Below are 72,089 nucleotides of genomic sequence, written 5' to 3'. Positions count from 1 at the left end.
GGATCCTGTAGTCCTCTGAGTCATAGACTGCAAAGGTAAAGCTCGAGCCAAAAACTCATCCCCCCTCTAGTGAGTGTTCTATGCTCTTAATAGAAAAAGGTCTGTGTAGGGCTCCTGGAACTGGAAGTTATGGTACCTCATGCAGTGATAAGAACTGAAAGGTTGGACTGAGTTCAGAAGCAAGGGTCAAATAATCACTGTGAGAACAGGAGACCTCAAATTGTTTTGGTTACAACTGAGTATGTAGTTGGGGATGGCACTCATTGGAGAGATGATATAATAGTTATTAAGCATTTTTTTTACTGCTTTCCCCACACACACTTATAAAAAGAGGCAATAATAATTCAGTATCTAAGAAAGACATTGAGGTTTTTGCATTTTCCTCATTAAATACTTAACCACAGATATGCAAAGAGAATGCCTCATAGACCTTTAGAAAGGCTAATTATACAAGCTAAGTAAAAAGTACAAAATATTTTCCCACCAGGCAAGAAACAGAAGTTCTGGGATGTTTAGTTTTTACAGAGAGGATAGCTCTGGTGCTGTATTGTTCAACATTTATGTGACAGGATTTTTTTATACTCATGCCCACAATCATCCAATATTCTTGCATTTGGAATGGCTATAGTCCAAATTTGGATCTGACATCATTTTAGAGCTCTGTCTATTTTCTTTGTGACTTTTTTTAAACAAGTGAGGTAGTCGGTCATTCAAATGCATTTATTAAGTGCTTACATTATGTCAGATACTCTGGTAAGCACTGGGAATACAAAGGCAAAAGACTCTCTGATCACAAGGAGCATACATCATAGTGGGAGGCACAACACATAAATAACTCAGTTAAATGGAGTTCAATTTTAAATCAAGGTGATTCCATTTTGTTTTAATTAATTACAGGAATGCTATACTTTGCCACGTGAGTATAGTTTGTGACAATATATAAACAAATAAATATCCTGTGCCTTTTATATTTCTTTGTTGCAATCAATTGTATCTACTATATATAATTTATATCCCTTTAAAGCAGATATGTCTTAACTGTGGTTAAGACATACCTATACCTCATAGATTACTATACATTGTTCATACAGTCTATCCAATTAGAATAAGCATTTCCTTTGATTTTGTTGCTTTTCCTGTATTCTGTACTCTTTGCCTCCCTAGTATTGCAAGTTAAAAAAAAAAGTCTTTTGGCTAGCAGCTGTTTCTCAGAATTTTCTTTTCAGGTACTGCAACAGGTACTATAACAGAATAAAGAAGATATATACAAATGAGAACAATGGCAATCTAAAAGGGGAAAACATTGGTAGCAAGAATCAGAAAAGGACTCCTGGAATAGGCAGTATTTGAAGTTGTTCTTGGGGAAAACCAGGGAACTAAGAGGCTAAAAGGAGAGCAGAGCATTCCAGACATGGGGCAAGGCAGGGCAGGGCCAGGAAGGGGGTTGGGTGGGGTGAGGGATGAGTACTAGAAAGGCAAAGAAATTAGATATGCAGTGGATGGTGAATTGACTTTAGAGTTATGAAGACCTGAGTTCCTGCTTGGAATTTTATAGGAGCCTATGAGGTTCTCAATGGGCAAGTCACTTAACCCCTTCATAGCCTTAGACAGTTCTCAAACAAAATTGCAGAGGAAGGGATAACCTGTGTTTCCTCACTAGAAGCTTTTTATTCTGGTGGAATCACAGGTCTAGTGAAAAGGAAATCAAACAAAGAAAAAAGACAATCTTATGATATATGGGTAAGAAGACAGGATGAATTTCTGTTAAGTTATATGGTCCCTAAAAGGGAGTGAAAGTATTAGCAGGATTTCTACTTTATGAATAAATCTTAATTTTGAGAAAGCCTCTTCTAAGCTGCAAATTGAAAGTTCAGAAGTGTTCTTTTCTGAAATCAAAAGGGACCTGTATATGTATATGTATATGTATATGTATATGTATATGTATATGTATATGTATATGTATATGTATATGTATATGTATATGTATATGTATATGTATATGTATATGTATATGTATATGTATATGTATATGTATATGTATATGTATATGTATATGTATATGTATATGTATATGTATATGTATATGTATATGTATATGTATATGTATATGTATATGTATATGTATATGTATATGTATATGTATATGTATATGTATATGTATATGTATATGTATATGTATATACACACATACACACTTATATGCGGCATTTCTTCTTCTGTGGAATTGGTACCAGACTGAGTCACACCTCAGACACAGGCAGGGATGGATCTCCATCCTATTTTATGCTGGCTTTACACAAACTTTTGTCTTTTCCCAAGTTCCCCCGAGCTTCACCTCCATTTTGTTTCTTTATCTCATTTGAAAGATAAGCTGGGTCAAAAGCAAACAAAAAGGGGGATAGAAATCAAAAGGACTGCCTGTGAAAGAGAGAATAACACTTTTGTTTCTCTCCTGAATGAGAACTGGGCTTGAACATTCCTTACTTTGAAAAGTAGACCAAATTAAAATGCAATGAGTCATATCTATTTATTATTTGCATAGAGACCCATACCTGTGGTTGCTCTTGGAAAGAAAGGTAGCCAATCTCTCCAAATAATGCTGACTCATGACTAACTGCTTCTCTTCTTTTGTAAGTGATTCTTTGAAAAAGGAGACCCTGTTTTGAGATGATAGGGACACTTCTTTCCACCATTGTATATTTGTCAGTACAGTTAACCTTATCTGGCCCTGCCTTCAGTCTAGTGTCTGGTGACCTCTGTACCTTTCTTGTGGGGAGCCATCATTCTGTAACTTCTTTCTTAGGAAACCTCAACTCCTGGGTATACCTTAGATCTCTACTGCTGGGCCCCAAAATGTCAAGAGGTGGCCTCTAGCTTATACATACATATATTCATTCACTTTAGAACGGTCAAAGGGGTGGAAATGGCAGATATCATGGGGAGATTTGGAATTTATTCTTTTTAAAAAAAGATTTAGATTTTCTTTAACATAGACTAATTCAATAAAGTCATTGATATTTTACTCCTTCAGGTGATTTTTTTAAAAGACAATTTTTAAGATGACAAGAACACTTCTCCATTTATTAGAACATACTATTTGTATAACTTTGGCAAGTTACTTAATTTCCTGGGCTTGTTTATTTGTAAAATGGGCATTTAGACTAGAGGACCTCTGAGGTAACTTCTAGCTTTCAATCTATGATCCCATGACCAGTATTTGGCTGATATACCTTTGCATAGTCAAGTACTAGAGTTCTTTACCTTTTAGGGGTTCATGGACTCCTGTGCAGTTGGGTAAAGTGTATGGACCCCTTCTCATAATGTTTTTAAATGCATAAAATAAAATATGTAGGATTCCAAAAGAAACCAATTATATTGAACTATATAAATACAAATAAATATAAACATATTATATAAAATAACATAAATATATTTTTAAAGTTTACATATAGATGTTAAGAATGTTTATCAATAGGATAAAACATATCCAATTCCATTATTCCACAATTTTTTTTTGGTGAGGCAATTGGGGTTAAGTGACTTGCCCAGGGCCACACAGCTAGTAAGTGTTAAGTGTCTGAGACTGGATTTGAACTCAGGTCCTCCTGATTCCAGGGCCAGTGCTCTATCCACCGTGCCACCTAGCTGCCCCATTCCAAATATTTTCAATCATGGACATGGCAATTGAAGGGGAAGGGATAGAGAGTAATCTGTTGAGATCATAAATAGGACTCTAATAGCAATGATTTCAGCTAAGATATGTTGAATCATAAGGCGTAAAAGTTGTAGGGGTCCTTAGAGACCTTCTAGTTCAACTTTCTCATTATACTAATAAGGAAACTGACACTTAGGGTGCATAAATGCCCTGCCAAAGGTCTTATGGCAGCTTGGTGGGTCAATGGAGAGCATTGTCCCTGCAATCAGGAAGACCTGAATTCAAATATGGCTTTAGACGCTTACTAGCTTTGTCACCCTTGTCAAATCACTTAACCTCTCTTTGTCTTAATCCACTGAAGAGGGAAGTGTTAAATGACTCCAATACCTTTGCAAAGAAAATATCATGGACAGCATTGGAGTGCTATGGTCCATAGGGTCACAAAGAGTCATACATGACTAAACCTGAAGGGACATCTCTAGTAGAGTATCTTGGGGATTGATCCTTATTCTTGTTCAACATTTTTGCTGTTTGGCTTCAAAGGGCAGAGCAGGAATGAATGACTGAATAGATAGACAAATATTTATTCAATGTAACCTTGTCACAGGAAACCTTCAAGGGGAAGCTTGTGACCCATATTTTTTTTTTTGGAAATGTACTAGATGGGATTCCTCTTTAGGTGAAGTTAGCATTTGATGACCTCTTGAATGATTGATTGATTCTAACTTTTACATCCTAGGATTCTACCACAGATGTTGGAGCCTGTTGACAGTCACATTTTTTTTTTTTATTCTTTCCTTAGACTTAAGTTCCAAACCTGAAATGTCATGCACAATTGTTGCTGAAAGGACCATTTAGGCTTGGGATTCCTGGTTGTCACCACAGAATAATTAAAACCAGAGTTATTGGAAAACTAAGAAAACCTTATATTTCATAACAGCCTGTTAGATTTGACTGTCTTCTAGTACTGGTTATATTTTACTGTGTTCCTTTAGGTCTTGAACCAATTAAAGTTATTGGATTTGTCCATTACCTCTAATCCACCTTTCAAATGTTTATTTACTCCCTGCAATTTAATAAAATGGTCTTTTAGAGAAGAATAAAGTAAAACATATACATATGCACATATATAGATATTCACAGACAGAAGAAAAGTTAATCAACAGAGGGAAAATGGAAAATTAGAAAGAAGTGGTTAACGGAACCAAAATTTCAAGTTTTTTTTTTTTTTTAAAGAAGGAGTAGAACCATCTTCAAGACCTAAGTACAATAATGAGACTAAAAAACACACACAAAATCTTGGCAATTTTTACAGATGTATTTACTTAAGTACTTTTTTGTATTTATATGATGAGGAGGAAGAGGAGGAGAAGGAGGAGGATAAAAAGAATGACTAAGATCTAAGGATAGAATCAAAAAGTCCTCTTAAATTCAATAAAAAATATGCCTATAAAGAAGCACTGAATAGACAGTTGAATCGTATGACTTTGTTTATGGAAATGGAGGGATTTATGATGACAATTAGGAACTAGTTCATTGTATCCAGAACTTATGGAAGAACAATCCTTAAAGACTCAGGATTTGGTGGTAATCAATGTAGATTTTGAAAGAAAACAATAGAAATCTTGCAGCCTATCATTAAGGGCTTTAAAATTTAATATCTTACCAAATCCATAATTAGGTATAAGATTTTTGTTCAGTTCTTCACTCATGTATGTCTCTTTGTGACCTTATGGACCATAGCACACCAATGCTGTCCATGGAGCTTTCTTTGCAAATATACTGGAGTTTGACACTTCCCTCTCCAGTGGATTAAGGCAAACAGAGGTTGAATGATTTGACAACGGTGATATAGCTAGTAAGTGTCTAAGGCCAGATTTGAATTCAGGTCTTCCTCACTGCAGGCACAATGCTCTCTCCCTCGAGTTTCCTAGCTTCCATAATACCTTAGGCAGGACATTTACTGACCCTAAGTGTCAGTTTCTACCTAGAAAGATATAATCCATTGGCTAGAATAACATATTAAAATCTGACTTTCTTTCATGGAATGAAAAATTAAAACTGTCCATACTACATATTTAGATCTTACAAATCCTAGAGCACCCAAAAATTAATTGTACTGAAATGGAACATTATCATAGACTGAACTGTTTTCAACAATTTCCAGAACTTAACATTGATCCATTAAACAATTACAAGCACAAACTAAGAAAACTTAAGACTAACACTTTTCATGGATGTTGTAATACTTTTTAAGCTGTCTGGAATTGAAAGTTTTCCAGATTTGTAGTAGAAGAAATTAACATCATATGGGAACAGGATGGGGTACAAATCCTTCCCACAATCTTCTATGCTACTAGAATCATAGTGAAAATGTTTTCTGTAAGTTCACAAAGGCTGAGCTTACATTCCAATGGTATTGTTAAAATAAAAACATCATTTATTTTTCACCTGTGCAAGAGTCTTCAGAACATTAAATATAAAAGGAAAATGATAAGAGAGTGACTTACATAAGGATCATTGCTTTCCAAGCTCCATTTCAAAACAGGAGAATAATGGATGATGATGATGATAATAATAGAGTCACGTTCTGGGCTGTTTTATATTGGAATTCCATTAAGCAAAATGGGAAACAAAAAATTTGTAAAACAACACAATAAATTCCAATACTATTATTCAATTACATAAAAGCAGTTCTTTTACCCACAAGCTCAACAGCCTACAGAACATTAAATTTAAGAGAATAATAACAGGATAGTAACTTGTCCCAGGACCAGAAACATTTTTATCTGAATCCCTTCTCATAAAAAAATTGTTTTTTCTTTGGAAATTGTTCACTATTTTTAAAATGATACCAACACATTAACATCATGAAAAACTAATTTAATCAAATTTTTCAGGGAGATGCTGATTACAGTTCTGTATAACTTTAGAGCCATGATCATCTGTTTAAAACAAATAATTTTTAATTTTAAGCAGATGTTGTACCAAAATATCTCATCATATAAGTATTATATGTTATGTTAATTACAATATCATATATTATACTATATTATATTAGTACTATGCAATATAATATAGATGATATAAAAATACAAGTCATTCCCCAGTTGACAAATGATCAAAGGATATGAACAGGCAGTTTTCAGACAAAGAGGTCTAAGCTATCTATAATCATATGATAAAATGCTCTAGATCATTATTGATCAAAGAAATGCAAATTAAAACAACTCTGAGGTATCACCTCACACCAATCAGAATGGCAAATATAACAAAAAAGGGAAATTTTGGATGTTGGAGGGAACGTGGGAAAACTGGGATGCTAATCCACTGTTGTTGGAGTTATGACAAGATCTACCCATTCCAGAGAACAATTTGGAACTATGCCCAAAGGGCTATGGAACTGTGCATCCCCTTTGATCCAGCAATACCACTGCTAGATTTCTATTCCAAAGACATCCCCCAAAAGAGCTATTTGTACAAAAGTATTTATAGCAGATCTTTTTGTGGTGGCTAAAAATTGGAAATCTAAGGAACTTCCATCAGCTGAGGAATGGCTAAACATGCTGTGGTATATGATTGTGATGGAATATTATTGTGCAATAAGAAATTACAAGCAGGATGATTTCAGAAAGGCCTGGAAAGACTTGTATGAACTGATGGATAGTGAAGTGAGCAGAACCAAGAGAACATTGTGCACAGTGACAGCAATATTGTTTGATGAAAAACTTTGAATGACTTAACTAACCAATCTCAAAGGACTATTGATGAAACATATTATCCAACTCCAAAGAAAGAACTGATATTGATTGAACACAGACTGAAGCATGCAATTTTTCACTTTCTTTCATTTTTTCCTTTGATTCAAGTATTTTTGGACAAGATGACTAATGGTAATGCTTTGCATAATTGCAAAAAAAAGGACTAGAATAAAAAAGGTCTTCTATAGGACACACCCAAATAAACTCATCTAATATCTCAACAGAGATGTGAGAAGAAGAAGGAGGACAACGAGGAGAAGGAAAAGAAGGACAAGAAGGAGAAGAAGCAGGAGCAGCTATTATGGATTTTTTTTTTTTTTGGTGAGGCGATTGGGTTTAAGTGACTTGCCCAGGGTCACACAGTTAGTAAGTGTTAAGTGTCTGAGGTCAGATTTGAACTCAGGTCCTCCTGAAACCAGGACCAGTGCTCTATCTGCTGTGCCACCTAGCTGCCCAAGAACTTCTTTTTGTTTGTTTGTTTGTTTTGTGGGGCAATGAGGATTAAATGCCTTGCCCAGTGTCACATAGCTAATGTGTCAAGTGTCTGAGACCAGATTTGAACTCAGGTCCTCTTGAATCAAAGGCCAGTGCTTTATCCATATTGTGTTTTTTTAATGGAAATGTAAAGGTTTTTTTAATGCTAATTCAGGATCAGGTAATTGATGCAGAAATTATAGAAAAATAAATTAATTAAGGTATATGCACTTATTGATAAATGCAGATTATATAAGAGAAAAAACTGCAACACATCTCTAGTTTAGAAAAATGAAGTTTCTATGAAACAACAAGCAAGATAAGATTTTAGTATTTAAAATGATACAATAGAAACTCAAGATATTTCATAAATTAAGAGGTGACAGATCCTCATAATAAAAATAGATGCCTTAAAATTTAATTGAGAATTCAACAAATAAACACTACTGGAATTTCTGCATTATCATTAACATTTCTTTTGTCCATAATCACTTGGATATAATATTGATCCATAATAAAATGAAATAGAATCATTTAAAATAAGTCTTAGTATTAAAAATGAACATGAATCTCTAAGGTAAATGGACTTTGAAATGTAGTGGCCCAGAGGAAGAAATCAAAACCAGGTGGAAACAGCATGAGGTACCTGTCATACATCATGATGAGAGTTGTACCAGAGCTGCTTTTGTTGAATCTATAGAAGATAAGGCAAGGGAGAAGAGAAGGGAATAAGTATTTATTAAATATCTACTACTGTGCTAAGTTCTTTATAAATATCTCATTCAATGCTTACAATAACTCTGTGAGGTAGGTCAGTTGTATTATTATCCCCATTTTACATTTGAGAACACTGAGGCAGGAAGAGGTTAAGTAACTTGCCTAGATCACACAGAATATGAATCAGGACTTGAACTCAGGTCTTCTTGATTCTAGGTCCAACATTCTATCAATTTTATCTGGTCATCCTAAGGTAAATATGAATACTGATATTTTTTGAATTAGAAAAAAGTTATACCACTCACTTGTTCAATAGTCCATAAAATATTAAGTATTTTAAATAAAGAATATTAATATAGTGACTTGTCCCCAGGAATATTCAAATTTAAACTCCATCAGAAAAAAAGTAAGAATAAAATGAATAATCATATTATTAATAATAATAATACATTACTTTAACACCATTTGATTAATACTCATGGATGAGGGCAGAGGCCATATTTTATTTATATTTATATTTTACCCTAAACCTATTTGAAGAATACACACACACACACACACACACACACACACACACACACACACACACGGTATGTGTGTTTTAAAAAAAAGTTACAGTCAAAGTTGACCGTTCTAGTCATTCCTTTTCATAAAGACATCACAGTGGTGACTGTTGTTTGACATTCCTTGAAATGTAAATTAATATCAAGTTTGATATTGCACAGCAGAAGCCCTAGAATTGAGTGTTTAGACCCTAGGGCTCTCTTAGTGCTATAGCAAGAGACTAGGAAGAGGGGAAATAGAAACTTGGTGGAATCATATTTCTTGCTTTGAGAGTCAACCTAATTGCTTTGAATAATTATGATAAATCACATTTATCATAGTTTTTAATGTTAAGAGTTAGATAAGACTCTAATGGTAATTTAATCCATTTTACAAATGAGGGGACTGAGGACCAACAAAATGAAGTGTCTTGCCAATGATGACACAGGGTATAAGCAAGAAAGGTCAGATTCAAACTCAGGTGTTCTCACTCTAAATATGAGATCTTTCCACCATGCCCCATGGTTTAGTGATTTAGTGGAAAGAGATCTTGACTTGTTGTAAGGAATATCTATTTTCAAATTCCATCTTTGATACATATAAGCTGTGTGGCCATGACTAAAAGGAAATATAACAACAAGTATCAGAGAGCAAGCAACTTCGTTCTAGGATTATTTCTGAAAAGTCTCTAATTGCTCATGATATATTCAGTTTGGGGTAGTAATACTCTTCATTTGTCATCCAGTGGCCACATATCCATATCTCTATCCATATCCATATAGATATAGATATAAATATGTGTGTATGTATGTATGTATATATAAATGTATATATGTGTGTGTGTATATGTATGTATTTATGTGTGTGTGTGTGTGTGTGTATATATATATATATATATATATATATATATATATATATACACATATGCTTTCTCTGATTTGCTTTGCTACCAACTTGGATAAATGAGTTTCTTCAGTATTTGCTATATATGTATGCTTATTGTGGAACTGGTATTTGGTGGGAATGGAAGAAAGCCTTGGATGTAGAGCTTGGTTTCCCCCTTTCTCCATTAACAAATAGCAACCATATGGTTAGCTTGAACCTACATTCTAGAAACTACATCCTTTGGACTAATAATACTTACGGGAACAGATAGATGTTATTCTAATCCTGAGGACAGCAAACTGGACAAACTTCTAATCTTTATCTCTTGCTTCCCCTCTCGGCAGGAAACAAAGTCTCCCTGGGAGAAGAGTTTGAGCCACATGTGGTAAAATAACCTTGTTATACTCACAAAATCCTGTCACATACAAGTTGAAAGTAGTATTCCCACTTTACAAATTAGATAATGATGGATAGTGAAGTGAGCATGAGAGACAGAGAGACAGCATGAATCCATGATCACAGGCAGGGCTAGTAAATAATGGAGACAAATTTTAAGTGTATAAATTATATAATCAAGCATTTGGGACTAGAAAGAATCTCAGAGTTTATCTTGTCCAACCCTCATTTTATAGATTAGCAAACTGAGACCTGTAGAGGTTTAGTGATGGTTAAGGTGACAAAGATATTAAGTAACAGATGCTTTCTCTGTATTACACACTGCTTTTCACAGCATCAGGTTATATTTCACTTCAAAGAAAAATTTATAGGTTTAGAAGTTTGTCTCTGGGGATCTGCACTGCAAATATATTTCTTTTTAAGCTCAACTGTATATATAAACAGAGAGAAACTAATAAAAATAAAGATTTTTTATATACAATATTTGTATACATATAGAAACAAAGAGACTAATAAAATATTTTATATATACACATGCATATATATGTTTACATGTATGTGTATATATAGAGACAGACACAGAGGTTAACAAAAAAGTATCTTGCATACACATACATATACATATATATGATGGAAAGAAAGAGGGTTTTATACAAACATACACACATATGAATTTATTTTTAAGCTTCAAATACAATATGGCCTTCCTTTCCATCATGATTTAAAAAAATGATTTAGTATTTTATTTTTGCCTAATTACATGTAAGAACAATTTTTAACACTCATTTATAAAACTTTGATTTTCAAATTCCCTCTCTTCCTTCCTCTCTATACCTCTCACTGAGAAGGCAAACAATTAGATATAGGTTATACATGTATAGTCATGCAAAACATATTTCCATATCAATCATGTTGTGGAAGAAAACATAGACCAATAAAAAACCCTCAAGAAAAATAATGTTTAAAAAGTATGCTTCAATCTGTAGTAAGACACCATTAGTTGTTTGGGGATGGACAGCATTTTTCATCATGTCATTCATAGCTCTCTTGGATCATTTTATTACTGAGAATAGCTAAGTCATTCACAGCTGATCATCTTAAAATACTGCTGTTACTTTGTACACAGTACATTTCATTTTGCATCAGGTCATGTAAATCATTACAGTTTTTTCTGAGAGCATCCTGCTCATCATTTCTATAACACAATAGTATTCCATTACAATCATGTACCACAAATTGTTTAGCCATTCCCTAATTGAAGGGCATCTTCTCAATTTCTAATTCTTTGCCACCAGAAAAGAACTGCTATGAATCCTTTTGTACATGTAATTTTCCTTTTTTCTTTAATCTCTTTTTGGACATAGACCTAGTAGTGGCATTGATAGGTAAAAACATATGCATGGTCTCATAGTCCTTTGGGCATAGTTTCAAATTTCTCTAAAGAATGGTTGAATCTAGGGGCAGCTAGGTGGCACAGTGGATAGAACACCAGCCCCAGAGTCAGGAGGACCTGAGTTCAAATATGTCCTCAGACACTTGACACATACTAGCTGTGTGACCCTGTGCAAGTCATTTAACCCTAATTGCCTCACCAAAAAAAAAAAAAAAAGAATGGGTGAATCTGTTCACAACTCCATCAAGAGTGCATAAATGTCTCTTTTCCCCCACATCCCCTCCAACATTTGTCATTTTTCTTTTCTGTCCTATCAGTTTTGATGTAGTCCTGCAGACTTGTTTTAATGTACATTTCTTCAGTCAATAGTGATTTAGAGCATATTTTTTCATATAGCTATTACTTTATGAGTTATAACCATCTTATTCCCATATAGGAATATAAACAGTTTAGCCTTATTAAGTCCCTTATGATTTCCCTTTCCTGCTTACCTTTTTATGCTTCTCTTGAGTCTTGAATTTGAAAGTCAAATTTTCTATTTAGCTCTGGTCCTCTCATCAAGAATGCTTCAAAATCCTTTATTTCAATGAATATCCATTCCCCCCTGAAGGATTATACTCAGTTTTACTACATAGATGATTCTTGGTTGTAATCCCAGTTCCTTTGTCCTCTGCAATATCACATTCCAAGACCTTCGATCTTTTAATGTAGAAGCTGCAGAGTCTTGTGTTATCCTGACCATGGCCCTACAACACAAATTGTTTCTTTTTTTTCTTTCTTTCTTTCTTTTTTTTTTTTGGTGAGGCAATTGGGGTTAAGTGACTTGCCCAGGGTCACACAGCTAGTAATTGTCAAATATCTGAGACCAGATTTGAACTCAGGTACTCCTGACTCCAGGGCTGGTGCTCTATCCACTGTGCCATCTAGCTGCCCCTGGAATTGTTTCTTGTTGGCTCCTTCCAATATGTACTCCTTGACCTGAAAGCTCTGGAATTTGGCTATAATATTCATTTTGGGATCTCTTTCAGGAGATAATCAATGGATTCTTTCCATATCTATTTTATTCTCTGGTTCTAGAATATCAGGGAAGTTTTCATTGAAAAGTTCTTGAAAGATGCTGTCTAGGCTCTGTTTTTGATCATGGCTTTCAGGTTGTTCAATATTTAAAAAAAAATATTTCTCATGGATCTATTTTCCAGGTCAGTTGTTTTTCCAATGAGATATTTCACACCATCTTCTATTTTTTCATTCTTTTAAAAAGATGTTTCCTGTTTCCTCACCAAGTTATTATCTTCCCTTTGCTCAATTCTAATTTTTAAGGAATTTTTTTCCACTGAGCTTTTGTACCTCCTTTTCAATTTGTTCAATTCTGCTTTTCAAGGCATTTTTCTCCTCATTGGCTTTTTGTATCTCTTTTATCATTTGGACTAGTCTATTTTTAAGGTGTTAGTTTATTCCATATTTTTTGTGTCTCATTTATCAAACTGTTGACTTTTGTTTCATGATTTTCTTGCATCACTCTTATTTCTATTCCTAATTTTTCTTCTACCTCTCTTACTTGATTTTCAAAATCCTTTTTGAGCTCCTCCATGGCTTGAGACAAATTCATATTTTTCTCTGTGGCTTAGGATGTTAGAACTTTGACTTTGTTATCTTCTGAGTGTGTATTAATCTTCCTTGTGACCATAATAACTTCCTATGATTAGAATTTTTTCTGTTGTCTGTTCATTTTCCAGTCCAGTTCTTAACTTTGACTCTTTGTTAAAGTGGGGCTCTATTTCCAGGGTGAAGGCCACACTGTCCCAAGTTTCAGGGGTTTATGCAGCTGTTTTCAGAGATGCTTCTAGGGACCTATATGTTTTCAGTTCTTCCAAGGTGGTATGATCTGGGAGAGGTGTGTTTACTACTCTCCTGGTCTGTGTTCTGATCGGTGAGTGACCACAAACACTCTTTTCAGCCCTAGAACTGTGATGAGGGTCTCTGCTCCTTTGTGGCCACAAGCTCTGGTATGAAAGTCCTCCTCCTCACCCTGGGACTTCTGCCATACTGTGAAGTGAATCTGAGTATGGGCAAAGCAACAGAGTCCTGCCCCCAGTTCCAGCAAACCCTGTCGTCTCCTTTTGATCAGTTATTCAACCTTGTTACCAACTTTGGGCTGAGAATTCCAGAAGCAGTCATTGCCACTGCTGATTCAGTCTGCTGCTGGTCTGCTGGGGCCCAGTCTGTGCTGACATGGCCTATGGTAGACTGTGCTCCACTCTCACCTTGGTATGAGAGACCTTTCCTACTGACCTTCTAAGTTGTCTTTGGCTAGAAAGTTATTTCAATCCATCCTTTTATGTGTTCTGCTGCTCTAGGAATTGTTTTATAGCATTATGTAAAGGTGTTTGGAAAGCTTTGGGGGAGAACTAAGGTGAGTCACTGCCTTCTCTCTGCCACCTTGGCTCTGCCTCATTTTTTTTTAAAAGTCATTACTCTAAGATGAGGTCCATAAGATTTGCCAGACTATCAGAGAGGTCTAGGATATAAAAAAGATTAAGAAATATTGATCTAATCTAACCCCTTCACTTTATTAATGAGGAATCCAAGAGGGAGAGTGGTTAAGTGATTTGCTCTAAATTACCCAGGCAGTAAATGGCTTTGACAAGCTTTGAACACATAGTCCCAGATTCCAAATATACTGTTTATCCCACTCTTTCATGTTACCTTCAGCTGAAGAAGTACTTAAGTCAGACACTGTGCCAGACATTTAAACCATCTGTCTGATGCATTGATAGAATCATAGGATCATAGATTTAGAACTGAAAGAGACCAATTAGTCCTGGTCAGATTTTCAACTTGTTCACCCCATCTCCTTTCATAGATCTATAAAGGGAATCTTTATCCCAGTGCCTATTGAAATTATAGTGACTCCAGCTTCCTTAAGATACACATTAAAGTGATCTTATGATACTGAATGTGTCCTGAGAGATGAGAGTTTCAGGAGGCACTGTGATAATAGAAAGATAAATGCTAGGTCCTGACCTAAAGAAGATTAACCTAGTATTGGGGCTTATATTGTCAATTCATTGTCTATTCCCCCAAATCTACCCTTCTTCTAATTTTTCCTATTATTGTCAAAGGGACACCATCTTTTCACTTATCCAGGTTTGTAATATGGGAGTCATCCTCAACTCTTCACTGTTCTTTAGCCCTACTGATTCTTTGTTTGTTTTGTTTTGTTTTTGTTTTTGTTTTTGTTTTTGTTTTTGTTTTTGTTTTTGTTTTTGTTTTTGCAGGGCAATGAGGGTTAAGTGACTTACCCAGGGTCACACAGCTAGTAAGTGTCAAGTGTCTGATTTTGGATTTAAACTCAAGTCCTCCTGAATCCAGGTCCAGTGCTTTATCCACTGCACCATCTAGCTCCCTCTGGACCGACTGGTTTTTAAATTGTTTTAATTTTCATAGTAGCTCTTCTATCCTTCCTCTTCTCTCTCTACCCACATAGCCACCATGCTAGTTCAGGCCCTCATCCCCTCTAATTTCAACTATTAAAATTGCTTCCTAAAGAGTCTTCTTGCCTCAAATTCTTGCTTGACTTCTGTTTATTCTCCATACAGTGTCCAAAGTGTTTTTTCTAAGTTTTGAACAATAAACATCATTGACTCTCCATTACCTTGAGTATCAAATAAAAATTCATCTTTTGGTATTTTAAGCTTTTTACAATCTGGCCTCAAGCTATTGATCTATTAAATATTCCTTTCCTTCACATATTCTACCATGTAACTAATCTGGTCTTCTTACTGTTCCTCATTTAAGGCACTCAATTTTCTTCCTCTGTTCCTTTGCATTGGTCAACTCCAATTCAAGGAAGATACTCCTCACTCACATCTCCCTGTCAGAATTTAGTTTCTTTTAAAAATCACCTCCAGCAAAACTTTCTATTTGAAGCTTTTCCTGATCCTGCAACCCCACCCCCCTCCCACAGAATCACCTTGTATCTATTTTGCATGTGTTTATTTATATATATTGTTAAGGGCTAAAATTCTAGCTAGTTTGTCTAAAATATCTAATGAGTGGTCACCAATAATTTATAAGCTTTAGCAAGAGTTAGGCTTTTAAGCATTTATTAAGGAGAATAAGAATTTGGTAAAGAGAGAGAGAAAGGCCTACATTCATCTATCTATTAAAGGGAGAGCACATTTCTAGCTCCATTCTCTACCAGCGTCCACAGGAAAAAGTGAGCATCAGAGCACCAGACTCCCCCTTCTTCCTCCCACCAGCAAATGTCACTTCCTCATGCCAAAGAAAAGACGCATGGTCTTGCCCTCCAAGAACTTCACCTCATGGGTAGAGCTCTTCTACAGTAAGTCTCCAGAAGGTGGTGTCATTCCAATCGTTACAATATTCATTCTCCCCTAATATATAGCAAGCTCTTCTACTAATTTCACTAATATTTGTCATTAGCATTATTTTGCCTCATTATGATTAATCTCCTTGAAGGCAGCCTTATCTTACCTCAATCTTCATATACTCAGTATTAGTACAGTGTCTGGCACAAAGCAGGCACTCAATAATTTCTTGTCAATCTGTTGGTAGTTCAATCTAATCCAACAAGCATTTATTAAGAACCCATTATATACCAGATACAGTGCTAAGTGCTGGGGATACAAATTAATAAAAAGAAAGACCATCCCTTCCCTCAAGAAGCTCACAATCTAAAGGGGGAGACAATGTACAAAAGGATTCAGGAAAGCATGGGAGGAGGATACACATATAACAAGCAAAGAATATTATAACAAGTAAAACAGAAGAAAAAATTCAGGCAATAGAGCAGAGAAATTATGTCTTTAAAAAAGCTCACTTTTACCTCAAAGGCTTATAAAGAAAGAAGGAGGAAAAGGCTATTTAATTTGTTTTATTTAACTTTTCAGTCACCTACAGAAACAACAAGTTACAAAATCCTAAACAATGGGAAAGCATTCATGGGAAATATTAAACATGCAGGTCATGAGTGCCAAAAAAACCCAACAGCCCCCACATAGGCCATAAAAAGAAGACTCTTACTTCATACTTTGAATGCCTCCAGACTGACACTGTTAGGGAAAGAACATTCTGCAGCTGTAGGCCCTCTACAGAGACATTTTGCTCCCAGTCTCAGAGATCTATAGCAGGAACCACTGGTTGGGGAATTACATCCCATCTTTTTAAAGAGGTATGGAAAGAAAAGACAAAACAGAAGATTGTATTGTGGTGTTGTTTTATAGATGGTAGCTAACTATCTGAGGAACATTCAGCAAACTCCGTGCATTTAAATGTTCTTGATAATCCTCTAATTGCTCTCTTGGATATGTTGTAATTCTAGGCTGCTAAGGCAATAAAGTCTTGGGTTCTCTAACTTGCATTCTCAGGAGACATAGGTACCTTAGAGCAATAGATGAGAAATCAGAAAAATCTGATTTTAAATTCAGATCCAGTCCCTGAACTATCTGTGATATTGGAAAAGTTAACCTTTCTGAATTTCATTCTCCTTAACTATAAAATGAAAGGGTTGGATTCAATAACTTTTAACATCTCCCCCAACTCCAACTCTATCATCCTATGATTGACACCAAGGCTTAGGAGGAAATTTTTGCAAAGCATTTCTTTGGGGTCCAAAATGTAAGTATGTCACTATTAGAGATATCCCTTGGTAGTGCTAAATCATGTCCTAATGTACAGCCAAAAACATATAGAGCTGCTTCATTTCTTGTTTTTTGTTTCTTTGGTTTTTGGAGTTTGCTTTATCCCTACTTATAACCTGAATAAACAAAGAAAACTATGCTAAAGTCACAAAGAATATTAATGAAATTGGTATGGGAGTATACATTGGCATTTTCTATCATTTGTAATTTTTTTCTTTTTTTTTAACTTAATGTTATTTTATTTTTCCCCAATTCCATTCAACATTCATTTTTGTAAGATTATGGGTTCCAAATTTTTCTTTCTCCTTCCTTCCCTCCCCAAGACAGCAAGCAATATAATGTAGGTTATATATGAAAAATCATGTAAAACATATTTCTACATTAGCCATATTGTGAAAGAAGAATCAGAAGAAAATGGAAAATCATAAGAAAGAAAAAGCAATCAAATAAACAAACAAAACAACCTAAAAGGGAAAATAGTATGCTTTGATTTGCATTCAGATTACACGGTTGTTTTTTTTTTTTCTGGATGTGGAGAGCATTTTTCATCTTGAGTCTTTTGTAATTGTCTTGGTTTATTCTATTTCTGAGAAGAGCTAAATATTTCACAGTAGACCATCACACAATATTGCTGTTACTGTGTATAATGTTCTCTTGGTTCTGCTAAATGTCCTCAGCATCAGTTCATGGAAGTCTTTCCAGTTTTCATTTCTAGTATTACATTACATTCATATGCCACATCTTGTTCAGCTATTATCTAATTGATGTGTATCCCCTAAATTTCCAATTCTTTGCCACTACAAAGACAACTGCTGTGAGTATTTTTGTACTTGTGGGTACTTTCCCCTTTTTTATGATCTCTTTGGATTTAGATGTAGTAGTGGTATGGCTGGGTCATTTGTTTTCAATGATCATTAACTATAGATCTTCCTTTTCTTTTAATCTTTCAATTAGCATAGTGCAATTAGGTTATTGTTTTCATTGTATTGTGTAATTAAAGATTCTAAATGTGGATTCTAATCTGTTCCCCCAGTTTTGGGGGAAACTAACTAAAATCACTGATAAAACAAGTTTAGGTTTTTAAGGGTTTATTGAAAAATAGAAAGAAAAAGATTGAGAACAGAATTCCAACAGCCTGGCATTCCTATCTTTCCTCAAATTTCCCATGAAGTCTTCTGCCACCACCACCACCATCAAGTCAGGAACCCAAAAAGCACAACAGCTCTCCGCACAGGCTCGCTTTCCTCCTTCCTGTCTCCTCCCAGAAACATAGGAGGCTCCTCAAGTTGATTGGCTGGTAGCTTTGATAGACAGCACCCATGAGCAAATGTCATTTCCTGACGCCAAGGAAAAGCCACAATGCCTCTGAGGCATTTTCCTCATGGCGGAGCTTTCCCACAGCAAGTCTCCAGTAGGTGGCATCATTCCAATCATTACAGTATCAAGACCAGAAACACTACAGAACCACAGGGAAACCCAGTTGCCTGAAAAATCCTTACAAAACAAAGCTAACAAAAAAATATATTTCTTAGATTTTGGCAAGTGACTGGATACCTGATAAATTTCATCCATCCATATATATCTTGGACAAACATCACAAATATCTGGTAAGCTAGTTCCTGAATTAGGTTAGACATTACCAGGTTGGGTTCTTTTTGGGATTCTGGGAAGAATATTTGTGACCACAAACTTCTTGTCATTGGGGGAAAACAAAGGCCAAAACATTTCCTTAATACCCGTACTTCCCAGGTGATGCTAAATAGCTTCTAGTCTTAGCATATTATAGTCTCAGAAGAACCAAAATTACAAATAATCAGATTCAATGGAATGACTAAGGGTGAACATAAATAGGCTACCAATGAAAGTTTGCATGTGAAAAGTAACATAAAAGACCTTACCAAGGAAATGTATGTATGGAGAAACTAGTTATATAAGAAAAATTAGACACTAGATGGATAGTTCAAGTAGTAATTTGATTCCTTTGAGATGCTGAAAGGAGAGGAAAATTTCCAGTCCATTATGCATTAGGTTTCCCTTCTAGTTGCATTGTCTATAAAATGGGCATGAAAATAACAGGCACCTTTCAGGATTGTTGTAAGGATCAAATGATAGAATATGTATAAAATGCTTCCTGTGCCATAAAATACTACATAAAAGCTAGCTAATATGAATGTTCTGTGATTGATATACAGGGAAAAACATGAGAAAACATTAAAAATATGGTTAGCATGGGTGGAGAGATTACCACATACATTAACATGACAGATACATAAAAGTCTTCTCTAATCATGAAGATATATCCTTTGTCAGAAGACATCATGAGCATGTGCCTCATTAAAAGTTTACCGGGGGCAGCTAGGTGGTGCTGTGGATAGAGCACTGGCCCTGGATTCAGGAGGACCTGAGTTCAAATATGGCCTCAGACACTTGGCACTTACTAGTTGTGTGACCTTGGGCAAGTCACTTAACTCTCATTGCCCTGCCCCCCCCCAAAAAAAAAGTTTACCAGGAGATAACAACAGTAACATCAAGTTAAAGAAGGTGATAAATCCATAGTGAATTTCTCCAAAAGGATTTTGTCCATTAGAAGAGTAGCAATATGGTAAGTGAATATAAACAAAAAAGGTTTCATTAGTCTGAGAGGGACACCTATGTATGCAACATGCTACAGTGGAAAGATGGGAATGATTGTTTTATTTCATAAATAAAAAAATAAAATAAATAAAAATTTTAAAAGGAGAAGATGGATTCTACTGACAGATCTGAGTTTGACTCTTGCCTCTGATATTGTTTTGGTGATCCTGGGTAAGTCACTTAACTTCCTTGGGTCTAAGTTCCCTTGTTTGTAAAATAAAGAGATTTTTTTTTTCCAGCTCCATACCTATTTAATTTATTATTATGTTCCTGAATAGGCTCTTCATTCCTTTGGGTTAGAAGAGAGAGAAATATTTTCAACAACTTCTCATCATTAGAATTAGGGACTTGGTAATAGAACCTTTCTGATTTCAGTTGTCTTAGATGTGTAAATAACCCATTATATAGAGTTTTTAAAGTAACCTTAATACATTCAGAAAAGCAAAGTGGTAGCAGAGTCCTACTGTTTATACTTCAGACATAGATTTATAACTTAATAAATTTATTGAGTATTTACAAGGCACAGGGTGCCCAGTGAAAACACCAATAGTTTTCAAAAGACCAAAGCACAACTTAATAGAAGAGAAAGGGAAAAGAAAAAGAGTATCCTATATGGGTATTGAAATAATAAGTTAAGCATGCATAATAATTTTAGCCTGCTTATCAAAGGGTTTTTTCTTTCCCATCTTACAACAATGCTTATTGGACCACTTCCTGAGAAAGAAAATGGGTATTTGCTGAGTAATCTATGCTTTTGAAAGTCAATTTGAGATGAAGAAGATACAATGTTGACTTCCTCACACAAGAAACCATGCCTAGTATCAAGGCATCATGGATGTTTTTCCCCTTTCTTACTTCATGCAAACAGTCTTACCTTGTCTTTAAAATCATTTTAGATAGTCTCTATATTAATACACATTCTACTAAACATAATCATTGAAAATATAAAAGAGACATGGTATATGATTCAGAAATAGCTTTTCACAGAATTTTTTAAAGACTAATGGAAAGAAAATGATATCAATGAAAAAAAAATCAGCTTCCCCTAGTATTCAATGCTAAAAGGTAATGTGGTATAAATAGAAAAGAGATGGGCACTGTAATCAGAAGATGTAGGTTAGATACTGGATAAGTGACTAGAAAGATACTTAAATCTTCAGTGTCCTAGAAAGTCTGTAAGATTATATGTAGTCTTTCTATATATAAACAGAAGAAATTATGAGACTATAGTCTATAAGACTAAAGAAGGTATAAGAGTTAATTATCTGATTGATAGAGTTTCCAAAATGGAGAGTACTCCATACCAACAAAATCACAAATCTGAAAAAAAAGTCTTTTATATACCTCATAGGCTTGTTGTAAAGAAAGCACTTTGTAAACTTGCTTAAAGCTCTATATAAATGTGAGTCATTATGACTCCACTCTTGCAAGCCTAATGTCAAGGATATCATAACTGCTTTCTACTAGGACATTTCTCTTAAAGGATGTGCATTTCAGTAAAGTAAGATGAGTCATGAAAGCATCATTACTACAATAACGTCAATGGAAAGAACAACAATAAGAAGTTAGATTAAACTGAATGTGGTGTATATTATAATGACCAACTTTTCCTCAAGGAAGAGATACAAAAACATACCCTTATCCTTTCACAGATGGTAGACCATGGGCAGGCAATATTACATATACTTTCAAACTTGATTGAAAATGTTGATTAGTTTTAGTAAACTTTTCTTTCTCTTTTTTTTTTTTTTACCTGTGATTAAGGAAGGCCTGCTGGCTAGGCAAGAATAGTTGGATATATTTGGAAATATGTGTTTGGGGCAAACTGCCTCAATTTACCCAAATAACTCGAGGAGACCACCAAGTCAAGCAGAGGCAGATTTATTACATTCCTGCAGGAATGGGCAAACTCAATATCGAGTCGCAATAGCTAATACATGCCTTGATCTTTTATAGGAATGTTGGTCAGAGGGGAAGTCCCCACTCACACTAGGGCGAGCTCACAATCTAACATCTAATCCTGTCTCACCCAGGGTGCGTGTTTAGCTCTTGATCAATGTATGGAGACATGCATACATGTTCCAGGAACAAGGGGGAAAAGGGGAGGGGGAACAAGGTCAAACCGAAGGAAGAGGGAACTGGGGAGTGATAGTCAGATGTTTCAGATCTCACAGTTCCCACTGACTCCCCTCTCCTGGCCCCTATCTCTAAAGATATTCAACTTGAATAACAGGAAGAGTCACTCAGGTGTTTCAGCATTGTTTTGTAGTCGTGTTAATTTTAGAAGGATGACAGGGTTAAAATTTATCTTCGGCTATGTTGGGAAATCAAAGAAATAGAATAAAGAATAAAAGAATAATCCATTGTTGGGACCCTAGGGTCAAGGGGATTCTGCTCTGAGAAAAAGAAACATGTCACTTAACATCTGGTCTCAACTTAATTGCCACATCCTGTGCTGATCCTTGTCCTTTCTTCTTGAGTCCCGAGTATTGAATTGGTATGCAAACTCCCCGACCCACTCAACAGGGACTGGGGTTCTGACATATGATGGATTCCAGATAAAACTAATATGTAGCTGGCAAATGGGGAGACTGAGCAGAAGTAAAAATACTGTTAATTGGCAATAAAACTTAAAGGAGACAGTGAGAATTTGACAAGCAATAAACTTTTAAACTAACTATACTGGGGCGGAGCTGGGTACCTTCCAGACCCCATCCTCAGAGTTTAATCTGACTCAAATCCATAATCATCTCATACATGTGTAATATAATAATTATTATAAGTAATAAGGTGATATGATATATATATATATATGAATACTAAAATGCTAGTAGACACAAATTGCATTTCAAGTAGATTGTACAGTGGAGGAAGTGGTGAGGATAAATTATTTTTCTGCTAGCCATTATAAATGGTTAGTTGTATCTATCTACCTCTTTTGAGAGATGTGGTTCACCATCCCCTTGCTTATCTAATGCATGTATGCTTAGGGCCTTTAGGCAGGGACTTGCTTTTACTGTACTCCAGCCAATATAAAGCTGGAAAATACAAAATGAGAAATGGTTTAATTCCACAGATGTTAGAAAAGAGGGAGTGTTAAAGGATGAAAAAAAGGTTTATTACTAGGCAGTTCTTCAAACACTTGAAATTATTTATCTCAGATTCAGGAAACAAAACAAAACAAAAAAATCCCAACAAATTGCAACACATGTGGTTTTACAATAAGAAGACCTCAGGCTCATCTTTTAAGTGGGACACCAGGGCATTTGCTCCCTTTTAAGGACATACTTTATCATCAGTCTCTCTAGCAAAGAACCAAAACAACCTAATCTCCCCAAAATATGAAACTCATTCATAAATTCTTTCTTTTTGAACATATCCCAGGCTCACATATTTCTAGGATGAAGCCTCCTCACAATTCATATTTTAAAATTGTATTTAACTCAAAAAAAATGTATTTAACTCTTCACCTTTTGTATGAACAGGAAACAGTAGAATCAAAGGCTATCTGATCAACTCTTTTGATTTTTATTTTTTTGGTGAGGTAATTGGGGTTAAGCCCAGGGTCACATGGCTAGTAAGTGTCAAGTGTCTGAGGCCAGATTTGAACTCAGGTACTCCTAACTCTAGGGCCAGTGCTCTATCCACTGTGCCACCTAGCTGCCCCTCACATCAACTCTTTGAAGAAACTTCTCTCCCCAAGAGCCAATTCAGATGACCCCATCATTCAAATCCAATAGATATCATAGCTTAGATAATAAGTACATGCTAATGTGAGATTTAAAATTGGATATGAGCATTAAACTCCCCCTTTAACTTTTCCCTTATATATCTCCCAGACCACTAAGAAAAAGAAGCCTCTGAGCTTTAATCAGTGAGGGATTAGCTTTTTTTGTTTGGGAATTAATTAGACAACAAAAAGGTGATACCGATTAGGGAAATAGCAAAGTAGAAATACAAATGAATAATCTTAGATCTAAGCTTAGTCTATATTCCATTATAAAACTCACCGAATCCCAAAATTGCCTGCCAGGCTGAGAAACAGCGTGTGCTGCCACTGCTAAGCTGAGAAGCCAGAGTGAGCCAGCCAGAGAGCCAGAGTCAGCGAGACAGAGCTCGAATTTCTATTCCACTCTCAGTTTTTAGTTGGTGTCCTGGAAGTACTGCATGCTTCGCCATGCTCTCTGGGCAGCAGCAGGTGCACCGCTATTGGTTGTGGTCTCCTCCCCAAAAGGGCGGTCCTTCAAAAGCCGCTTCAGTAGCATGTGCTCAACTCTCAAATGATTAAGCTAAAACTTCTGTTTTTTACCACACCAACTCAACAGTCCCACTGAAGTTACCTTCCTTCCATTGCACTGTTCTTATACTTATTGTCTGCAACTCCTTGTTCTAGTACATTCTCATGTCTTAGCTTTTTGAATATGCCCCTCTACTCATAGTTTCAACACTAATCATTTCTCCTGCTGTTTGCTGTCCATTGTCTATTCTTTTTTTTTTTTTAGTAGCAAACATTTATTATATTTTTTCTAGTTACATGTAAGGGTAGTTTTCAACATTCATTTTCATAAGATATAGAGTTCCAAATTTTTCTCCCTCCCTCCCTCCATTTCCTCCCTCCTCCATAAGATCTCAACCAGGTTATATATGTAAAATCCACAAGTGTTCTTTTTATCAGTTCTTTCTATGGGGGTGGATAGTTAGCTTCCTCATTAGTTCCTTGGGATTGTCTTGGATCATTGCACTGCTCAGAGCAGTTAAATCATTCACAATTGCTCATTGAACAATACTGCTGTCACTATGCACAATGTCCTCCCAGCTCTGCTCACTTCACTATACATCAGTTCATGAATCTTTCCAGGTTTTTTTTGGATCATCCTGTTTGTCATTTCCTATAGCACAAGACCATTCCACCACAATCATAGCACAGCTTCCTCCATCATTTCTCAACTGATGAACATTCCCTTGATTCTCAACTCTTAGCCTCCACAAATAGTTGCTATAAATATTTTTCTTACAATTTTCCCCCTTTTTCTTTTTCATGATTTACTATTATTAACTGTTTCCCTTCCATCCTATTCCCTTCCCCATAATATTCTATTATCCATCTTCTTTCTTTATATCACTCTTCAAAAGCGATTTGCTTCTGTCTGTCCTCTCCCCCACTCTGCCCTTCCTTCTTTTGCCCCACTCTCTTTATCCCCTTCCCCTCCTATTTTCTTGCAGGGTTAGAGAGATTACTCTACCCAATTGAGTGTGTACATTATTCCCTCCTTCAGCCAATTCTAATGAGATTGAGGTCTTTGAGCCAATTGTGATAAGTGTTAGGCTCATTTATTTCCTAGATTAAATAGATTCCTCCCCCCAGTTGGGTATGTGTATTAGTCCCTCCTTGAGGCAACTCTGATGAGTTTAAGGTCTTTGAGCCTTTTCTGATTAGTGTAAAATTAATTTACTGCCCCCTCCTCTCCCGTCTCTTCCCCCACTCCATAAGCCTTGTCCTGTTTCTCTCTTGTAGGATTTAACCTCTGCCCTTCCCCCTCCCCCAGTGCATTCCCCTTACCCCTCAATTTAACCCTAAAGATGTCATCATGGGGCAGCTAGGTGACAGAGTGGACAAAGCATCATCCTTGGACCCAGGGGCATCCCAGCCAAAACTTGGCCTCAGACACAAGATAGTCACTCACTGAATGACCCCAGGTATGCCCCCAACTCCAATTTTTATGGTTCTCTAGGGTCTTGTATTTGAAAGTCAAATTTGCCATTCAGTTCAGGTCTTTTCATCACAAATATCTGAAAGTCCTCTTTTTCATTAAAGTCCCATTTTTTCCTCTGAAAGATTATCATGAGTTTTTCTGGGTAAGTGATTCTTGGTTGTAATCCCAATTCCTTTGCACTCTGTAATATCATATTCCCTGCCCTCCGGTCCTTTAATGTAGAAGCTGCTAGATCTTGTGCTATCCTGACTGGGGCTCCACAGTACTTGAATTCTTTCTTTTTGGCAGCTTGCCATATGTTCTCCTTGACCTGAGAGCTCTGGAATTTGGCTATATTATTCCTAGGGGTTTTCCTTTTGGGATCTCTTTCTGGAGGTGATCGGTGGATTCTTTCAATTTCTATTTTAGCTTCTTCTTCTAGAATTTCAGGGCAATTTTCCCTGAGAATATCTTGGAAGATGGTGTCTAAGCTCTTTCCTTGATCATGGTTTTCAGGTAGACCAATAATTTTCAAATTATCTCTCCTGGACCTATTTTCCAGGTCAGCAGTTTTGCCCAGAAGATATTTCACATTGCCCTCTATTTTTTATTCATTTGGATTTGCTTTATTGTGTCTTGGTTTCTCATAAAGTCACGGGCTTCCATTTGTTCAATCCTAATTATTAGGCAATTATTTTCATCAGAGAGCTTTTCCATTTGGCTATTCAAGGTGTTGACATTTTTCTTCATGTCTTTCCTGCATCAACCTCATTTCTCTTTCCATTTTTTCCTCTACTTCTCTAACTTTATCTTCAAAGTCCTTTTTGAGCACCTCTATGGCCTGAGACCAATTCATATTTTTCTTGGAAGCTTCAGATATAGGGGCCCTGATGTTGACATCTTCCTCTGTGGGTGCACCTCGGTCTTCCTTGTTACTGAAGAAACTTTCTATGGTCCTCACCTTTCTCTGTCTGCTCATCTTGCCTTTCCTTACTTGACTTTTAGCTCCTTAAAGTGGGGCACTGTTTCCAGGCTGCAGTATCCCAAGCTTAAGAAGTCCCAGGTGGTATGATTTAAGGAGAATCAGGTTCTTTACTCACCTGGCCTATTCCCTGGTCCTTAGATGACCCCAGACCAACTTGCTAATCAACCAGATTTGTGTGTTGTAGTTGTTAGCTTCAACGAGCCTGTACCCCAACCTCACCTGGGCCACTGCTACTCAAGCCTATTTCCTCACTCCCAGCAGGGGTGAAAAACCAAAGTTCTGCCTCACCACCAGCATAGACCCCTGTAGCCTCCTCCCTTCCAAGGGCTCAGCCTCTTACCAGACTGTGAACTTAGTTCCAGATGACACTGGTGCTTTAGCTGATTCAGAGGCTCTGGAAGTATCCTTCTCTGGTGAGGCCTTCCTGGGACTGTATCTGTGTCAGGGTGACTGTGGGGTTGGGTTCAACTCCTGTCTCAGCACAGCAGCTCCCTCCTTATGATCTTCCAAGCTGTTCTTCTTTAGAAGATGATTTCAGCACATTCTTCTGTGAGTTTTGCTGCTCCAGAAATTTTCCTATGGCATTATTTTGATGGTTTTTGGAGTGATCATGTCATGAGTTCAAGAGCTCACTGCCTTTCTTCCGCCATCTCGGCTCTGTCCTGGAATTCTCCTTTGTCTATTCTTAAAATGATTCTGCTTTCTCAGGTTTTTTCCATTCCCTGCATTGCTTATAAGTTTTGATCTTGTCCACAAATTCTCATTAATGATATTCATATCTTGCATAATTGTAAGTTATACAATCATAGCCTTAGAGTGAGAAGGGATCACAGACATCTAATCCAACTCCTTATTTTACAGATTAGGAAACTGAAGAGCAAGGGTTGCCAAAAGTCAAAGAAGAAGTAGATATTAGAAGTGGACTTTGAACCCAAGACATCTGATTCCACAACCAATGCTTTTTTTTTTTTTAGGGCAATGAAGGTTAAGTGACTTGCCCAGAGTCACACAGCTAGTAAGTGTTAAGAGTTTAATGCCGGATTTGAACTCACATCCTCCTGAATCCAGGGTCTGTGCTTTATCTACTGAGCCACCTAGCTGCTCAAGAATTTTTTTTTCTGGTGGGGCAATGAGGGTTAAGTGACTTGCCCAGGATCACACAGCTAGTAGGTGTCAAGTGTCTGAGGCTAGATTTGAACTCAGGTCCTCCTGAATTCAAGGCCAGTGCTTTATCCACTGCATGACCTAGTTGCCCAGCTTTTTTGATTATAACACATTGCCTCACTATAAGATTTGGAGATGACAGGAAACTCAGAGGTCATTGTCTTTCCTCCTCACTTTACAAATGAGAAAAATGAAGAATATGTAGTGAATTGCTCATAGTTCCTCAGATTAAAAAAAGAAAATGATAGAGCTGAGATTTGAACTCAGGTCCTCTGACTCCAAAGGATCACTACCATACAAATGATTGTTGTTATTTGTCCTACCTTCTTGAAAAGGACCACATCATGGGCAGAGAGTGGGGGACGGGTGGGAGATGGAGTAGGGGAGAGGATGAAGTCATGACTTGCTGTGGATTGGATTTAGGTGATAGAGGGCTGTGCAATGTCACCAACATCACTCTTCTCCCAAGACATCTGGGTCCAGTGGCAAGATGTGTATTGTAAGACTGGAGAAGGCCCCCAAAAAAGGCCAAGGCATTTTGCTGGTCTCAGGTTGCCTGTGGCAATGCCTATTCAGTGATTAAGTCATGCAAATGACTAACATCTTTTAGAAGGAGAGGCAGCCTCCCTTCTACTGGTTTTCTATAGATCTTTTTTCTTTTCTGTTTTTTTTTTTGGTGAGACAATTGGGGTTAAGTGACTTGCCCAGGGTCATACACCTAGTAAATATCAAATGTCTGAATCTGGATATGAACTCAGATCCTCCTGACTCCAGGGCAGGTGTTCTATACACTGTGCCACCTAGCTGCCCCTAGTTTTCAATAGATTTTATAAATAGGTAATTTGAATGAAATACATTTTATACAAATTATAGGAATCAATAAACATTATATAGATTTAATCATTATACAGTTTTATGGGAGTCATTTGCATTTTATACGAAGCATTATTAGTTCATATCATGTGATTTTTTTTTCCCCTCATCCATTCCACAGGGTAAAGGCAGCATTCATCAGTAACAATATGGTATTTATTGTACAAGGAGTCACTGAGGTATGGACTTGAGGGTCTTTTTCAGAGCAGCCTCCAGATGAAGGTCATATGTAAGTAATTTGTAAGAGTGGAAAATAGAAACATAAAATGCAAGTCATGTAGCAATTTTTTCAACTCATGCACAGATGTGACATGATTCAGTCTATGGGAACTTTGAGAAAATGGGTGTGTGTTTATTGTAATATCTTTGCTGCTTTTTTCAAGTGATTGAGGACTCAGTAATTTTTTTTCTTACATTTTTGCATGTAGTCATTATTTCACTCATCACAAAAGTACAGTTAGTACTAGGTTGAAACAAAGCAGATGTGACCACATGAAAATGTCTACATTGTAGTTTAGTAAAAAAATATGAAGATGAGCATAGAGTTGAAAATGAGAAAGGTCCAAACAAACATAGGAAGCAGCTAGTCATATCACTAGCTCCTATTTTTTATAATATTTTCTAGTTAAGTTACTTTTATATTAATTTTTGAATGTGATTCTCCACAGCCACCCTGTAAAGGAGGTGGCTTATAAATTAACCCCATTTCACTGATCAGAAAACTGAGTCTTTAAGAGGTTAACAGATTAGCCTTGGTCCCACAGCTTCTAAGTGGCAAGACCAAGATTACATCCCAGACCTAACTTCAAGTTCAACCTTTGTTCCACTGTACATGCAACTGGAGTACACAGAGTGAGGAGTGAGGAGTGTGGGTTAGAGGAGTCAAAGAAGGTCTTTTGGAGGTGAACATTAAGGAAATGTTGATAATAGATTTGTAGGTAAATAATGTAGGTATGGAAGATTTGTAGGTAAATAATGTAGTTATGGAAAAGAGTTGGAACAAAGGGGCAGAGTAGGAAATCTGAAAAACATGTTGGTTTCTGAATGAGTTTGGTCTGGAAGAAATTAAGAAGACACACCATGAAATAATAAGATTAAAGAAAGAAAAGGTACAGGTTATGATTTCTACTAAAGAGTTGAGTGTTGATATGTTAGGGCAGCTAAGTGTCACAGTGGACAGACGGTTTGGCTTGGCATGAAGAAGACTCATCTTCCAGAGTTCAAATCTAACCTCCAACAGTGCTGTAACCCTGGACAAGTCACTTATCCCTGTTTGCCCCAGTTTCCTCATCTGTAAAATGAGCTAGAGAAGGAAATGGTAAACCACTACAGTATTTTTGCCAAGAAAACCTTAAATGGGGTCATGATGAGTTGGACATAACTGAAACTATTCAAATTTTTTCCCCTTCACTACAAAAAGGCAGTGATCCAAGATGGAAAAATATATTTGAGTGGTTGAGCTTTGTATAGCTCAATGAAACTATGAGCTACCCCTTGCAGGGTTACTCAAGACAGGTCATAGAGGTGAATTCAAGGAAATGGCAAACCATTCTAATATCTTTGTCAAGAAAACCTCATGGACAGTATTAAAATAATAATAAGATATGATAGCAATGATGATCCCCTAAGGTTGGAAAATGTCAAACACATAACTGAGTAAGATCAATAGGTAACTACAAGTAGCTCTAGTACTAATGAAGCAGTTGGGTCAACAGCTGTGGATGTATCTGGTGTTGAAAGAAAAGTCTAATGCTACAAAGATCAGTCTTGCATAGGAAACTGTAATGCAGGTTCTCAGAAGCAAGGTAAGATGGATGTGATTGGACACGAGATGGAAAGTTTAAACATCAACATTTTGAGTATATATGAACTTAAATGGATGTGAATGGGTGAATTTAATTAAGGTGATCACTACATGTACTACTACAGGTTAGAGTATCTTAGAAGAAATAAAGTTGTCCTCATAGTCAATAAAAGGGTGACAAGAAGCAGTACTGGGATATAACCTTAAAATTGACAGAATGATATCTGTTCAGATCCACGGTAAACTACTCAACATCACAGTAATACAAGTATATGTTCCAACTACTAATGCTGAAGAAGTCAAAGTTATTCAGTTCTATGAAGTTATATAACAACTTCTATAAATAACATCCAAGGGGCAGCTAGGTGGTCCAGTGAATAAAGCACTGGCACTGGAGTCAGGAGGGCCTGGATTCAAATCCTGTCTCAGACACTTGCCACTTACTACCTGTGTAACCCTGGGCAAGTCACTTAACACCAATTGTCTCACACAAAAAAATACCCAAAAAAGATGTCAAATTCATAATAGGGGATTGACATGTTAAGTAGGAAATAAAAAAATAACTGGGATAACAGGCAAATTTGGTCTTAGAGTACAAAATGAAACAGAACAGAGACTACTAGAGTTTTGTCAAGATGACTCACTGGTCATAGTAAACAACCATTTTCAACAATCCAAAAGGTAATATTACACATGGACATTATTAGATGGTTAACATCAAAATCAGATAGATTATATACTTTGCAAGCAAAAGTGGAGAAGCTCTGTATAGTCTATAAAAACAAGATCAGGAGCTGAGTGTGGCTCAGATCATGAACTTTTTGTTACAAAATTCAGACTTAAATTGAAGAAAGTAGAAAAAAAAATCAGACTATATAGGTATGACCAAAATAACATCCCTTATGAATGTGAATTGGAGGCAATAAATATATTTAAAGGGTTAGATCTGGTAGGTAACCTATTCCATTGATCCTCCACTCTATTTCTTAGCCAGTACAAAATAGTTTTGATAACTGCCACTTTATAGTAAACCTTCAGATTTGGTACAGCTAGCTCACCTTCCTGTGCATTTTTCTTTTCATTAGTTCCCTTGATATTCTTGACCTTTTGTTTTTCCAGATGAATTTTGTTATTATTTTTTCTAGTTCTGTAAAATAATTTTTAGGTAGTCTGATTCATATGGCATTGAAAAGGTAAATTAATTTAGGTAGAATTGTCATTTTTATTATATTGGCTTGAGCAATTAATATTTCTCCAATTATTTAGATCTGATTTAATTTGTGTGAAAACTGTTTTGTAACTGTGTTCATAGAGCTCCTGGGTTAATCTTGGCAAGTAGACTCCCAAGTATTTTATATTGTCTGCTGTTTCTTTAAATGGAATTTCTATTTCTATCTCTTGCTGCTGGACTTTGTTGGTCATGTATAGAAATGCTGATGTTTTGGGTGTATTTATTTTATATCCTGATACTTTGCTCAAATTGTTAATTATTTCAAATAATTTTTTAGTTGATTCTCTAGGATTTTCTAAGTATACCATTATATGAGCTGCAAAGAATGATAGTTTTGTTTCCTCCTTGCATATTCTAATTCCTTTATTTGCTTTTTCTCCTCTGATTGCTAAATCCAACATTTCTAGTACAGTATTTAATAATAGAGGTGATACTCTCTATCAGGGTTTAACCCCTGATCTTATTGCAAAGGCCTCTAACTTATCTCAATTACATATAATGCTTGCTGATGGTTTTAGGTAGATAGTGCTTCTTATTTTAAGGAAAGCTTCATCTATTCCTAAGCTTTCTAGTGCTTTTATTAGGAATGGATGCTGTATTTTGTCAAAAGCTTTCTCTGCATCTATTGAGATAATCATATGATTTTGGTTAGTTTCTTATTGATGTGGTTGATTATGTTAATAGATTTCCTAATGTTGAACCAGCCCTGCATTCCTGGTATAAATCCCACCTGGTCATAGTGTATTATCCTGGTGATCCCTTGCTATAATCTCCTTACTAATATCTTATTTAGGATTTTAGCATCAATACTCATTAGGAAAATTGGTCTATAATTTTCTTTCTCTGTTTTGGATCTGACTTATTTTGGTATCAACACTATATTTGTGTCATAAAAGGAATTTGGTAGAACTCCTTCACCTTTTTTTCCCAAATAATTTGTATAATATTGGAATTAATTGTTCTTTAAATGTTTGCTAGAATTCACTTGTAAATCCATCTGGCCCTGGAGATTTTTTCTTAGGGAATTCAATAATGGCTTGTTCAATTTCTTTTTCTAATATGAGCTTATTTAAGGATTTTATTTCCTCTTTAGTTAATCTGGGGGCGTTATTTTTGTAAATATTTATACATTTCATTTAGATTTTCAAATTTATTGGAATATAGTTGGGCAAAATTGTTCCTAATTATTGCTTTAATTTGCACTTCATTAGTGGTAAAATCACTCCTTTCATTTTTGATACTGGTAATTTGGTTTTCTTTCTTTTTTTAAATCAAATTAAACAATGGTTTATCTATTTTATTGTTTTTTATCATAATACCAGATTTTAGTTTTATTGATTAATTCTATAGTTTTCTTGCTTTCAATTTTATTAATTTCTGCTTTAATTTTCAGGATTTCTAATTTAGTATTTAATTGGGGATTTTTAATTTGTTCTTTTTCTAGCTTTTTAAGTTGCATGCCCAAATCATTGATCTTCTCTTTCTCTTTTTTATTGATGTAAGCAGTTAGAGATAAAAAAAATTTCCCCTAAGCACTGATTTGGCTTCATCAAATAGATTGTGGTATATTGTCTCATTATTGTCATTCTCTTGGATGAAATTATTGAATTTTTCTATGGTTTATTGTTTGACCCACTCATTATTTAGAATGCAATTATTTGGTTTCCAATTAATTTTCAGTCTACCTTTCCTTGGCTCTTTATTACATTTAATTTTTTATTGTATCATGATCTGAGAAGGATGCATTTACTATTTCTGCCTTTATACATTTTACTATGAGGTTTTTGTGCCCTAATACATGGTGAATTTTTGAATATGTGCTATGTACTGCTGAGAAAAAGGTATATTCCTTTGTATCCCCATTCAGCTTTCTCCAGACATGTATCATGTCTAACTTTTCTAACATTCTATTGACCTCTTTAACTTCTTTCTTATTTATTTTGTTTGGTTAGATTTATCTAATTCTGAGAGGGGAAGATTCAGATCCTCCACTAGTATAGTTTTGCTTTCTCTTCCCCCTTCTAACTCATTTAACTCCTCCTCTAAGAATTTGGATGCTATACCACTTGGCACATACATGTTTAGTATTGATAAGACTTCATTATCTATAGTATCTTTTAGCAAGATGTAGTTTTGTTCCTTATCTCTTTTAATTAGATCTATTTTTGCCTTTGCTTTGTCTGAGATAAGGATTGCTACCCCTGCTTTTTTGACTTTGGCTGAAGCATAATATATTCTGTTCCAGGCTTTTACTTTTACTATGTGTGTATCTCTCTTCTTCAAATGTGTTTCTTGTAAACAGCATATTGTAGCATTATGTTTTTTGTTTGTTTGTTTGTTTTTGCAGGGCAATGGGGGTTAAGTGACTTGGACAGAGTCACATAGCTAGTATGTATCAAGTGTTTGAGGCAGGATTTTAACTCAGGTACTCCTAAATCCAGGGCTGGTGCTTTATCTACTGTGCCACCTAGCTGCCCCCATATTCTATTTTTTAATACTCTCTGCTATTCGCTTCCATTTTATGGCAGAGTTCATCCCATTCTCATTGCTAGTTATTATTACTATTTCCCTCCATTCTATTTACCCCCTTTATACTTTACTCTCCCTTCTTTCACTCTATTTCTCCTCTCCAATGTATTGCTTCTTACCCCATGCATCCCCCAATCTGCCCTCCCTTTTTTCAGCCCCCTCCCTTTTCTTTACCCTTTTCTGCTCTGCTTCTGCCCTCCCTCCTATAAGTATCTCCCCTTTTCCTCTCACCCTTTTAGTTACCTAAAGAATAAGCTAAGTTTCTTTATTTAAATGAACATATGTTATTCCCTCTTTGAATCAATTCTAGTGAGAGTAAGGTTGAAATAATGTTCACCCCTCCCTTTTTTCCCCTCTATTGTAATAGGTTTTTTTCACCTCTTCATATGATGTAATTCACCCCATTCCATTTCCCCTTTCCTCTTCTCCCCATAAACTCCTTTTTTAACCCCTTAATTTTCATTATATCAACACATCAAAGACAATTTATATTTATAATCTCTGTGTATAATCCTTCTGTCTGCCCAAATATATAAACAGTTCTTGAGTTATAAGTATTATTTTCCCATTTAGGGATGTATACAGTTTAACCTCATTAAATAACTTTTTTTCCTACTGTTTACCTTTTTAAATTTTTCTTGAGTCTTGTATATTAAGATCGAATTTTCTATTCTGTTCTGCTCTTTTCATCAGGAAACCTTGACAGTCCCCCATTTCATTCAATGTCCATCTTTTCCCCTGAAAGAGAGAATGCCCAGTTTTGCTGGGTAATAGATTCTTGGCTGCAGTCCTAGCACCTTTGTCTTCCAGAATATCATATTCCAATCCTTGTGATCCTTTAATGTTGAAGCTGCCAGGTCCTGAGCAATCTTGACTGTGGCTCCATGATATTTAAATTTCTTCTTTCTGGCTGCTGGGTGTATTTTCTCCTTCACCTGATAATTCTAGAATTTGGCTACAATATTCCTTGAAGTTTTCCTTTTGGGGTCTCTTTCAGGACATGATCAGTGGATTCTTTCTGTTGTGAGATTTAAGATTGGATATAAGAGCATTAACCTCCCCCTTTAACTTTTCCCTTATATATCTCCCAGACCACTAAGAAAAAGAAGCCTCTGAGCTTTAATCAGTGAGGGATTAGCTTTTATTGTTTGGGAATTAATTAGACAACAAAAGGTGATACTGATTAGGGAAATAGGAAAGTAGAAATACAAATGAATAATCTTAGATCTAAGCTTAGCCTATATTCCATTATAAAACTCACCGAATCCCAAACTGCCTGCCAGACCGAGAACCAGCACCGAATACCAGACTTGCGTGCTGCCACCGCTAAGCTGAGAAGCCAGAGTGAGAGAGGGCCCACTTCCGTTCCACCCTCAGTTTTTAAACTGCTGTCCTGGAAGCACAGTGTGCTTGGCCAGCTCTCCAGGCAGCAGCAGGCACACGGTGGTTCATCGGTTCATTGCAGTCTCCTCCCCAAAAGGGTGGTCCTTCAAAAGCCACTTCAGTAGCATGTGCTCAACTCTCAAATGATTCAGCTAAAACTTCTGTTCTTTTACCACACTATGATGATTTTATCATTTGATTCTATATTATCAGGGAACTTCTCCTTGATAATTTCCTGCCATATGGTTTCTAGACTCTTTTTCTGATCATGGCTTTCAGGTAGTCCAACAATTCTCAAATTGTCCCTCCTGAATGTATTTTCCAGGTCAGTTGTCTTTCCATTGAGGTATTTCACATTTTCTATTTTTTCATTCTTTTGATTCTGTTTGATTGATTCCTGGTGTTTCATGGAGTCATTAGCTTCCAACTGTCCAATTCAAATTTTTAAGGCATTATTTTCTTCAATCAGATTAGGCACCTTCTTTTCTTTTCCCTTTGGCTAAATGAATTTTTTAATGAATTGTTTTCTTCAGTCAATCTTTTTGCTTCCTTTTCCAAGGCATTGATTACTTTTTCATAGTTTTCTTGTGTTGCTTTCATTTCTCTCCCCATTTTTTCTTCTACCTCTCTCAATTGATTTTTTTTTTTGTGGGCAATGGCGGTTAAGTGACTTGCCCAGGGTCATACAGCCAGTAAGTGTCAAGTGTCTGAGGCTGGACTTGAACTCAGGTCCTCCTGAATCCAGGTCCAGTGCTTTATCCTCAATTGATTTTTAAAATCCTTTTTGAGCTCTTCCAAGAAGGCTTTTTGGTCTAGATACCAATTTATCTTCCCTCTTGAAGCTTTACATGTAGGCAATTTGAGTATTACCCTCATCTGAGTTTGTGTTTAGCTCTTCCCTGTTGACATAGAAGCTCTCAATGGTAAGAACTCTTTTTTGTTTCTTACTCATATTGCAGCTTATTTTTTTTTTAAAGTTGAGGTCTGCTCCTGGGGCACCAGGGTCACTGTTTCAAGCTTCTTATGCTGAGAGAAAGGGGTTGTGTCTCTTTCTACTCTGAGGCCTCTATGGCTTGTGGATTTCTCACTGCACTGGGCTTGCCCCCTGTCCTTGCTCCCAGAGAGCTGGGATGGCCGGGCCTAGTCACACCTTGCCTGAGTGTGGCCTTCTAGCTGACAGCCTGTCCTCTCAGCTGTTGCTGGTGAATTTCACCACTGGTCTGCTGTGCCACCAGCTTGCTAATCCAGGATCTAGGGGGCTCAAGTGCTTGGCTGTGGCCTAGAGCTTCTGGCTGATGTGCCCCGACACCTCCTCACTGCTCTGAGCTGAGGTGGACTGCGCACCCCTTTTGCCTGAGTGAGACTGACCTTTCCTGAAGTCTTCTAAATTATCTCAGGTTGGAAGATTGTGTCTCTCTTTTTTTAGGTTCTGTAGTTTCAGAATCTGTTTAAAGCCTTCATTTAATGTTCTTTTTGAGGGAACCGAAAGAGAGCTCAGAAAATGCGTTGGATTCTCTCTGCTATGTTGGCTCTGCCCTCCCAGATTTTTTTTTCCATGAGGCAATTGTGGTTAAGCGACTTGCCCAGTGTCACACAGCTAGTAAGTGTTAAGTGCCTGAGGCTGGATTTGAACTCAGGTACTCCTGACTCCAGAGCCAGTGCTCTATCCACTGCACCACCTAGCTGCCCTCCCTCCCAGATTTTCACAGGGCTTTTTTTCCCCTTTGGTGAGGTGACTGGCATTAAGTGACCTGCCCAGGGTCACACAGCTAGTAAGTGTTAAGTGTCTGAGGCCAGATTTGAGCTTAGGTCCTCCTGAATCTAGGGCTGATTCTCTATCCACCACCTAGCTGCCCCATAGGTGTGTTTTTGAAAATGCAGATGAACTATAGACAAAATTGCCAACATTCACTGTGTTATAGAGAAAGCAAGGGAGTTTCAGAAAAAAAAATCTGCTGTTTTTTTCTTTGACTATGTGAATCACAGCAAAATGTGGCAAATCTCCAAAGAGGTGGAAGTACCAGATCATCTTCCCTGTGTCCTGCAGAAACTGCATGTGAGTCAAGAAGCAACAGTTAGTCATCCAACCATTCTGGGGAGAAATTTGGAACTATGGCCAAAGCACAAGTAAACTGTGCATACTATTTGATCAAGAAATACCCATTCTAGGGGGCAGCTTAGGTGTCACAGTGGATAAAGCACAGACCCTGGATTCAGGAGGATATGAGTTCAAATCTGGCCTCAGACACTTGACACTTACTAGCTGTGAGACCCTGGACAAGTCACTTAACCCTCATTGCCCAAGCCAAAAAAAAAAAAAAAAGAAAGAAAGAAATACCTATTCTAGTTCTCATTCTATGATCCCAAAGAGATTATAAGAAGGGGGGATAGACCTACATGTACAAGAATATTTATAACAGCTCTTTTTTTGGTAACAAAGACTTGGAAATTGGAGGAATGTCCATTAATTGGGGAATGGCTGAACAAGTTGTGTTATATCAATATAATGAAATACTATTGTGCTGTAAGAAATGATATGCAGACAGATTTAAGAAAAACCCCAGAAATACTTCAATGAATTGGTCTTGAGTGAAGTGAGCAGAACCAGGAGAACATTGTACACAGTAATAGTAGCATTATGAGATGGTCAACTATGATGGATTTAGCTCTTCTTAGCAATATGATGATCTGAAATAATTCCAAAAGACTCATAATAGAAAATGCTATTCACATCCAGAGAAAGAATTGATGGCGAATTTATTAAAGCCTACTTTTTCTATACTGTTTCTTCTTTTACAACATAACTAATATGGAAATATGTTTAATATGATTGCATATTTATGTATTTATTTTTTGATTGCACATTTATAAACTAGATTAGATTGCCTGCCATCTTGGGGAAGAAGAAAAGGGAAGAAGGAAGAAAAATTTGAAACTCAAAATCTTTCAAACAATGGAAGTTGAAAAATTATCTTTAAATTAAAAAAAGAAGCAGCAGTTAAACCCAAACACAGAACAACTGATTTGTTTAAGATTGGATAAGGAGTAGGAAAGGGTTGTATGTTGTCGCCTTATTTATTTAATATATGCAGAGACTGTCATGCAAAATACCAGGTGAGCTGAATCAAAAGACAGAATTAAATTTGTCAGAAGAAATGGCACATATGCAGACAATAGGACTCTGATGGCAGAAAGTGAAGAAGAATTAAGAGTGCCTCTTAGGTGTAAAAGAAAGTGTAAAAACAGGCTTAAACCTTAAAATCAAAAAACTAAGATCATATCAACTGGTTCCCATCACTTCCTGACAAACAGAGAGAGAAGGAATAGGAAGCAGTATCAGAATTTATATTCTTGGGCTCAAAGATCACTGCAGATGCTGGCAGTGGCCAAGAAATTAAAAGACAATTTCTTCTTTGAAGGAAAGCTATACAGAAGAGGAAAATGACAAATGTCAGAGGGGATCTGGGAAAATTGGGAGAAAATGCATTGTTGGTGGAGTTGTGAACAGATTCAACTATTCTAAAGAGCAATTTGAAACTATGCCCAAATGGCCATAAAACGATGCCTGCCCTTTGACTCAGCAATACCACTACTAGTTTGGTATCCTAAGAGGGAATGAAGCATCCTTAGTCAAGTCTGGTAACTTTTTTTTCAGTCTTAATAGTATTTTATTTTTTCTAGTTACATGTAAAGATAGTTTTCAACATTTGTTTTTATAAGATTCTGAGTTCCAAATTTTTCTCGCTCCTTCCCTTCCCTCCCCCCTCCACAAGGCAACAACCATTCTAATATAGGTTTTATACACACACACACACACACACACACACACAATCATGTTAAACATATTTCCACATTAGCCATGTTGTGAAAGGAGAATCAGGACAAAAGGGGAAAACCTCAAGAAAGAAAAAAAACCCCACAAAAATGGTGAAAATAGTATGGTTCAATCTGCATTCAGATTCCACAGTTCTTTTTCTGGATTTTCCATCTTGAGTCTTTTGGAATTGTCTTGAATCATCGTATTGTTGAGGAGAGCCAAGTCTATCATAATTGATCATTGCACAGTGTTTCTGTTACTGTATAGAATGATCTCCTGGTTGTGCTCACTTCACTCAGCATCCATTCATGTAAGTTTCTTTTTCTAGGTTTTTTTTTCCTTAAATCTGTCTGCTCATAATGTCTTATAGCACAATGGTATTCAATTACATTCATCTACAACAACTTGTTAAGGCATTCCTCAATTCATGGGCATCTCCTCAATTTCCAATTCTTTGCCACCACAAAAAGAACTGCTATAAATATTTTTATACATATGGGTCCTTTTCCCTTTTTTTTATGATCTCTTTGGGATTCAGACCTAGTAGTAGTATTCCTAGGTCAAAGGGTATGTTCAGTTTTATAACCCTTTGGGCATAATTCCAAACTGCTATCCAGAATGCTTGGATAAGTTCATAACTCCACCAGCAAAACATTAGTATTCCAATTTTCCCACCTTTTCTCCAATATTTATCATTTTCCTTTTTTGTCATCTTATCTAATCTACTAGATCTGAGGTGGTACATCAGAGTTGTTTTAATTTGAATTTCTCTAATCAATAGTGATTTAGAACATTTTTTTTTCCATATGGCTATAGATAGCTTTAATTTCTTCATCTGAAAACTGCCTGTTCATATCCTTTGACTATTTCTCAATTGGGGAATGCAAGTCTGGTAAATTCTTAAAGGGTTCTTTTCTGGGTTTAGTAAAACCAAGCATTGTGGGGAGGGAGTAAGGAGTCTGGACCTAGAGTCTGGTATTATTTCATACTAATGGGGAGAGGGAAGACTCCTGAGGAATTGTTGGCTAGTTGTTATTGAAATTTCCCTATAGTAGGAAAAGACCTTTGGGCCAGTTATTACTGCTCTTCCTCAGACAGAATGAATCAAGTGCTCTGAGCTTCATTAGGGATTTTTTATTTAGGTTAGAGGCTATTAGAATCATTAAAGCAAACCACTTCAAGTCTCTGGGCCCCCATTTTCTTATGTGTAAAAGGAAGGATTTGGATTCACCAGATCAGGTCATTTTTTTTCCCCATCTTTTTGTATCATGACCCCTGCTAAGATTCTATGGATCCCTTTTTAGACTAAATTTTTAAGTGCATAACTTAAGACACAAAGAATCATAGAGCAAGACAATTGTATTATATGTGTGTGTGTATATATATATATATATATATATATATATATATATATATATGTATGTATATACATATATTTAAAAAATCAAGTTCATGGATCTCAGATGATTATATATAAACTTCTGTGTGTGTGTGTGTGTGTGAGACTGCATAGGCACACACACATTGAGGGGAATACCAGACAATGACTGGATAGGAAGGATGAGATTAGATTGCAGAGTATCTTGAAATTTAGCCTGAGTTTGGAATTAACAGGATCAGCAATCACAATTAACTATTGACCTATATATATTTCCCAATATTTTAGAAAGTACTTTTCATACATTATCCTATTTGATACTCACAATAAAACCTCAGGGCAGGTACTACAAATCTTTATTATTATTATTATTATTATTTGTAATATTATCATATGACAGATGAGAAAACAGGATAAAACAAATTATTTGTGGTCACAAGGGAACTGTGTGAAGGTGATATTCAGTTTCAGTTCTGTATTGGCTTCCAGACCAGGGACCTTTCCACTGGCCCACATTTCTTAAGAAGGAGACTGACATGATGCAATCCATTAAAAAAAAAAAAAAGATTCTTCTGGCAAAAATCTTAATATATAGCTACCAGCTGGGAAAACCTTGAACCAATTGCTCAACTGGTAGCAGTCAATGTTCAATTGTATTTTCTTAGGAGATGTATTGAATTTTGACACTAATAGTGAACTTGACAATCCAAACCATAATATAGGCTATTTTTAAAATGTTAAAAACATTCCTCAAGCATAGCTTTTGCTAACTTAAAACACATACTAGGGGGTGGCTAGGTGGCACAGTGGATAGAACACTGGCCCTGGATTCAGGAGTACCTGAGTTCAAATCCAGCCTTAGACACTTGACGCTTACCAGCTGTGTGACCTTGGGCAAGTCACTTAACCCCCATTGCCCCACAAAAACAGAAGAAAACAAAACAAAAAAACACATACTGTTACACACATATTATCTATCTATCTAAAATAGATTTTTTTTTTCTATAAGAAATTTTTCAGGTATTAGACTTCTCCATCAGGGTCAGTTTCCAAAAAGAAGGTTCTCTAATAAGCATTTGTTCCTCCCCTCAAAGATATTTGTAATGAATGACATTCTAACATTGATGTGCAAGACCAGAACTTGGAGATAATTTAATAATTATTGCAATAGGTTTCTATTGGCAACTATTACTACCACATAATCACAATAAAAGCAGTTATGAGAATTTCTATGGAAGGCAAAACAGAAAATATTTATTAACCCTATTCTTTATATAAAGCACTGGACTAGCATTTTGAAATAATTTGATACTTTGGGAAAGGAATAAGGAGGCAGTAGGGTGTAAGAGAATTCATTTTGGAGTTATAGAACCTCAATTGAAATTTCACTTTTATTGTACCTATATGGCCCTGAGCAACTCATTTAAACTCATTCATCCTCAGTTTCTTTAGTTATAAAATGAAGAGGTGGGATTAAAAAGTCTTAGAAGGATTTAGATCTATGAGTCTATTATCTCTTTTTTTAAAATTGAAAGACAAAAATAATCCACTCTGAAGTCACCTTTATGAATATGCTTATTAAGAGTTCTAAGTATACTTTCGGGTTATGGGAGAAAAAGGAAATTTAAAGCATGCTGGATGATAGGCATGGAGGAAGGGATACAAGTATTTATTAAATACTTTTATGTTCTGAGCACTATATTAAGCCCTTTATAAATATTATCTCATTTTATCTTCACAACTCTTTGAGGTAGGTGCTATTTTAAAGTTAAAGAAATGGAGAATAAGTGATCTGCCCAGGGTCACACATCTAGTAAGTAAGTACCTGAGGTCACATTCGAACTCAAGTCTTCCTGATTACAGGTCCAGTATTTTCTCCAAAGAACTACTTTGCTGCCTCTGGGGAGGTTGAAGTCAATCTCTGGGTGGTTCTGTAAGGTAACTTTCTTCTCTTTTCAAAATAGGGCAATTTAATTAGGGAAACAAAAGCTAAACACCCACCCTCTCATCTGATTCAGGAAAGATGAAAAGAAAAGAAATGGGAATTACAACTTCACCTTCTGTTGTTTCAAACAGCATTGAACCCATTGGACTGATAAGAGCAGGAAGCTTGAGCCACTTTCTTTTCAAAGTACACATCTCAAGATGTTTGGAGGAATCTGAGAAGGTCAATCCTTATCATTCTCCTTGGCTAAAAGGGATTAACAGTGATCTTTAATGGGAGGTTAAAAAGCATATGGCAAGTAACTAGAGGAAGAGAAGCAGGTCAGCTTTCATGGAAAAGATAAGTTTTTTAATAAAAGGTGGTGAAAGAATCAGTAACAGAATAGACAATATTGAGTCAAGCCCACCAATGAAAAGACAGTTTCCCCCTCACACTCTTGTAACATCTCAGTTGCCTGCATTTTACTTGTTACTAGATTCATTCTTTCTATTAAAAAAATCCATTATAAAAGACATATAACTGAGTTATATTCACTGATGCAAAAGAGGTCCCTTTGTTTTCTATTGTGAATGACTAGAAAATACCCTTTACCTCCAAACAAGACTCTAACATGATTATAAATAGTAACAACATTTCAAAGATGGAAAGGACCTCAGAGATCCAACCTATAACTGAAAGGAATTATCTCTGATAAGTGGTCATCCAGCTTTTGTATGAAGTTACAAAGGAAGGGACCCTACTAGCTGTCAAGACACATTTTTAGACATCACTAATTGTTGGACAGTTTATTAATTTTTTCCAGACATCAAATCTTGATTTTCTTGCTGATTTCAATTTCTACCTGGTTCTGTTTCCAGAAACGAACATAACTGTCTAATTCTTTTTCCATGTGACTTCAAGACTTGTGTCTTCCATAGGCTAAAAATCTCAATTTCTTCAACATATCCTCATACAACATGAATTCAAGGCTCTTCACTATTCTAATTGCTCTCGGCTCTGTTATCTCCAGTTTATCAATGTTTTCTAAAAATGGGCAGTTTACCCAGTATTAAACACAATAGTGCAACAGTGATATAACTTGGGGGGAGAATAACTTTTATTACTTATCAGTTAATTGATACTGGGCAAATACTTTAAAATTTCTGGACCCAAGTTTTCTCATCTTTGAAATAGGCATAATATAATCTTCCTTAAAATAACAACTCAGGATTTATATAGCACTTCAAGGTTTATAAATTGCTTTATAGATCTCATTTGATTCTTTCAATAATCCTTTAAGTTAGGTACTATTACTATCCTAATTTTATAGCTGAGGAAACTCTGAGGTCACACAGCTAGTAAATGCCTAATTCAGAATTCTAACTTAGGTCTTCCTCACTGCAAGCTCCACACTCTATCCACTACACCACATAACTGCCTTATATTATTGGGGAAGACAAATGGGATAATATAAGTGATGTGTTTTACAAATATTAAGCAAAGAGTCATGTCTGACTATGACTCTATTTGGAGTTTTCTTGGCAAAGATACTGAATGTTTTGTCATTTTCTTCTCAAACTCATTTTATAGATGAGGCAACTGAGACAACTGTGAGACCTGTCCAGGGTCACACAGTTAGTGTCCGAGGCCAGATTTGAACTCAGGAAGATGAGTATTCCTGATACCAAGCCTTTAACTCTATCCAATGTGCAACCCAGCAGCCCTCAATGCATGCAATACTTCTCAACATAAGCAAATGTCATTGATCAGTGTGCAACAATACCCTCTTCTAAGAATGAACCACCAATGTATGTTTTATAGGATACCATTAGCTCCTTTCACTCTAAATCTGTGACAAGGTTCCCTCTCTGCCCAGAGGTCCTGTGTTTCCCTTTGAGGTGATCATCCAGTAGCCACCCATTAGCACTGCCTTCAGGAAACAAACAAATATATATATTTGCCTATGGGTATTCCTAAGTTGTTTAACTCTTAGTTTGACTCATAGTTTACCACATAAATTACTGAAAGTAGTTTCTAATACTTATTTCTTTTGGTGCTCTGTGTTAACAGAGGATCTGTGTATGTTTATCAGCATAACTGATACACACGTTCCTCATTATGCCACACAGGTGTTTATCTTATTTTAGAAAAAACAAAACAAAACAAAACAAAAACAAGTTATAGAAAAACCAACTTTTTCAAAATAGCTCACTCACAAAATGGAGGCTTAAAACAAAATGGTTCCAGTTATGCTAAGTTGACAGACTTATTCCTGTCTTTTTAAGGTACTGACATATTCTCACTAAAGGTAGATTATTCAAAACAGCTGGAAGTTTGCTTTCATTTTTTTTTTTATTGCTTGCTTATTCCTTGAAAAATTCTACAATCCTAATGTAGGTAGATGAAGCATTGGTTAATCTTTAAATGTTTTCCAGAATGTTTGAAATACTTGACTTTCTTTAAATTTGTACCTTGGCTAGACAGCTGTAGAATACAACCAAAGAAGGTGAGAAAACTCAGGGTTGTACCTTTTTTCCTTCTACTTTGAGGATATAATGTGTAAAGCAATTTGGTGTAAAAGTATCTAATAACCCCCATCATTCACCTGGGCTGTAGACTCTTGAACTATGAATGCTGAATGAAGGCAGAAAAAAACCATGCTATATCTGAGGGAGAAGAAAAAAATGAGAATAAAAATTTTTTTTAAAATAAAACATTAATCTAATTGTTGAAGAGACCTTGGAATCCAACAGAGATGGTTTTCTGTTTCAGACAAAAAAAAATGATTATAATGGCAATAACGGATTTACATCAAGTTTCTTTTTTAAAAGTGTTTTATTGATCCTCTTTTTCTTTACTTTTGTCAACTTTTCTTTGCTTCCTTCCTTCCTTCCTTCCTTCCTTCCTTCCTTCCTTCCTTCCTTCCTTCCTTCCTTCCTTCCTTCCTTCCTTCCTTCTTTCCTTCCTTCCTTCCTTCTTTCCTTCCTTCCTTCCTTCCTTCCTTCCTTCCTTCCTTCCTTCCTTCCTTCCTTCCTTCCTTCCATCCTTTCTTTTTTCACTGTTACATCTCATGAATACTTCAAGTCCAATCCAATAAATGTTGATTATGCATTTACTGTGTCAAGAACTGTGCTAAGCACTGAGGAAAACAAAAAGAAAGACAATCACTGCCCTCAAACAGTTTACATTCTAAAGAGGGAGAAAACACACAAAAGGAGGCTGGGTGGGGAAATTTTGGGGGTTGGGGAAACTGGATACCACAAGATACTTTGCCAAGGATCATCTTGGTTTTGGAGTTGAGACCAGGCAGGGAAGAATTTGCAAAGTGAAATGAGCTGGAAAAATATATTTTCTGCTCTCTAAAAAGGAAGGCATTGGGAAAAATTTACTACTCCACTCTCCAGCCCTCCAATCCAAGGGGAGAGAAGGCTAAGGGAGTTGGAGTCAATCAGAGCTTGAATTAGCAGGGAGGGAATTTAGAAGTGAGAAGTTTATCCTGGAAGGAATAGCTTTTTCTGTGGAATTGAAACCAGGCAGGGGAGATGCAAACTGAAGTGAGCACAAAAGTGGCAGCCAGGAACTTGGGGTCCACCTTCATAAAACCTTGCCTTGTAACAAAAAAGTACAGTCAAACAAAACAAATAAGTACATTGGCTGTATCTGATATTACAGTTTTCAGGCATCTAATTCTGAGATGAAAACAAATGAAACTCCAGAAAAAAATGACACAAACATTTGAAATAGAAACCTGGAATTTAAGGAAGGCTTTTCTTTTTATAGCAGAGCCCACTTGGTAAGGGAAAAATCTTTGCCATCTAAAGAAACCTTATTGTTTTCAGAATGATAGTTTACCTGCTTAGGATAGAAAAATAATTCCCATTCTCTGCTCAAAACCTTTTTTTTTTATTTTTAGTAAGGCAATTGGGGTTAAGTGACTTGCCCACAGGGTCACACAGCTAGTAAGTGTTAAGTGTCTGAGGCTGGATTTGAAGTTAGATACTCCTGACTCCAAGATCGGTGCTCAATCCACTGCATCACCTAGCTGCCCCAAAATGGCTGTTAAACAATTGAACATTTTTTTCCCCCGCGGGGCAATGGGAGTTAGGTGACTGGCTCAGGGTCACACAGCTAGTAAGTGTCAAGTGTCTGAGGCCAGATTTGAACTCAGGTACTCCTAAATCCAAGGCTGGTGCTTTATCCACTGTGCCACCTAGCTGCCCCTCAAAGTACTTTTGAAATCTCAACTTTGCCAAATGCCCTTTTCAGCTCCAGGGGCTAATGCTGGGATTTACTCAGCTCCACCCTTCTATTGCCCCTTCACCAATGAATTACAATGTATCTAGCTCATATTTTTTATTTCCTCCAAAAATTAAGAAAAAAAATCCCCCATAGAAAGTTGTATGTTTATATATACAATATATATGTACATATAAATACATATATGCACAGATATGTATGTATATATAATTTGTGTCTTCATTGTCTAATTTAACCTAGGTTCCCAGGAGGCAAGAGCCATGTCTCTCTGTCTCTCTGTTTCCCTATCTCCCTCCTTTCTACCCTCCTCTCCCCCATTTACATAATGAGGATACCATAGTTCATAGCATACTGACAAATTGTATCCTCTGAGTTAACATTTCCATCATCGTTGATCTTTGAAATGTCAGTATATTGAATCTGAGGAAATTATTTTTAGAGGGATTGACATGATTTGATTGGTATATAGAATTCCCAAGGCCTGACTTCCCTCCAGTAATACAACTAGGCAAGACTGAGGCAACATATGGTCTAAGAGATTTGTGTGGTCACAGAACTAGGCAGAACTTAAACCTATATCTTCCTGATTTCTAGGCCTATCATCTAAGCCATCCATTATAGCATGCTACCTCAAAGAGTGTTCCTAAGAATACACATAAGTGATGCAGATAATTTTCCTAAGAACAGAGAGAGAGAGAGAGAGAGAGAGAGAGAGAGAGAGAGAGAGAGAGAGAGAGAGAGAGAGAGAGAGAGAGAGAGAGAGAGAGAGAGAGAGAGAGAGAGAGAGAGAGAGAGAGAGAGAGAGAGAGAGAGAGAGAAAGAGACACCCTGGGCAAGTTGCTTAACTCTTTTTGTCTCAGTTTCCTTGTTTATAAAATGAACCGAAGAAGGAAATGGCAAAGCACTCCACTGTCTTTGACAAGAAAACCCCAAATGGGATCCCAAATGATTAAACAACAACAACAAACTATGTGGCAGGCACTAGACTAAGCATTTTACAAATATTTCTATTTCATTTGTTCCTCACAATGCTTGGAGGTGGGTGTTGTTTTCCCCATTTCACAGTTGGGGAAATTGAATCCCAGGGAGGTGAAATGATTTCCCAAGGGTCATAACTAGTAAGTGTTGGAGGTTGGATTTGAAATCAGATCTTTCTGACTCATTGTCCAGTGCTCTATCCACTACACCACTTGGTTGTGCATTGCAATCTATATAATTTTAGATAAATCACTAGGACTCAGTAAAATGAGGGTTTTGGACTAGATGACCTCTGAGGCCTTTTCCAGTTTTATTATTTATGATCTATTTAAGAACTGGCCTTATGTTCTTCCTCATGCCATTCTGGGCAGGTTTACTCAATCCCCCCTGCCCCCTCCTCCAACTCTCTTAAGATTCTTAGTTGATGAGCAGGTATCCATGATCTGCACTGAAAGAAAAAATCTCCTTACTAGGAATTTCTATTATAAAATCATAGCACCTGAATTCTTCCAACAGTATAGCTGTATTGATTAGGAGTGACATTCATACTATGTGACATTATAAAATTAGTGCCATTGGGTTTTTCTCTGATTCCTGTTCACTGTCATGTAGTAATGACAATCACAAAGACTGAAAGAGGAACATTTTGTGTGAAATAATACACGAATTGATATGGCTACAGTTATAGACCTGGGGTCAACTCTCACTTCAGATACTAACAGGGCAGTGACCCATGTCAGATCACTTTATTTCTCTGAGTCTTGGTTTCTCATATGTAAAATGATGGGGTCACTAAATGATCTCTAACGTCCCATCCAATTCTAAATCCCTGATTTCATGACAGATAAACCCCAAAGCCTATCAACATAGGATATATACTCTTGCAACAACTTCTGGTTCTAATTATCTCCCTGGTATCAGATTGCAGAATTATTGTTCCCTTCATCCTCAGAGGACTAAGTTTATTAGAATTTAGCTTCAAAATTATATAAACATTTTTGAATGGTCAATGAAATAATGTCTTCATAATTCCTTCCCAACTCTCAATAAAGGCAGGGCCTAAGGGCCACAATCATCTACCAAAATATCAGAGTATCTTGGTAATTTTGACAAGTTAAATGCATCTACTATCTAGATTTAAATAAAAATCTGGGGCAACATGGCTAATAGAGAATATAACTGGGATCAAAGGAGTGGGGAAGTTGATAATAGATAACTATAGACTTTGAATAATTGAACTTTATTTGGTTTTGAACTCCCTCTATTTCTCAATCTCTTCTCCTAGTGGAAATAGAAAATGAGAAAATTCAATTAATATTCTGAAGTTGCATAATGGGATTTTATTTTTGTAATCAGTCAATCACTCAATAAGAGTTTATCAAGCTCTTTAGTCCCATCTACCTCCTGGAAAATATATTTCTGTGTCCTCATGCAGTGTGGGGGGTGGAAAGGAAGAATTTTTGTAATAATATTTGTAAAGTTCTTATCATAGTGCCTGACACATACTAGGTGCTTGATAAATATTGTTCCCTTCTCCCCTCCTAACCAAGGGTCCTTAGGAGTTGGAGGGGGGGTGTCCAGCAATAATCAAACCAAATTACATATAGGTAAGCCAGTCAGCTAGCATGCAAATGTCCTGCTCATTATCGTTACTTCCAATAAATCTAACCCATCCATATATGCTCATATGCTACTTCCTTTTTTTTTTTTTGGTGATGCAATTGGGGTTAAGTGACTTGCCTAGGGTCATACAGCTAGTAAGTGTCAAGTGTCTGAGGCTGGATTGGAACTCAGGTACTCCTGACTCCAGAGCAGGTGCTCTATCCACTATGCCACCTAGCTGCCCCCATATATATATATATATATATATATATATATATATACACACACACATATATACACATCATATATACACATATACACACATATACATACATACATACATATATATATATATATATATATTTGTTGTTGTTGTTGTTGGGCAATTGGAGTTAAGTGACTTGCCCAGGGTCACACAGCTAGTGTCAAGTGTCTGAGGACAGATTTGAACTCAGGTCCTGCTGAATTCAGGGCCAGTGTTTTATTCACTGCTCTGTCTAGCTGCCTGTCATATGCTAATTCTAGTGCCTATATGGTGAGGTCAACATTTTTTCTGTTCTTTTTTTTTTCTGATTCAAACTTGGCTTGTGGATAATATCCTTGACTATTTCCAAAATGCCTATTTAGTCTCCTGAGAATTTAAATCTTGATCTAGCTTGCTAATTATATTAATTATTTAATAATCTAGGTGGTTTTATTGCTCTATTGGTATGTCTGATACTGGTTTACTTAGTAGACCATTTCCTGTCGAATACCTCTGCCTAGATGTAAGACTCTTAGGCCAAGCTAATGATAAGCCAAAGAGGGCCATTTTTAGTCACTTTTTTTTGTGTTCCTTATGTACTCCTCTCAGTAATCACCAATACAAGCAAGTCCCTCTCTTCCTCCATCTTCCTCCCTCCCTCTCTCCCTTCCTTTATTCCTTCCTTCCTTTATCCCACTTCATCTTTCCATCCACTATTGGTACCATCATCATTTTTTGATTAAGTGAAGAACCTATGTCAACTGGGTGACTCATTTGGTCACTAGGATGACATTCCTATCTTATTTAAGATTATTTGCTTTCATCTCACATGTATCAGGTATAATCAGCCAATGTAAGGACCATTCTATGTTCTGCCCTCAGACTTGTCTAAGTTGATTTTATATAGAATGAGAAGGAAGGTACAAATGAATCAGCCAGATGTTTTTGGAATGTAAAATAGCTAATTTTGAATGGAAATTCTGTCTACATTTTACCTTCAAAAGCTGATGGAAATATGAAAGGTTGAATCATCATCATATAATATATGATTACCAGATACTGCAAAGTTCCCCAACTATTGATTGGGAAACAATAGTCCCAAAGACAGAATTATATAATACATTCTCAGAAGTTTCAGGACTTTCATGTGCTAAAACTTAATGCTAAGAGCAGCTGAACTAAATTGTAAGAACAGATATCTCCTGGAAATAATTTTTATCATTAAATAGCTGCAGAGTTTCTAATAGTCCATTCCATTGGTCACAAGAATTATATTAGTCAACAATTGTATATCATGTCCTCACAGGAAAATGGAAAATTTAATGAGGATCTCTGAAAAGTCTCCATGACTAAACTTTAATGCTTTACCCATAACTAGATTTCTAGGTGTGAACTCTTCTAGCCTTTCTTGGTCCTAGGCATTTGTAGATCTGTAGGTGTATATTTTGGTATAGAAGCCTGCTTTCTGTGATTAACATATCAGGTCTCCTCTTACTCTACCAATAGTTCTATAATTCCATACTTCTAAGACCAGTGATTTGATTGTATGGGGTAATCTCTGAATGGATATGAATCAGATTTTCTCAGGAGACATGTTTTGTGAGTTGTAACTAAAAATGAAACAGAACAACAACAAAATCCAATCAATAACTAGTAGCTAACTTTCATGAAATCAGCCTTTCCTAACCTGGACTTTTACTCCCCCTTATTTTCTCTCCTGCAACCCTGTACATACTTTGAAATCCAATAACATTGGGATCCTTGTTCTTCTGTTATTCTCCCAGGCACGCCATCTGCAGATTCTGGGCATTTTCACTGTTGTTTTCCAAATTCTTTCCTTCATCTCTACTTCCTGAATGTCTTGGGTTCCTTGAAGTCCCAGCTAAAATCCCACCTTCTACAGGGAACCTTTACCAATCTTCCTTAATTTTAATTTCTTCCTTCTATAGATTAGCTCCAATTTATCCTGTAATCATCTTTTTTTTTTGTACATTGTTGTCTACATGTTTTTTACCCACTATTAGTCTGTGAGCTCTTTGAGATGAAGGGCTGTTTATAATCCTGTGTTTGTTTCCCTTGTGCTTACATTATAAACTCCTTGAGAACAGGTACTGTATCTTTTGCCTCTTTTTGTGCTCCTGGTGTATAGCTCAGTGCCTGGCACATAGTGTGTTCTTGATAAATGTTACTGATTGATTGCTTATCATAACACCTGGCACATAGGAGGGACTTCATAAATGCTTAATGACTTGACTACAAACTTAGCTTACCTGATTTAGGAAATAAACAGTCCATTAGTAAGCATTCTTGAATCATTTTCAGCTTTGTAGAGCCAGAGTTTGTGCTTTGCTGACATAAGGCAACCACCAAGTTATGAGAAGGTGCTTTAATAATTCTTGGTTTTGATTATACATCCTTCTAATGTCTCCTACTCAAATTAAATTCAGTGGAACTTAAGCAGTTGATTTAAAGGAAAATGAAGAGGGGGTTCATTGATCCATTAAATGAAATTTTATGGCACAATTACAGCACTAGGTCTGGAGTGAATAAGACCTGAGTTCAAATTTGCCCTTATATACTTACTAGCTTTGTGATTCTGGGCAATTCATTTAACCTCTGTTTGCCTCAGTTTCCTCATCTGTAAAATGAAGATAATAGCACTTAGCTCACTGCATTGTCATGCTACTCTAATGAGATAATAATTGCAAAGTCTTTAACACAGGACCTAGTACATTAAAAGGAGTATATAAATGTTAGTTATTAAGTTGATTATTTACTGGGAATTAAGATTTTTTCTAGCAATAGTTGGTCAGTTCTTGGCATTAATTTTCATTTTTGCTTTAATCCAACTGGTTCTGTTTTATTGTGGACTTGAATGATCCTTGAAACACTTGATCTCTATACTAACAGATGCTATGCAACTTGTAACAATCACATTTACTCTCTAAGAGCTACAACTTTTCCACTTTTTCTAGGAATCATATTCATTCTTAAAAAACGCTCAATTAAAAATGCAACAAAAGACAGCAATAAGAGTATTAAGTCTGGCACTCAACTGACAGAGAACTAATTCAATCTGGTTCATTTGTTTACATACAGACATTCTGATGTCTGTATGTTTAGTGTCAGTAGAAGCAAAGAAGATAATTGCTGTCACAAAATGAAGCCATATTAGAATCTTTACTCATCCTGAGTAATTCATACATGACTATAATTAGAGGACATTGAATAATAGTGATAGGTCTATGGTGTATATGGGTTATATTATCCATCTTTAGAGTATCAGAGAAACAGTAGCTACTCATCTAATTTTGAAGTATCCATCAATCAATGTGAGTAATAACTCAGGTTTCATGTTGATTGAGTGATCAAAATGAGAGTCTAAATAATATGAAAGAGGGATTAGACTTAATCGGCTTGACCCCAGAGAGCAGGTCTAGGAACAATGGATGGAAGTTACCAAGAAGCAGATCTATGAGCTAGATGGCCCAGGGACCATGAATTGAGTGCTGGGCTTGGATCTGAATTTGAATTCAGTTTCAGAAACTACCTAACTGCATGATCCTGAGCAAGTCACTTAACCTCTGTCTGACTCAATTTCCTTATCTGTAAATGGGAGAAAATTATAGTACCTACTTCTCATGATTATTGGGAGGATTAAATGAGAAAAATATTTATAAATTGTTTCACAAACCTCAGAGCTATAGAAAGGCAAGCTGTTTTATTTAGACTAGAGGGAAAAGCTTCCTAACAATTTCAAACTTTGGGTGCAAGGTTTATTCTTTCTCTTTTTCCTTGTATCCACAGTGCAGAGAACATAATACCCACCTAATAAATGCTTATTGATTGATAATTAAAGTTATGCAAAAGTAGAATGAGCTGCTTCAAGACAGAAAGGATTCTCTTCCACTAAAGTGCTTCAAGCAAAAGCCAAATGGCCCCTGTAGATCACATATAGAAAATCTTTCATTTCAAATAGAGTTTGAATTTTTCCATATCACAGATTTCATGCATTTATGAGAGAACATAGTTGGATACAGTTTCATCACACAGTAATTAATCAGCACATATTTATTAGGTTTGTAGTTCAGTCGTGTCTGACTCTGTGACCTCGTGGACCATAGCACAGCAATGCTATCTCTGGGGTTTTCTTGGCAAAGACACTAGAGTACTTTGCTTTTTCCTTTTCCAGCTCATCTTACAAGTGAGGCACTGAGACAAACAGGGTTTAAGTGACTTGCCTAGGATGAAATAGCTAATTAGTATCTGAGGCTGGATTTAAATGAACTCAGCTCTTCCTGATTACAGATCCAGTGCTCCATTCATTGAGCCACCTAGCTGACTAAATTATTAAGCACCTACTAGTATAAGTAAAAGTAAATTTAGGCTTTTCCATGAATTATTAAAGTAACTGGGATTAAGAGTATAATAAATCTTAAACCATTTGCTTTCTTTTCCTTTAAGTGTTTCATTCTATCTAATTCTTGTTTTTATCATTTACTATTTAAAATGATTATTTTTGTATATGCTTTCTGTAGTGATCTGTTCACAATGTCAGGATTTCAATGCAGATTTTCTCTGTAGATTTTGATAAATAATTCCTATAAATATAGACAAGAAGTATGTGTGAACTCCTAAGAAAAATGAACTCTGACTGTGATCTTTGTTTGGGTATATTCAATTCCTATCTGTTTCCTATTTAATTTCTTCCATGTTTTTTAGCCACAAAGGCACACCAAAATCATATATTGATGGATTTGTTCCATAGAAAATTCCAAGTTTGGCCCCTTCAAACCATTCTAACTTCATTGTGCTTTATTCCTCTTCTCATACCCTATGTTCCTGCCAAACTGGCCTTTTCTCTTCACTCACACACATAAAAAAGACTATTTCTAATATCTCTGCCTTTGTCTTAGCCATATGCAATGTCATACCACCCATGAAGAGGGAATACTCTCTCTTCACCTTCACATTTGAAGGCTTCACTTCCTTTGAGACATAGCTCAAGCATATTCTACAGGAAGTTTTTCTTGATTCCACTAACTCTGAAGTCCTTTTTTCCCCTCTAATCACCTTTTAACAAATTTCCTTGTGTTTATTTTATATTTATTATGTTTGTATATTTTGTCTTTTCCAAAGAATGTAAATTCTTTTGGAAAAGTGATTATCTCCCTTTAGAAAAGAAAAAACAAAACCTATAAATCTCCAGCACTTTGCACCTAGCACATAGTAAGTGCTTAATAAAAACTTATTTGCTTTGATTAATTAATGAAGAATGTCTAATGGTTAACATAGGTTTTATGTGGTATTTATAGCAAGTATCGTGAAGAAAGTATAGGACTTGGACAGATAAGATAAAGAAATAATAAATAAAAATTTAATTTTGATTTTGATTTTTTCCATTTCCTTTTTAGGCCTGAATAATGAAAAAAAAAATAAGATCAGATAATGATTGGATATTTAATAGTGGGATTGGTAAAATAGGTGATTTAGATTTTGGAGAGATCCCTGGAAATTTTTGGCAAGAATGTTAATAATAGGAGTATTGATTAAATGTAAATACTGGAAAAAAGTTAAGGGGTAGAGAGGAGAATTTTAAAAAAAGATTTTACATAAGAAACACATTTCTTATAAATGTTAAATTTGTAGTGGAGAAAATAAGAGATTTGGGGTAGAAAGTGTTCTTGGAAATAAGAACATACTGCTATGGAAGAAAATAAAGGTCATGGTGATATTGGGGGGCTATAGGGGCAATAATCAGCTTCGTCTTTTAATTTTTTTTTACATAAACTAATGGTTTCTAAAAATGAGGGTTGGGTGGGGTGAACAGCTGGAAGACAGATGGGATGAGGGTGGGGTGAATAGAAAAGTCATTACTAAAAAGAAATGTTTAATGTTACATGTCTTTTGTTTGATTTGATTAATTTATAGTGGAGGTTCAAGCATCACTCTGGCAGATGAATGGGCACAGTGGTTCTGCTGTAAAATTTATGGCAAGTAGGATTTCATATTTTAGAAATCTACATACTGTTTTTATGATGTACTTTCATAATAGAAATTTCTGGATATGAGATAGTGTCATAAATTTATTTGTTATAAAAATTGAATTCTAACATTTTCTTCCAAAGTCCTAGGAATCTACTGGTGGATATATGCAGGTATGAATTTATCTGCATACATACATATGTCTTCATATATATATATATATATATATGCATGTATATAATTTACATTTATATGTATGAGTTGTATGTGTCTACCACTTGATCAGTGATCAGTTGACCAATTGGTACTTACACTCTGTTCAAAGTATCTGTAACTATAAGCTAGTTTACAAATTTAAAATAGCCTGGAAAAATAGAACTCTGATTTTAAATAATTTATAGATATCCTATGAAGAGCTTGAAAATTCTATAACAAAGTGATATTAATCCTCAAGTTAGTATAAATCAAACTTAGGTGCTACTAAAAAGATGATATATTATGATTTTAAAATATTCGGTTTATTATGTGTTTTAGAAATAAGAAGAATTCCAGGTATGGTTTTAAAATTGTCCCAATTGGTATATCTGTTTTTTCTTTTGCAGGGATATGGTGTTTAGCATTGTGTTTTGCCCACGTGGGTTAAATGGATCTATAACTAAAATTTCCTTTGAGGAATTGTGAAACAATTCTAATGAAGGTGACTTTTTTTATGAGGCAATGAGGGTTAAGTGACTTGCCCAGGGTCACATAGCTTATGTCAAGTGCCAGAGACTGGATTTGAACTCAGGTCTTCCTGAATCCAAAGCTAGTGGTTTATCCACTGCACCAACTAGCTGCCTCCTGTGAAATATAGATGACTTGTGCACAATTTAGAGAGTTGCCTAAGGCTCTGAGAATGTGCCTCAGAGTCATAGAGCCAGTATTTGTCAGTGGCATAACTCAGCTTCCCAGCCACTATGTCACAATGCCTACTGTGTGTGTATGTTTATGCCCATATAAGTTTTCTTTATGTACAATAAAACTATCTTAAGGTATTTTTCAAAGATACATTGCTAACCATTTTTAAAGGAAAATAGAAAATAAATATATTTGAGGAAAAGACAAACTACTCCAGTATCTTTGCCAAGAAAGCCTCAAATGGGGTAGGTAACAAAGAGAGTAACTGAACTGAAACATCTGAACAACAACAACATCCATCTAAGTATTCAGCTCTTTGCTACCATGAAGAGTTATTATGCATATTTTTGTACCTATGAATCCTTTCCCTCTTTCTTTGACCTTTTTGGGGTATAACCAAGTGGTGGTATCATTAAGTCACAGGGCTTACACAATTTAATGACATTTTGGGCATAGTTCCAAATTGTTTTCCAGATTGGCTATGTTAAATCATAGCTCTATCAACACTCTATTAATGTGTTTATTTTTCCCTCCAACATTTGTCATTTTCCATTTTTGTCAACTCTGCAAATCTGGTATGAGATGCAATCATAGAGTTGTTTTAATTTTTGTTTCTCTAATTATAAAACAGCATTTTCTTGAAGCATTTTCTTCATATGGCTTTTGAGAGCTTGGATTATTTCCTCTGAAAACTACTTGACCATATCCTTTGATCATCTTATTAATTTTTTCCTATTTGTCAACCCTGTATATGGTTCCCTGTACTATATTGCAACAAGCTCTCTTTTAAAAAAATTGTTTTATTTTTAGTGTCAAATTTTCCAATTGAGAAGGGAAGAAATACAAAATACATTATGAATATGAAGTCATGCAAAATAAATTTTTGCATTAGCCATGTTCTGAAAAAAAAGAAAGAAAAAAATATGCTTTAGCCTGCACTGTAAGTCTATAAGCTCTTTATTTATAGATGGATAACATTTTTCATCAGGTCCTTTTTCATTGTGGTTGGCCATTGTGTTGATCAGAGTTAATAAATATCTCACAATTGATTATCTTTACAATAATGCTGTTACTGTGTAAATTATTTTCCTTCACCTGCTCACTTTACCTTACTGCAGTTCATTAAGGTCTTCCTAGGTTTTTCTGAAACCATCTCTGTCATCATTTGTCACAGCATAATAGTTTTCCTTCACATTCATATACTATCACTTATTCAGTTAGTCCCCTCATGTTCTGATTCTTTGTTATTACAAGAAGAGCTTCTGTAAATGTTTTTGTACATTTTTCTTTTCCCTTTTCACTGATCTCTTTGGGGTAGAGACCTAGTGGTGGTATTGCAAGATCAAAGGCAATGCACAGTTTAATAGCTTTTTGGGTATGGTTGCATATTGTTTTCCAGAATAGTTAAAACAATTAGAGCTCCACTGGTGTATTAGTGCACTTATTTTTGCACATCTCCTCCAACATTTGTCATTTCCTTTTTCTGTCATCTTAGACAATCAGATGGTTATGGAGCAGTACCACAGAGCAGTTTTAAGTTGCATTTATCTTTTTATACATTTTTTAGTGATTTAGATTTTTTTATATGACTATTGATAGCTTTGATTTTCCCCCCTGAAAACTGTTTGGATCATTTGTAATTTGTAATTTAGGTAATGGTTCTTATTCTTAAACATTTGGCTCAGTTCTTTATATATTTTAAAAATGAGACTTTTATCAGTGAAACTTGCAGCAGATGTTTTTCCTGGGTTCCCACTTTTCTTATAATTTTAGCTTCACTAAATATCAATTAATTTAGCTGGTATTGTCATTTTTATTATATTGGCTCAGCCAATATAATAATGAGAAATGAACATTTCTCTATGTATTTAGATTTATCTTTAATTGTGTTCTTACACTTCCTGTATATATCAATAATCTCTATTTTAAAACAGGAAAGGTAATGGCCCATTTTATTTAGGAGAAGGATAAGAGACAGTGTGGAAGAAATAGTCCTGTATTCTCTTGAATCCTAGGTGTGAGAAACATAGGAGAGTTTATCACTGAAAAACACAATCACAGTTACTAGAGAACTAAGTTTGTTGGAGGAATCAGTAAACAAACAATTTTTAATCACATACTATGCACCAGGCACTGGATATAGAAAGACAAAAATTAATTAGTCTCTGACCTCTAAGGTTTTATAGTCTATCAGGGGAAGAGAGTGATGTTGCCTTATGGAGTCACTTTGAGTCTCACCATACCAATATATCTGCTGTCATTTTCCCTTTGGAACTATTTTTGAAATGTCCTACTTTTTAATGTCATCTCAGGTCAAATGACTAAATACCCAGTGGTTATACATATGCCATAGGCCCATTCATCTTGTTTTATGTACTTTTTAATTCTCTACTTTGCTCAATTTCCTTTTTTATTGAAAAGAAGACTTTGGGGAAAAGGATTCTGGCAGACACTACCTATTTGACAGAGTGTGTTATGCAACAAGCTATAGAAATCATTAATAATAGCCTGTCAGATTTTAGGTCTCAATACCAGCATGACATTTTTCTTAGAGAAATGCCTTCAAATATTTTATAGCACCCAGGTTGCCAGAGAACTTGTATCTAGGGACACATTAAGAGAGGTGGTACACTCAGAGAAGACTATTTTCATACACATATTGTAAGAAGGAGCATTGTGTTTCAAGTGTGATGCAAATTGACTGTAGCCAGAAAATTCAATGTCTTTACTCTGACACATTGTCCCTAACTTACATCACCTTTGGAGTAAAGTCATGCTGGCATGAGCTGAAGTGATATTTTATTTTAAAATGTTTGAACTGATCTTCTCTCCTGGGGAAACATGCTTTTAGTCACATGCTTAGAATATTCCTCAGATAAATTGTTTAATTTACTTCTAATAGGATTTTTGGTGCAGAGCTCACTGTCTGAATAACATGCAGTACTACCCAGTCTTCTCCATAGATTGCCCAATGAGTTAGGAACTGACAAATTGGTATAACTAAATTCCCTTTACCACTTTGGGCTCAGATCTGGCTATTATCAGATCTTGAATAACAACAATACTTCTGAGACATTAGTACAAGTCTCTTTAGTCAATTAGTTAAGGGGGGTGGTAAAAACCCCTGTTAAAAAAAATCATCATCCAGATTGTAGTCATAAATGACTGCAGCTGGGAAACCCAATAGCATTTAGTACTCAAAGAGAGGTGAAACCACACAGATAGTAAAGCTAAATAGTGGTACTTAGCAAAATGATAATATGAGATGTGTAAGTCAATAAAGTAGAAAAATAAAACTAGATCCATGGCAGCTGAAGAGATGTGGAGTAATGAATTAATCATGTTACCTCAATGGGTTTCATTCTGGAAAGTTTAATAAAATAAGTACTTGACCTATAGTCAGAGATATGGGTTCAAATCCTGCCCTTGATATTTTTAAGAGTTTTTTTTTAATCAATGTAATTTTCTATATGTTTTAGTCATTACAACATTTCTACTTCCAGATTAAACCCTTCCTTATGACAAAGAAAACTAATTTTTTTTGGGGGTGGTAGGGCAATGAGGCTTAAGTGACTTGCCCAGGATCACACAGCTAGTAAGTGTCAAGTGTCTGAGGTTGGATTTGAACTCAAGTCCTCCTGAATCCAGGGCCAGTGCTTTATCCACTGGGCCACCTAGCTGCCCCCAAGAAAGCTAACTTTTAAAAATCAAACATCAATACAGTGAATAGAAGTGACAATATATACAATATTCTTTTGTATTCCAGTGTATTATTCTACACTTTTCTTCCCAGAGGGAAGAGGTATGTTTTACTGTTTATGCAACTCTGCTTCTGAACCATATTACCTGTGTGATCTTAGGGAAGTCTTATTATGTCTCTTATCTTCAGTTTGTTATTTTATAAAATTTGGACTGGATTTCCTCTAAGATTACTTTCTACTCTAAATCTATGATGCAATGATACTATATATCATAGAAACAGAGCTTCAAAATGGTAAGGGACCTTAGAGACATCATTACTTTGTCAACAATAGTGCTTTCTCTTTTCATTTTATGGAATAATAATGATAAATAACAAGTCAGGGATACCCAGAGATTTTAAGTGATTTACCAACAAAATATTTGTATATTTATAAAGGTTTTGACAGTGAGGAGAGGAAAGAAGACATGGGATAGAGAGAAAGGAAGAAGGCAGGTAAAGTGGGAAGAGTGGAAAGAATAGGAATCAGCTTCTTTGTCTGAAGTGAAGATTCTAAGTAATACAAATGATGGAAAATCATTGTACGTAGACTTTTGGGAAGTTGGGAGGGTGTGGAACAGTGGATACACACAGGTACCTTGGATGAATTGAGAAATTTTGATTGGATAGGATGGGAGTTTCTATTGGTTTCTGAGCAAATAAATGGAATGATTGAAATAATATTTGATGAAGAAAATTCTAACTTTAATGAATAGGATGAATTGGAGAGAAAGAGACTAACTAGAGAGCTATTAAATTAGTCCATGTGAAAAGGTATAAATGAGTGCCTATACATGTAGAGAAAAAAAAATCACCTAGTGGTCATAGTTTATATGCCCTTGGAAGAGGAAGTGTTCCTGAGGAATGCCTAATCAATTCTAATTGGTTAATCAAATGGCAGGTGGGCTATCTTGGGCTTTGTGGCTTAGGTCACTCAAATCTTGGTCAAAGAGACATCAATTTCCATATCAACTATCTTGATAATAGGGAGAATCAACATTTTCCCAGGATCTGTCTGAGCAAACACAATGAGTGAGAATACACCCATTAGCTCAAACTCAGAATTTCTTTTACTATCTGATTAGATTTTGGTCTTGATAAATCTCAGCTCCAAGGAGCCCAGCACAGCCCCCTTTAATCTGTCTTCAACTGGAAAATAATCTCAGCCCATATTTTTGTGAGATTTGCTCCTCCAGGGGTTCTTTTATTGATGTTTTTGGGTCATTGTGTCAGGAGCTCTGTGTGTTTAATGTCTTTTCCCCTGCCATTTTGGCTCTACCCCTGACAGATTGGGTAAATCTCTAAGAAAATTTCCCACATTGGTTGATTTCTAGATGAGAAGTAGAAAAGGGGAAAAACCTTGATCCTAATACAATAATTAATTATTAAATGTGAGACAAATATTCATTTCTTACATTGTCACATCTCTGCACCTCAATTTCTTCATATTTAAAATGAGAGGGTTGAATTAGAGATCTGTGAACTTTAAAAATATATTTGATAACTGTTTCAAATATAGGTGTTTCCTTTGTAATCCAGTTTATTTTATTTTATGTATTTCAAAACATTGTTCTGACAAAGGGTCCATAGGCTACATCAGAATGCCAAAGGGGCCCATGATATAAACAAGGTGAAGAATCCCTGATAATCCCTATGTCTCATCATTCATAAAGACCACTACCATTCTCCTACTGTGGTAACAATTGTTAGAAAGGGCATATTCTCTTTGCATTTCTGTGTTTAAATCTTGCTCTGATTCATACCATAAAATATACTTTTGTTAAGGGCCTACTATATGTCAGTCGCTGTGCTAATCACCAAAGATGCAAATAATAATAAGAAAGAGAATCCCAATCCTCAAGGAGCTTATAAAACAATGTGGGAAGGTAGGTATGGGGCATAATAATGGTAGAGTTCAATACAAGCCATGGGAATACAAGCTGGTAGGAAATGAATTGTTTATGAATGAAGGGCTTCTGAGTTATCTTTAAATTGAAGCTTTAGAGGGCAGCTAGGTGCTGCAGTGGGTTAAGCATTGGCCACAGCTAGGTGGCACAGTGGATAAAGCACTGGCCCTGGATTTAGGAGTACCTGAGTTCAAATCCAGCCTCAAACTTGACACTTGCTAGCTGTGTGATCATGGGCAAGTCACTTAATCCTCATTGCCCCACCCCTACCCCCCCCCCAAAAAAAGAAGAAGATAAATTGAAGCTTCAGGGTTTTTTTTTTGGGGGGGGGGGTTCTATCTTCCAGTCATCTAATCAGAGTGGCAGATGTAACTGAGGGTACTGATAAGACTAAGTGAGTACCAAAGAAGTTGCAATCTTGTTTATGATGAGTTTCTTGAGAATAAGTTTTTCCTGAGGGATGGGGAGAGGGTAGAAAAGGGCCATTATGGTGGAGTCAAATGCAATCAGTGCAGCTGGGGAGAAAAGAAGAAGCTCTGAGGAAGTAATCTGGAAATTTAAGAATATCTAGTAATAAATTGTCCTTATACATATGCATGTGTATATACATAAAAATATACATGTACAAACATGTGTATACACACATATATATGCATATGTATTTATGTATATATGTATATGCATACATATCTTATGATTGAAATTCAGGAATTTATACTATTGTAAATAGGAAGGGAGGAGAATGTCAAAGTTCCTAAATATTAGATCCATTAGCTTTCAAATCACTGAAGCAAACAACTTATGAATAATTTCCTCTTGTGGAAATCAGGCCAAGGAATACAACTCGTCTTAATGTTTGGGTTTCCTAGCTAATTTTTCATAGCAGGAGAAGGTTCGATGGCATTTAATGTGAATGGTAACTGAAATAACGAATGATTTCATCAGTCTGGGAATATCCTCTTCCATGGCAGATTGCAATACATTGATATTTATTAGTGAAGAATGAGGCAGTTGCCACGGGCAGCCAGGAAATGAAATGGCTTGTCTTGGGTCACACAGTGCTAAGTGTCAGATACAAGATTCAACCCAGGTCTTCCTGATTGCAAGTCCAGCACTCCTTCTGCTAAAACTCTGTTCCTTTGTTTGTTTAGAATTTTATTTTCCAAATTATATGTAAAAGCAATTTTTGACATCAATTTTGTAAAACTTTGTGTTCCAACTTCTCTTCCTCCTTCCCTTCCCACCCCTCACCCCAAGAACTCAAGCAATGAATGTAAATTATACATGAGTAGTCATGGAAAACATCTCTACATTAGCTAGGTTGGTAGAGAAAACAGATAAAAACAAGACTTCAGATTAAGGAGTTGTCCAAAAAAAAAATGTTTCAGTCCATTTTCAGATACCATCAGTTCTTTCTCTGTAGATGTATTGCAATTTCCTTAAGTCCTTCAGAGTTATATTGGATGATTGCCTTGCTGAAAATAACTATGTGCTTTCCAGCAGATCATCTTACACTATTGGTATTATTTTGTATACAGTACATTTCTATCTGCCTCAATTCATGTGGGTCTTTTCAGGTTTTTCTGATAGCATCCTGTTCATCACAAATTTTATACAGTTCCTTAATATTTGATAAAGAATTTTCTTCACAATAGCCCAAGAGTAGGTACCATATGTTTTGCCATCGTAGTCAATCATCATAACTATTTCCCTCCATCCTATTCCCTTTAATGATATTTACTCTATTTTCTATCTTATTTTGCCCTATTCCTCCTCAAAAGTATTTTGCTAAGGACTTCCCCCTCCCCTGCTCTACCCTCCCTTCATTCACCCTTCCCTCCTTATTCTCTTGACCTCCTACTTTTCTGTAGGTTTAAATAGATTACTCCTTGCAATTGGGTGTGTATGTTATTCCCTCCTTGAGCCCACTCTGATGAGGTTAAGGTCTTTGAGCTAATTCTGTTTTCTTAAATTTTTCTTCCTCCTTCTCTCCTCAACTCTCCCTATGAAATCAAGCAATTCAATATGTCATACATGTGGTGTTATACAGAACATCTTCACCTTCCTCGAAAGTGTTTTGCTTTTTACAGCTCCTTCCCCCAAACTTCCCTTCCATCCTTCCCCTCTTCCCCCACCCTCCCTCCCCCTTATCTCCTCCCCACCCACATTTCCACAGGGAAAAAATATATTGCCATACCCACTTGACTATGTATGTTATTCCCTCTTTCAGCCAATTTTGATGATAGTAAGGTTCACTCACTGCCCTATTCCTTCTCCCTCTTCCCCTCCCCATCATAAGCTTTTTTCTTGTTTCCTTCATGTGAACTACCTCTCCCCAGTCCACCTCTCCCCTTTCCCCTCCACCAGTCTATTCCTCCTACCACTCAACCCTATTTTGAAGATGCCATCATGGGTTAGTTAGGTGGCACAGTGGACAAAGTACCTGTCCTGGACCCAGGAGGCCCTGAGCCCAAAATCTGGCCCCAGACATAAGACACTCCACCCTGTTTGCCCCCAAAAGAACAAAGATAAGCAAAAATGAATGCTTTACCAATATCATCCCTACATATTCAGTTTAGACCTGTGTCCTATGCATATTCCTTATGAGTTGGAAGTATTATCTTCTCATGTAAGAATGTAAACAGTTTAACCTTTCAATGTCCTTCATGGTTTCTTTTTCCCATTTAGCTTTTTATGCTTCTCCAGGGTCTTGTATTCAAAAGACACATCTTCTATTCAGTTCAGGTCTTTTCATCATGAATACCTGAAAGTCCTCTTTTTTTATTAAAGTCCCATTTTTTCCTCTGAAAGATTATATGTAGTTTTGCTGAGTATGTGATTCTTGGCTGTAGTCCCAGTTCCTTTGCCCTCTAGAATATCATATTCCATGCCCTCCAATCCTTTAATGTAGATGCTGCTAGATCTTATTTTATCATTATTGGAGCTCCACAGTATTTGAATGCCTTTTTTCTAGCTGGTTGAAATATTTTCTCCTTGACTTGGGAGATCTGGAATTTGGCTATAATATTCCTGGAGGTTTTCCTTTTGGGATCACTTTCAGGAGGTGATCAGTGGATTCTTTCAATTTCTATTTTACCTTCTGCTTCTAGAATATTAGGGCAATTTTCCCTTACAATTTCTTGGAAGATGATATCTAGACTCTTATTTTGGTCCTGGTTTTCAGGTAGTGCAATGATTTTCAAATTATCTCTCCTGGATTTATTTTCCGGGTCAGCTGTTTGTCCAAGGAGATATTTCACACTTCCCTCTATTTTTTTCATTCAATTGGATTTTCTTTACTGTGTCTTGGTTTCTCATAAGGTTACTAGCTTCCATTTGTTCAATCCTAATTATCAGGCAATTATTTTCTTCAGACAGCTTTTTTATGTTTTTTTCCATTTGACTTTTCAGGCTGTTGCCTTTTTTCTCATGACTTTCCTGCATAGCTCTCATTTCTATTTTCATTCTTTCCTCCCTCTCTCTAAATCTTCCTTCTATCTCTCCTACTTTCTCTTCAAAGTCCCTTTTGAGAGCTTCCATGGCCTGAGACCAGTTAATATTTTTCTTGGAAACTTTGGATATAGGGGCCCTGAGCTTGTTATCATCTTCTGAGGGTGCACCTTGATCTTTCTTATTGCTGAAGAAACTTTCTATAGTGCTAAACTTTCTTTTCTTGCACATCTTGCCGTCTTTTCCCTTAACCTTTAACTCAACACTGGGTGGGCCCTGCATCTAGGCTACACTATTGTCCCCAGCCTCAGAGGGTCCCAAGTGTTTTGGTTTGAGAGAGGGCAGGTTTTTCTCTCACTTGGCCTGTTCTCTGGTCCAAAGATAACCTCGAGCCTACTTACTAACAACCAACCAGCAAAGCTTTCTGTGGTGTGGTTCTTAGCTTCAAAGTGACTGCGCCCCTCCCCCACCTGGGCCTCCCACCTCTTCAGATTTCTTCCTGGTTTCCTGCTGGGGAGGGACAGCCAAATTCCTCCCTAGGTTCCACTGACATCCCTGCACTTTCCCCCTGGCCAGCCCTACAGCCCTCTCACCCGACCGCAAGCTCAGTTCCAGAAGACACTGTTGCTGCAGCTGCTTTAGAGGTTCAGGGGTTAAGTTCCTCTGGTGCAGGGTCCCTGGGGTCTCTGTTGGTGCTATTGTGAGGTTGGACTTTGCTGGTAGCTCAGCACAGCCCCCTTTAATATGTCTATGGCTGAAGAATAATCTCAGCCTATATTTTTGTGGGTTTTTCTGCTCCAGGGGTTCTTTTATTGCTGTTTTGAGGGTAATTGTATCAGGAGCTCCGTGTGTTTAATGTTTTTCCTCCACCATCTTGGCTCTGCCCCCAAACTCTCTGTTTCTATTGTGGTTAAACACCTCCTCTCCAGTCTCCCAATATTTTACAGTTGGAGAAACAGAGGGTTAGAGAAGTCAAGATCTCCAGGTAGTTTAGCTTGAATTTGAATCCATGTATTTTTAGTTTAGCTCCCATCACCACTGAACCTCCACTCTTATATCATTGTAGTATTAAAAATCTAGAGCTGGAAAGAACTTCCAAAGTCATTTAGTCCAATCAATTTATTTTACAGATGAGGAAACTGACGTCCACAATGTTAAGAAATTTATTATATATGACTTGAACTCAGGACACTTCTCATTGTATCACATTTCCTCTGCCTAGAATAGCAATTTGGAGGGTGGAGCCAAGATGGCTGAGGAAAGGCAGTGACTTGCCTAAGCTCTCCCCCAAACCCTTCCAAATACCTTCAAATAATGCCATAAGACAATTCCTGGAGCAGCAGAAACCACAAAAGTACAGGGTGAAATAATTTTCTAGCCAAAGACAACTTAGAAGGTCAGCCTGAAAGGTCTATTGTATTGGGGTGAAAGTGGATACAGTCCAGTGCAGGCCCCAGCAGTGCAGACCCAGTCCCAGCAAACCAGGAGCAGGCCCTGGGAGCCTCTGAATCATCATCATCAGCAGAAACTGCTTCTGGAATTCTTAGCCCACAGATAGTAAGGGGGTGGAACAACTGGCCAGAAGGAAATTAGAGGTGTCTCTTTGCTAGCACTGATGCAAGACTCTTGTTTTACTGATACTCAGATCCAGTTGTGGTTGGTGGTCCCAGGTAGAAGAAGAGCACAAGCACTCCAGAGCTTGCAGCCACTGTGGAGCAGGACTCTGTTCATAGTTTTAGGGCAAAAAAGCAAGCCTTTGGATGCTTGTATCTAAGAGCCAGGCCAGGAGAGTATTAAACATACCTCTCCTTAAAACATATCACCTTGGAAGAACTAAAAACTTACAAATTCTTAGAAGTATCCCCAACAACAGCTGCACAAACCCCCTGAACCTTGGGACAGTGTGCTTTACATCCCGGAAACAGTGCCTCACTTTAACAAAGAGTTAAAAGTCAAGAAACAGGCTGGGAAAATGAGCAAATAGAATAGCACTTTGCTCATAGTAAGAACACTCAAGATATTTGTTGAGTGATCAACTTATTGACTGATTTATAGTAGAAAAAAGTTAGAGCATGAGGTGGTTTAGAAAACAGAACTCTCTGCAATACTTTTATCTATCATCTATCTCTCACCTATCATCTATATATCTATCTATGAATTTGTCATCTATCTACCTCACTATATAAAAACATATATAAGTATTTGTATGTATATATGTGCATACATATGAGTATATATGCACATACACATACATATATATCTACACACATATGTATATACAAAGGTATGTATGCATATGTATATATATATGATATGTTTTCTCTCTCTCTCTCTCTCTCTCTATATATATATATATATATATAAAATGCTTTGCAGATCTCTTCATGGTATTGTAGTAAAGGTTAGATGAGATATGTGAAAATATTTTGCAAAGCATAAAGTTACCATATAAATGTGAGCTATTACTCTGACAAAATGTATCGATTATCTTGTTTTTTATAACCTACATTATGTTTAGCCATCACCACAGGGTTCAGTAGGTAAAATTAACTTACCTAGAGTTGTAATATAGGCAGGTAGGTAGTACAATGAATAGAATACCAGGCCTGAAGTCAGAAAGAGTGTAGGCAAGTCACTTAACCCTGTTTGCCTCAGTTTCTCATCTGTAAAATGATCAGCAGTAAGAAATGGCAAACCACTCCAGTATCTTTGCTAAGAAAACTCCAAATGGGGTCACAAGAGTCACACTTGAATGAAGAACAAAGAGTTGTAATACAAATGTTTTATGCCAGTGACAGCATCATTCAGTCAAACAAAAATTCATTAGGCCTCACAATACCTATTCCCTTACAATTTTTCTTCTACTTATTACCATAAGAGTCAGCAAAGTTCTATGATGTTTATTTAGTGGCCACACTTTAAATTAGTTCCTATTCACCAACTCTTCAGGGGGAAAAGTAAGTATAATTAGCTCCATTCAACAAGAAAGGAGAAATAAAACAGAGATTAAGTAAGTGTGCTGCATGACAGACCCTGGATTTATTCTCCCACTTTTGTGAATCTATCTTCAGGATCCTGGGCTGAACTCTATTACAAGTTCTTAGAATAAAGCAGCTGCCCAGGATTAAATATTGCTTACAAGTGTTATGGCTGACCAACACTGCATGGGGCAGATGATTTGAGGTCTCTGAAGGATTAAATGGTTGAAACAAATGAAAACCAGTTCAGGGAAGGCAAACAATATAATCTTTCTTCCTGAAAGGCCACAGTGAGTCCTGAGAAATTTATATGTGAACAGCATTTTTCACCTAAGTTCAAAGAAGTTTACAAATATTATCTCAGCAGTTCCCAGGCCAAATGCAAATATTCCCACCATGATTGTAAAGGTTTCAACATTACACTTGAGGGAAAGTGGGGGTAGAGAGAATTTTGACACAGTTTGCCATATAATTTGAAAGAAAATAGAGTATCCTGCCACTTAATCAAGAGTTTTAACGTCATTTAACATTGGTAGGAAAAGATGATAGAAAAAGAAGCTTAGATTTAGAGTAACTCTAAAGAAATTTTATTTACTTTCTTATAAGCTCATCACATGAACCTCATGGTGGTTTATAGATGAATATTTCAAGACTCAGTTTTCTGATCTATAAAATTAGGATTAAAAGTAACTCTTTCAAGGTCATATGGCTAATAGCATCAAAAGATGAACCCCCCCAACTATTGTTAAAAACTTAACATTGAGGTCTGCTACAAATTGAATTTGTTTAAATAACTTTCACTGAATGAATTATCAAAATGTTATTCCAGTTTCTCTAAGTCCTCATGAGAACTTCACAATTCTTTGTCTACTTGTTATCATTTATTTGTATCCTTGAAGGAAAATTAGAAAGGATCTTAGATGCAATCTCATTTACCTTCCACATTTCATGAATGAGGAAACAGACATGGGGAGGATAAATAACTAAGGTAATCAGTTGCAGAGCCAAGATGTTAAATCAGTTTTGGAATCCAAATGCAGTACTCACAAACTCAGGGGTTATGATTTCAAATTCAATTCTTTCAATAACATAAATTTATATAGAATGAAAAACTGCCATCTATCTTCATTTCTTTTCCATTCCTCTCTTTGCCTTTCCTTTTGAAAATAACTTCAATTTAATTGAGAATCTGCCACCAGCTTCCAGTTGGCTTGGAAACATTAAACATCTTTTTTAGTCACACAGTCCTTTCAATTTTCTTATGAAAGCTTTCTTGTCCTCCACAGTCTGGTATGACCATGGTCAAATTTGGAGATGGTGTTGATAAACTTCAGGTCAATCTTCTCTGGGAGTGATGTTCAGTCTGTACCAGAAGAGACTTTGCTAGGCACACCTAAGAAAGTTTGAAGAAGGAACATGTTTGGTCTAAAATATGACATATTTTCTATCTTTATCTTATGTTGAGATGCTAATGAAAGTTGCTTCTCCTATGAGTCACTGCTCCCAGTACCATCCCAGCAGGCCAAAAAAGATAATCTCATCTCTCTCTCCATGACAGCCTTTCTAACATTTGATGACTAATACTTGATAACATTTGATTTGATGCTTTCATGCTGCCCCTGTCCTCTTTTCTCCAGCATAATATCCCTAGTTCCTTCAACAGAGACTCAATTGGCAGAAACATGAGAAGACTGATATTATCGGACAAGATCTTCTTTGACCCTCCTCCACTTTAAATGTTTATTGACTCATCACTTTTATTTTGAATCCTCAATATGGATATTTCCCAAAGGTACTTTCTTGTCTCTCCTTTCCTTTCTATACAATCTATCCTTCAACAATTCCATCTACCCTGTCATTTCAAGTTTTTCCTTTATATAGATTACTTTCAAATCCATATTATAAGTGCTCGCTTTTCCTCTGAACTCTAGAGCCATATTTCCAGCTCCTTGTAGGACATCTATACTTAGATATAATGTTGATACCTCAGAATCAACAACTACAAACCTGAGCATATCTTTTTTCCAGCTCAGATATTCTCCTCCTTCTGACTTTATCATTTCTATCAGTAGTATCACCATTCACTCACTCTTCCATGTTCAAAACCTTCATGTTATTTTTGACTTTCCATTCTTTCTACCTCCATATTCAGTTATGATGTGCTGTTAGTTTGATTTCCATAATATGTCTCATTTTCAGAGATTGAGGGAAAAAATAGATGAGCTGAGGACACAGAGAAGCTTTGCAGTGTGGAGGAGAGATGAGTAAACTCACAAGTATCCTCAGTCTTCTCAGTCAAATATGACAAAAATTGAACCTGATAATGGAAGGGTGCAATTGGGGCCTCATGAGAGAAGAGATTTGGAATATTCACTGTGGAAAAATATGATTGGAAGTGAATCAGAAATAATAGGATTTCTATGTAACAGGGAAAGTCTCATTGAGGTCAGGTTGCATACATCTTTAGTACACCCAAATGAACACAGCACTATAAATTGCTTTCTTTCAGAATTCCTCTATAATCATCTGAGGAATAGAGGTAGAGAAGGTAAATGGTGGGAGTTACCCTGGTTTGACATTTCATACTATTCTTCGGTAGATATTTTTTAATTTGTAAAGTTTTACATATCTTTACATAAATCCATAGTCTATCCCTCCCATAGGGTTCATGACAAAGGGAAGAATGAAAAGATAGTCCAATATATTATCTTTTCACAATTTTCCTTTACTCACTAGAAAGAAAATAGTCAATTTTACTTGGGGCTTATTAATATGATAAATGGAAACAAAGGCAATGTTTAGCAATCAAAAAAGTATGATTTTTCATTCTGCTTTTGCCATTTGGTATTTATATGACCTGTGAAAAATTCTTTTAAGTACTTTTCTAAACTGTAAGATGTGGACAACAAATTCCAGCTTCTTTAACAAGGTTGCTTTGAGTATTGAATGAAATAATGTTGTGAGAAAGGCTCTGAGAAATGCTCATGTTCTGCTCTACTGAAAGGTGTTATTTTTATTACCTGTTTATCATGACTCCATTAACCTTGAAAAGACATGACTGAATATTTTGTTGTTGTTGTTGTTGTTGTTCATTCAAAATCAAATGATCTAGATTTGACTATCATATTTAAAACATCATGTATATCATTT

Source organism: Dromiciops gliroides, chromosome 4, assembly GCF_019393635.1.
Source record: "Dromiciops gliroides isolate mDroGli1 chromosome 4, mDroGli1.pri, whole genome shotgun sequence".
Taxonomy (NCBI): Eukaryota; Metazoa; Chordata; class Mammalia; order Microbiotheria; family Microbiotheriidae; genus Dromiciops; species Dromiciops gliroides.
Note: the sequence above shows the minus strand (reverse complement) of the source record.